The sequence below is a fragment of the Pyrus communis genome, chromosome 12 (assembly GCF_041283825.1).
Source record: "Pyrus communis isolate YQ-2024b chromosome 12, ASM4128382v1, whole genome shotgun sequence".
Classification (NCBI taxonomy): domain Eukaryota; kingdom Viridiplantae; phylum Streptophyta; class Magnoliopsida; order Rosales; family Rosaceae; genus Pyrus; species Pyrus communis.
The window spans coordinates 20,650,235-20,707,727 of record NC_142576.1 but is presented as its reverse complement, the minus strand read 5'-3'; the positions used below and the strand labels follow the sequence as shown (position 1 = coordinate 20,707,727).

Sequence of the window (57,493 nt, the reverse complement as noted above, 5' to 3'; positions counted from 1 at the left end):
CCACTCAGTTTCATTTTTAGTTTTTGTTGTTGGGCTTGAACTTTTTTTTTGTTCTCTTAATCACAATATTTACCCACCAAGTCTGGCTTTCAAGTCTTTGCTTCCTCTTTTTTCATGTCTGCTGATGGCGCTTGCTATTGAATGTCTTGATATGGGAAGGGAGAGAATGAACTCATGGCCTTGAATGCAGACAATACTCCGAAGCAACTCGGATTACAAGCTCCTTACATATTTCTTCACTTTAATATTCCCCTTTCCAATTCTCCTCGATCCCTCCTTTTATTTTTGCAACCACTAATCTTCTCGAAGAATTTTCGCAATTATCTCGGAAAGTGTGTAGAACTCTGGCTTGGGTGTTCACACCACCTTGTTCCATATGCGTGCCCTCTTTGGCGCTGTTACTCGTGGGTTGCTTCTTGCAGGCTTCCTTAGTTTGGTCCTTGGATTGGTGGCTGCAACTTGTTGGGTGCTCTTTGGAGGATGATCGAGTCTTCTGTTCTTCCACTTCTGGGGCGTTGCTCGGCTTGATTTCATGCGGTTGTTGGGGTCTTGGTTTGCAGCGTCGGATACAACCTTCTACGGTGTGTTTTTTTTAATTATTTTTTTCTTTCTGATTTGGGCTCAAAAATGTACTTTTGGGGTTCATTTTTTGTTGTGTGCTTATCTTGTATTTAGGCCCTTTTTTTTGGTGAACATATTTAGGCCTCTTTATATAATTATGTTTTATGTTTGTTGGTAATGAAGTTACTTTATCCCAAAAAATAAAAATAAAAATTTGTCGAACAGAAAAAAATCTAGATGTTTAACTCTCAAATGCTCCAAAACAGCCACCCTTCAGTGGCAGCCTAATTTGGGCAAGCATCTTATGTTTTGGCTTAGGCTTTTAGATTAAGCACTTTGCAGGCTTTGTGCTTAAGAGAGAGCCATCCTCCAGGGGCAGCCTAATTTAGAATTTACTTTGAATCAGGCAACGCAGATTCGTTTTGGATTTGGCTTTTAGGTTAAGCACTTTGCATGCTTTGTGCTTAAGAGAAAAGAACACAACAGAGATCACCATTGTGTTTCAATTTCAACGATAACTAGAGATGCAAAAATTATTGAAAAAGCTCTTCAATTAATATTAAGTAGTTCCAAAAAACCAAGACACCTACAACATAATTTAAGGGAACCTCAGATCCATTACAAAGAACTAAAACTCCCAAAATACTCACCGACTTCGGCAACTTTCAGAATCACAGCTTTTTCTTGTACCAGAAGACACCTTTCTTGGCACCCTCATCGGGTTCGACGTAGATACACTCCTTCGCCTCCCTAAACATTGCCTTGTAAACCGGAGTCCCGTCGAACTGATAGTACTCGCCCAATATCGGCTTGATTGCCTTGGTCGCCTCCATTGCGTGATAGTGCGGCATGGTTGAGAACAAATGGTGCGCAACGTGAGTGTCTGTGATGTTGTGGAAAACCTTGTTCAGGATTCCGTAGTCTCTGTCAACGGTGGCCAAAGCTCCCCTAAACCAGTCCCATTCAGAGGAATCATAGTGCGGCAATGCGGGGTGGGTGTGCTGCAAGTACGTGATCAGTACCAAAAATCCATTCACCACCATTAGAGGACCTCCGTAGAAGCATATAACCCAAGCAAGCCCCTTTGCAGCGGCAAGACGGTAAAGCCCATAGAAGACAGCAAGAACGCCAGCATCGGATACAAATATCTGCAATCGTTCGCGATCAGAGTAGATTGGTCCATACGGATGAAAGTGGCAAGCAAATCCTTTGTAGGGCCTTCCAGAAACATTGAACGCAAGATACAAAGGCCAGCCTAGAGTGAGTTGGATGAGGAGTGTGAGGAATCTGCCTGGTGGGTTGTTGAGATATTTGGCATACCATCCAATTTCGAACTTCTGCTTGGGGACAAAGACTTCATCTCGCTCAAGGGAACCTGTGTTGGAATGGTGGCGGCGATGGCTATACTTCCATGAGAAGTACGGGACAAGGAGGCAAGAGTGGAGGATAAGACCAACAGTGTCATCCAGCCATTGATAATCACTGAAAGCATGGTGACCGCACTCATGTGCTATGACCCAAACACCGGTGAGAACACAGCCCTGAACATACCAGAAAATCGGCCATGCCAAGAAGGAGAGAGGTTGAGAGAGATTCTGAATGTAGGTGGAAGCAATGTAGTAAAGGATGGAGGCAATGGTGAGGTCATAAAAGACATAGGAGAAGGAGCGGATAACAGAGCGCTGAAAACAATGAGGTGGGATGGCTTTCTTGACCTCACCGAGGCTGAACGGAGGCTTAGAGTACGGAACTCTCTTGTGGGTGTCAGCATCGGCATTTTTGCGCACAGGGGGCGCAACCATTCTTCCACCGGCACCCATTGTTCCGAAATCTGCCAAGAACAAAGATTGAAACGACTGAATATAATGTAAAAGTACAAATTTCAGATCTCAAATATTCCTCCCTTTAAGCACTTGAAGGTTAATAATACAAAAAACAAGACGACAGAACAAAAGTTACGTGAAAAAATATGACCAACCAATCAACATTTATAAGATATTGCAGTTTGAAGCCTAACACGACAACCACTCAAAATTACAACACAAAAGTAGACGGACCAAAACAAACGTTGACAGGCTGGTGGAATATTAAAAAAAAATCCAATGTTACAACTTGAAGAACAGTAAGAAACCCACGACAAAATCGCTTCTCGGTAGCAAAGACGGAGACGGCAAGACCAACAAGTTGATGCAAGTTCCGGAGGGCTTAAACTCCTTGATTAAGTCGTAATTGGCAATTTGACTGCCACATTAAACCAATTCAAACGAACCAAACACATAATCCAAAACGATAACTTCATCTATTTTTTAGTATATAGATACTGAAAAACGCATATTTCGTTTTCTTGTTATAGGTTTAATCACTATTTGAGCACTTCTTCTGTCTCCTTAAGCATCATTGCAACAGGAATCACTTGTGGAAATGCAACATTCAAAACTCAAAACAACAACAAAGCACTGTTAATAAAAGGGAAAATTAGACTATATACAAAAGCACTTTTTGAATTGTTCGGTTGTGATTAGGACCCACATCTTTAATTAATCAAATTCATAAGCGACAAAGCTGGTGCGCCTGAAAGCAATCCACCATACTAGAAAATATCAAAGCTTACAATTGACAAGGAATTCAAATGAAAAACCTTTGAACAAAATCAAGTACACGTAACCTGCGGAAAATGTATTTGATTCGCTTCCCAATATCGTGGCCGACCCTTAAACACGATTAATTAAATAATAATCTTAATCTATATATAAAACGTGAGAAAGTTTGAAACTTTAAATTAATAAAAAAAAGACCATTACCACAGAGAACCCATCTTCTAAGCATAAGTCGCTTTTACAAGTAGGCTTTGATTTTGACTAATTATACCTCATTCGCCTTGTCAATTACCAAAAATACCCAGATTGTTTTGTTGCCAACCAATTTTAAATTGCTAAAATCACATCGTTTTCAGAGTATTCCCCAAAAAACTGTTGCAATACATCGTGTTTTTCGTTGGTTTTTTTCCTAATTTTCAACCCAAAAGCCGCCCACCTTTTCCAAATTTACAGCAAATAAAACTAAAGCTTGTCAGAAAATGTGCATACATGCCGGGACTCGGTCGCAACCCATTTAACGAATTGTCAAACGCGGCGTTGCAGGCGGAACGAAGACGGAAGGGCCAGAAAAAGCATGCAGAAAAATAAACGAGCCGCATGGCATTAAAAAACCGAGTAGGATTTTCTCCCTCTTTCTTTCTCTCTCCTTCACTCTCCTTTTATTTGAAAGACCACGATTAAATCACATCAATATCGTATATTAATTTTTTTATAACAAGAGAAAAATAATATAAAAGAACATGAAAGAAAGAGATGGAAGATAATAGAAAGAGAAACAGGAGAGAATCATAATTCTAAAAAAACTGCGTCCGGCTCAACAAATAATATTTATTTATAAGAAAATTAATAAACAATTTAAAAAAATTTCAGATATTGTAATTTATTATAAAGTCTTTCCGTTGTGCCAAAAGCTCTCCTGATATTTGTAATTTATTAAATGAAAAAAAATGTAATAATGAAATAGCGAGAGTTCATGTGGGCGCCATGGAAGGACCAAATCAAAGAACGCGACAAAAGATCCAGACTGTCAGGCTCGGATGACCCGGATCGGACTCCGAAAATCTCAATTCCTTTATAAAAAAAAATAACCGAAAGAATCAAAGGGATTTTAATATTTTTGAATCAATGCTCAAAAGATCTTAGCCGTCCATACCGGAAAGAAAAATCGATTGAACAGAGGAGGATCTGAATCTCAGGAGAAACGAACGGTCAGAATACTTTCGCCATTAACGGCTAGATCTAACCTAGATTACGCCATTGAAGAAGAAAACGGAGCTCGAGCATACATATCTCCAATCACATTCGATCACAAAACGCAAAATGCAAGTAAAAATCTCAGAAATTCATACCAGAAGCAAAATGTATCAGAAAAAAAAAAAAAAAAAAAAAAAAAACAAGCGATGGAAAGTACCTGAAACGAGAGGCCCTTCTACCTTCTCACACCCTCTCTCTCTCTCTCTCTCTCTCTCTCTCTAGCTTTCTCTCTTTCGGGGCCTCCTGTTCGATCAGGAATCTCCGGCCCGTTTGAAGTGATTACAAGCCCTGCGGACACGACTATATAAGCTCAGAGGCTTCAGTTTTAGGTTCGGACTGTTTCATCTGTGAACACGTGGCCGCCGATTATTGGATCCTTTTTGTTACTCTTGCTCGCTTTGCGTGACTCTATCAATGCTCTGCCTCAGGCTAGTAACTGATTTTTACAGTTGTCGACACTAAAAATTAACTGATTTTTATCTGCGATCGTGGCCGTTGATTTCGATGAGGGAGGGAATTTTTTCTAGTTCTTTCAACGGTGACGATGGGATGTTCTACCTATGCTAAGTGAAAAATATCTAGGGAATCTGTTCACTTAGAAAACAAAATAAAATTAAGTTCTGACGGTTTCACGTGCGAGTGGGACCATCGTGGTGATTGTGAACTTTTTTAATCACGAAAATAAACCCCTTTGAAGTTCATTAATACAAAGCGGTAGTCGTTTTTGACCGAAAATTTTAAATTTTGAATGTCTTGTAACAGTGGCCTCGTCTAGTGGGCAATGCCAGTGATGCAGGTGACTTAAAATATCTAGACTCCGGGGTGTTTGTTTTGGCTCACTACGGTCATCTCTAACTAAAGGATTTAGAAAGTCAGACGATTGAAAATAGTTCAAAAATTATCTTCAACTAAGGATTAGACCATATGGTTCTTGGAATCTGAGAGGATCCCATGAAATCTGAAAGGGCTGAAGAACTGGCTGCATGCAACCAACTAGCCAGTTCGGGACTGGCAAGAAAAATTATTATTCCTGTCGGTTATAACCGACAGTAATTCTAAAGCTAAAATTCAAATGCAACGGCTAGTTGATATCAGCTAGCCATTGCATTTGATTTTTTTTTATTTTTTTTTACAATTTTATTATTATTTTTTATTTACAAATTTTTTTTTATAACTTCTATTTCACAAAATTTGTTTCATTTTATTTTAAATTCTATTTTTTATTCCTACAACTTCTATTTCACAAAATTTATTTCATATTTTTTTTAAATTATTTTTTTTTTTTCCTATAACTTCCTAAGCCATTAAACAACATTAAATTAAAAGGAAAATGAATGAAAATGACTTGAAAACTTTGAGTTTTAACGATAAGGACAAAATAAAAGGTAAAGTGAATAGTACCAGGTTTGATTTTTTCGTGTAAAAATGTAGTTTTTCTTTAAAGTGAACAGTACCGCGGTTTTTTCATTAAAACTCCCTAAATTAAATTAAGTAACATGAAACAACATTAAATAACATTAACCAACATACAAATTCTACAACATAAAAAAAAAACATTGAACAACATGAAACTTAAACAATATTTTTAAAAACATTTAACAACATAAAACTTAAACGCCTACTCCATGCTTTTTTTAGCCCAAAGATGTGCAACAAGATCTTGTTGTAGGTACTTGTTTGTGGCACAAGAACGTATCATTCTATAGTCTCATATACTCATTTATAGAGATACTACCAGTTCTTAGATTGAAAGGCAAATTAGGCCCATCATATATTTTTGCACGAGCCCTTCTTGACCTATTTGGATCTTGTTGGTCGTCATCGGACTCTCCATCAATATATCCATCTCGCTCATCCTCCACTATCATATTGTGTAATATGATGCAAGACATCATGATGGAGTCCAAATTTTCTTGACTCCACCCTCTTGCCGGTTCACTAATGATCTTCCACTGTGCTTGTAGAATACTAAAAGCTCTCTCAACATCTTTTCAGTATGCCTCTTGGTGTAAGGTAAACAACTTTTCTGCGTCATTCCTAGGGTTTGGAATTACTTGGACAAGTGTCGCCCACTTTGGGTAGATGTTATCTGCCAAGTAATACCTCATATTGTATTGACGGTTGTTGATGTAGTAGTCAAGTTGAGGTGCTTTACCTTCCATCAAGTTATTGAAGAATGGTGAACGCCCAAGAACTGTAATGTCATTTTGGGATTCAGGGACTCTAAAGAAAGCATGTCAAATCCATGTGTCAGATAAGGCAACCGCCTCTAACACAACGGTTGGCTTTCTCGACCTTTTGCTAAAGCCTCTTTGCGATCCGGCGTGATAGTTCTTCCAATCCCAATGCATGCAGTCTAATGAACCTATCATGCCCAGAAACCCACGGTCTTCAACTTTGCAAAGGATCCGATTCAGATCTTCTTGATTTGGCTCGCGGAGGTGCTCGTCTTTATAAACCTAAACAATTATGTCACAGAATTGTTCAAAAGTATCAAGGCATGTAGACCTAGACATACTATGGGTTTCATCCATCGAATCAGCTGGGGAGCCATAGGCCATCATTCGGAGTGCAACAGTAACCTTTTGATAAGGTGAGAAACCAGGGCGGCCTGCTTTATCCCGTTTCTGTTGAAAGTATGGATTGACCTGCTGGACATCACGAAGTAAACGCTCGAAGACATGAGGCCTCATCAGGAAGCGACGTCTAAAATCCTCTTCTATGTACATCGAGTTGGGGTTGAAGTAGTTGTTCATCAACTTGCATGCGACATCGCTCTGTTTCGTGGTTTGTAAAAGTGACCAGCAATAGAGCCATCCCATTGAGGTTGTTCCTCAATTGGCTGACACACCATGGCTGTTGCTCTGTTTTGTTTGTTGCGCCTTACTTGAACTTCTTCATCAGACTCTTCATCTTCTCGTCTCATTTGCGCCCATTTTGCTTCCAATTTGGAATTAGATGAGGACCCCCATTTGGAATCCGAAGAGGATCCAAAGTTAGAATTCATTGCAAACTTGAATTGAAAGAGATTGAATTGAAATAGATTGAATTCAAAGTTGTGTGAATTATCGCCCAATATTTACCCTATTTATATCAAAAGAAAAATTCAAATCCAACGGCTAGCTGACGTCACTTAGCCGTTGGATTTGAATTTAAGTTGTAGTTTTTAAATAATAAATTATGTTTGGTCCTATGGCTCTTTAGCCCTCAGTTGGAGACGGTTTTTTGTGTCAAGGCTAAAACGAGCCCTATGGCCCTCGGTTGGAGACGGAGGCAAATATGGCTCTGTATTGTTCATTAAAATATTAATTTCTTGAAAGACCAGAGGGCTAAAACGAACCATCTGGCCAACCCTCGGTTGGAGATGGCCTAAGCTTCATTGGACTGAATCAGCTTAGTTGGGATTTCTAATCCGTGTTTGGTTGGAACAAGGATTAAGTTTAATGGGACTAAGTCGAACTCGGGCCAGACTAAGTCCTTCACTACCAGTTCTTGGCTAGGCCGCCCGAAACATATGGGATTGCTAATCCCATCTCTAAAGCTGCATACAAAGACTGCACGCTGCAAGTCGTCTACAATCATGCTTCTCTGCAACTTTGTTTGGCCACCTATGCCCAGATTTGAAACCCACCACACCCACCGCCTAATTCTTAACATCCAACCACCAAAATTTGAAAAGAAAAAAAATCAATTCAATAACAACAAAAAAATAAATAGAAAAATTCTTCATTTTCCCAGAAAATCAGAGGAGGCCAAACAAAGTTGCACGATTTCAATTTTTCGTGGGATTTTAAGTTGGGAAACCAGAATTTTTGGTGCCATAAATAATTTAGAGAAATCACAACAGCAAAGAAAAGGAAAGGGTAAAAAAGGAGAGAACAAAAAGGGGGTGATGAATGACGCTGTTTTGATGGAGGAGAGAGTGGAAAGGAAAAGATGAAGATAGAGAGAGAGAGAGAGAGAGAGAGAGAGAGAGAGAGAGAGAGAGAGAGAGAGAGAGAGAGAGAGAGAGAGAGAGAGAGAGAGAGAGAGAGAGAGAGGGTGTGTGTGTGTGTGTGTGGAAAGTAAACATAAGAAAAAAAAATGTGGAAAGGAAAAAATAAGAAAAAAATGACTAAAAATTATTTGATTCTCCAAACTAATTTAGTTGATAGCTTAGTCTAATACTGTACTAAACGTTTCAATATTCTTATCCTATTTAGTTCATGTCAAGCCAATCCAATTTAGTCCTTAAAGCTAGTTTAGTTCGAAATAGTCAAGTATAACAAACGCACACTATGTGACTCCACTTATTGACTGACACATGTTTATAAATTTAATTTTTCTTAACTTTGTTATTATATACTTAATTTGTGTTAGTCGATTGGGGTCACATAGATACTACACCGATTTTAAGTGCAGACAATTTAATCTTGCATTTAACACCTACACATGAAAACAAGCAGGCCCTTTACGCAAAGTGATCCCCATTTTTTTCAAAAAATAAGGATTAGGTGTGGGGTTCACTCCACATCAAACTTCAATGATCCGAACAGTCTATTTTGTAAGTCTCAATTCATAGATCATCATTGCAAAAATTCAATTCAATCCGAAACCATTTGCCTATTTAATTATCAAGATAAAATTTCATTATTTCTTATATAACGAAGTATTCGTTAATTTCTTTGAACTCAATTAGATGTCTTAAACATTTCTGATTTGGCTAATATTTTGCGAGGATGATCTATGAGGTGCAACTTGAAAAATAGACGGTTCGGATTGTTAAAGTTTGATGTAGTGTGGATCCCACAACTAATCCCCACTTTTATAAATATATATATATGGGGATACCTTCCCTTAAAGATTTCTTGAAAACAAGAATACAATAACCATAGCATCCCCGGTTCAACCGCAACTTGATGTTCCAATCCATAAATTTGTACTTATTTAATATAAGTTATTTTACTCTAATTTATACAGAGCAATGCTAGGTAAACCAACTTTTTAAATTAAATTTGTAAAATATATGATGTGTCGTTCATAAAAAATAAACACGTTAATCAACACTTAATAATAATTTAGTCAATAAAAAAGTTGGTCTACCTAGCATTTTATTTTGTTTTGTTTTGGGTCAAGGGATCACGAACAACCACTCTTGGATAGGATTTTGGAACACCAGAAATTTGAGAAAAAGCTCTCGAATGTTGATTAATATATCATAAGATTACAAACCTAAGGTCAAGATGATCTATTTATATTGTAACTTAACCCAGGAAACCCGAAGAATCCAAATAGAAAAGGAACTAAACAAACAACAAAACATTAAAAAAGATATTAAAATATTAAAATCTGATTAAACACATTAAAGGATATAATTCACCCAAATATCTCGTCAATTTTTCCAAATCTATAAATTGCGGGTCCTAAATTGACAATTCAACAAAAGTAACGCTAATCCGAATAGCCTGAAAAAGGTCAAATGGTAGCAACAAATAATCTTTTAACTCGTGAATTACCAATTCTCTAATTACTTTTCTTAATTAAAAGTCGCTTCCTTATTTTAACCTTCCTGCATCTAAAATAACACCAAGTTTATCCCCTATCAGCAATAAGTATGTGTCATATAGTATGAAGGTAACCCATGTCCATTAACAATTACACTTAGGTACCCGTTGGGTATTTACACAACATTCAAGTCGTACATCCCTCTCTCTTTCCTAAATGGCTCCAATCAGGGCAATAGTTGTGGATACAAGCTTGCCTGCAAACTCAAACCATGCAATGTCTGGCACACATGGCTCGGCGATTCCACCTGCGCTAACTTCGCCCCTTCCTCAATTCCCCTTCAACCTGGGAAGTTTCATAGTCTCCAAATTCAGGTCTTACCTCCATCTCTAACTCCGTGCTTGAGCTTTTCTTTTCGGTAAGGCCTGTGTTCCCCCCTTCCTCTTCACCCCTTACTCAATTCCCCTTGAACCTGGGAAGCTTTCATGGACTCCAAATCCATGCCTCAACTCCATCACCAACTCCGTGCTCAAGCTTTCTTTTCAACGGACTGCATTTCCCTCTTTCCTACTTCAATTCCTCCTTTCTCAAATGAAGGGAGGTAGAAAAGTGACTTTATATTCTTTCCTCCATTAGGGTTCTTTTAAGAGAAAGTTTGGAGGCACAAATCTCCCACTCTCTATCTATTACCGGCCACTTGGCTGAAGATTAGCTAGCAATCTTTCATCATCCAAGTCATTCCATCTTCTCTTCACACCTCATCCTTGGTGTGGATACTTAGACCATCTCCAATCGAAGGGTTTAGAGGGCCAGAGGGCCAAAAATAGTCCGAAAACCGTCTCTAACCAAGGGTCAGGCAAAAGGGCTCGTGGGCCCCACTCGACAAAAAATGGCCAAAAGGCCAACCGTGTGATCCAAATGAGCCAACCAGCTGGCCCTGGGCGGAGCTAAAATTTGAACTCCAATAGCTAGCTGACGTTAGTTACCGTTGTGTTTGAATTTTTTTTTTTTTTTTTTTGGGGCCAAAATTTTATTTAAAATAATTTAAAAAATTCTCATTTTTTCCTATAAATACCTAAGCCATTCCTGCACCATTTGTCACAAATTTTTCACCATTTCAATTCTCATATTTTCTTACCTCTTCCAATAATTTTTCCTTCAATTTTTTCAATAATTTTCAAATGGCCTCATCTGCAATGAAAGGTAGGGCTTGGACCCGAAACGAAGATGAAGCTCTTTGTAGGGCTTATAGATGGGTTTCGAAAGATAGTGTGAGGGGGAGTTCTCAGACAAGTGAAGGTGTTTGGACTCGTGTGTCCAAAAAATACTTAGAGTTCTACGAAGGCATCACTCCACCGAATACCAAAAACCACAAGAGTTATTCTTCAAGATGGAAGAAACATCTTCATCCAAGTTTGAATAAGTGGCATCAAGCGCTGTTAGCAGCAACAAGTAGACGTGAAAGCGGCACTAATTATTACGACGAAGTAAGTGTTTTCACAATTTATTTTAAATATTTAATTATGTTACATTTAATTTCATACATTAATTTCCTTTAATTTTTGTAATTATATTTTCTAAGTACGCCAAGCGGAGGAATTGTATATGGAAGGCAGCTCGAAACCCTTTCAGTTTCACGGTTGTTGAGAAATTTGTAAGGGGTGGGTGTTATTTGAAGATCCATCTCAACATAAAGTAGGTCCTACGCCGGTGTTTAGAACTGCATCCTCAATTGTAGATATGGATAAAGATGGATCTCCTACCATTTAACAAATTAGAGTAGAAAATCCGTCTTCGAGTGAAGGTTCCATACCTAGGGCTATGGGACAAAACAGGGCCTGAAGGTTGAAGGAAAAGGGCAAGGCAAATGATAATTATGCCGCTCAACAGGAAGTGGCGGTCTCATTGCGATTAATGGCGGAGCAAAATGCCTTTGTTGCGGAAGAAATGAACCGTTGGCATGAAGAACGAGCCAAACAAATACAAGAAGAGATGGAGGATAAGAACATGGAAAGGAACACTTCAAATTACACTCCAATGAGTAATGCCTATTTTGATAGAAAAAAAAAAATATGACTCAGCAGCAGTTGTTTACCTCCGACTATACTCCTGCAATGACAGATGCTGAAGATAATGATGATTTTAGATATTAAATTTAAGTTGTTGTAATTTTTAAATTTAAATTGTTGTAGTTTTTAAATTTAAGTTGTTGTAGTTTTTAAAATTTAGTTGTAGTTTTTAAATATAAGTTGTAGTTTTTAAATTTAAATTGTTGGAGCTTTTAAATTTAAATAATAAATTATGTTTGGCCTTATGGCCATTTGGCCCTTAGTTGGAGACGGTTTTTTGTGACAAGGCTAAAACGAGTTCTATGACCTTTTGGCCCTCAGTTGGAGATGGTAAGGCCATCTCCAACCAAAGGGTCCAGATGGCTGAAAATAACCCGAAAACCGTCTCCAACTAAAGGCTAGGCCAGAGTGCTCGTGGGCTCTACGGAATCTGAAAGGGCCAAAAGGCCAGAAGGCTGGCCCAATCCAGCCAGCCCCGGGTTGGGCTAGAAATTCTAGCTTTAGCTAGCCGTTATTTATGAATTTTTTTTTTTTACACAATTTTTTTCTATAACTTTTATTTTACAAAATTGTTTTTATATTTTTTCTAAATTATATTTTTTCCTATAACTTCTATTTTACAAAATTTGAATTTAATTTAAGTTGTTGTTTTAAAATAATAAATTATGTTGTAGTTTTTTACAGTATTTAGCCGTTGGATTTGAATTTGAATTTAAGTTGTAGTTTTTAAATAATAAATTATATTTGGCCCTTTGACCCTCAGTTGGAGATGGAGGCAAACATGGCCCTATACTGTTCATTAAAATATTAATATCTTGGAGGGCCAAAGGGCTAAAACGAGCCCTCTAGCCAGCCTTCGGTTAGAGATGGCCTGAGAAATATGATCTTGCATTGTTCATTAAAATATTAATTTCTTAGAGGGCCAAAGGGCTAAGTACGAGCCCTCTAGCCAGCCTTCGGTTGGAGATGACCTAAGAAATATGGTCATGCACTGTTCATTAAAATATTAATTTCTTAGAGGGCCAGAGGGCTAAAACGAACCCTCTGGCCCTCCTTCAGTTGGAGATGGACTTAGAGGCTTACAACCTTGCAACCTTTGCAGATTCTTTCCTCAAATCCTCAAGGAGCAAAGGCAAAGCAAAAGAGTAAAAATTTAAGGAGAGAATATCAACCACAAGGAAGCATCCAAGGAGTTTGGAGAGAACTTGAAGACCCTCCACTTGGGTGATAACCAGCTTGCGAACGCAATGATGAGCTTCAAGGGTATCTCTCCTCGTTTTAATTTTAAAGAGTCATGATTCACCAGTCATTGCTCTGATAGTCATGTATAACTTTTTTTGGTACTAGCTTACTTGAAGAGTTATTATGTATGGTTGTATGCTCAAATGCTCTTAATCTACAAAAAATTTCCTTCAACTTCATGAAGGCAAACAAACGCGCCTAGATAGTTTATTAAATTTAGAGAGATATAAAGAAATAGGAAACCAAAGTATGCTCCACAAAATGATTTTCGGGTGGCTAAATGTAGACCGAGTGAAAGCTAGCAGTTCAGCTAACTAACTAGAATATATACAGGCTTCTTGATAAAGACATGCTTTAAAATATTTCGAGCTAAAAGTAGCATATATAACTCTTTGACTAAAGATGGTCTTAAGGTATATAGAGCTTACGCGAAAACATATGTTCTATGTCTTACTTGCGTGTCAAATTTAATACTTTTGCCTTATTGTTTCGTATGATTGATGCATTGGAGGCTACCAAACAACAGGAACATGTCCCAATGTCCGTAATTTGTTTAAAATAATCACGTTTAATACGATTCGAGTCTTCCAAACTTTAAAAATATATACAAGTTTAACAATATAAATTTTGGACACTGGTAGCAACCTCTGCAGTTGGACATTTTTACATCTTCAAATCACACATCATATCTTATACAAAAACAAGACCTTTAATCTTTTTAGTTAGAAATTAATAACATGTGAAAGCTAGTGCAAAAATGTCAACATCTCTCATAAGTTTTGCATTAAAGAAAAAGAAATAAACATGTCGGCGACGCTTTTGGAGCGTCTGTTAAATCTCACATCTGCTAGAGGGAAAGAAGAAAAACAATTTAAATAGAATTATTCTATTTTAATTAATACTAAGATTTTTTATGATAAAATTATATTTGATGGATTGTGTATGTGATAATTACCAAATTAAAAAAAATATCAATATTATTGAAAGTTGACCAATGCTCCGTTTCTCTGACAATTCTACAGCATCCAAATAACAGTATAAAACCCAGTCGTTTCAACAAAAAGAAGAAGATAAATAAATAAAATCCGGACGTAATTAACGCAGCAGTCGCTCCATACCGACGTTCATACGGCAAAGGCAACGCGGTATTAATCTACTCCCGTCACCTCTTCGCCACGTAACTGACCAAACTTCCAAAACTGCTGCATCACACACACTGTTAGCGCCTATCCGACACGTGTGCACACGTGTCCACACAGAAACCGTGATACTTCTCTCCAGCTCCACCTCAGCTCTCTAGTACTTACTACACGCGTCGTAACCCAGAACTTCCTCAAAAGCCATATGAAGCAGCTGCTACATATAAGAATTTCTAAGAAAAAGGAAAGAAGAGAGTGAAAAATGCAGAGTGGGAAGAACACGATGGAGTCAATGAAAGAAGCAGCTGCTAACGTAGCAGCCTCTGCCACGTCTGGCATGGAAAAGACCAAGGCCACCGTGCAAGAAAAGGTTATATATATTATAACCTCTGCCATGTAGTAAATTTTTCCTTGTTTTAACGAGTTTTTTAACTTTTAAGTGAATCACCTTCTTCGCTACCATGGGATTTGAACATAATATCGAGAAAAAATCTGCATCAGTGGCGAAGATTGGAAGTCACTCAACGCGTTACTTTTTATTGTTTTTTATTTTTTTTGTAAGATGATGTGGTTTTGCGTAGGTGGAGAAGATGAAGTCCAGTGACCCAGTTGAAAAGGACATGGCGGCCCGAAAGAAAGAGGAGAGAATCGTCGAGGCCGAGGTCAACAAGCGTGAAGCGATGGAGCAAAACGCGGCGGCTAGGCGGGATGTGGCAGTGGCTACCGGCTATACTGCAACCGGTGCTGGCACTGGGACCCGCACGTATTCCACTACTGGGGCCGCAGGGCAGCCGACTGGAACTCACCAGATATCCGCAGTTCCCGGTCACGGCACCGGGCAGCCCGCGGGCCAAGTGACGGAGGGTGTGGTGGCGGAGGCGCACCCTATTGGGACCAACACGGGTACGGGTAGGACAACAGGCCATAATACTAACGTAGGTGGGAATGCAACCACTTATGGGACTGGTGGGACCTACAGTTGAGACGGACCCTTTATTTTCAAGTTATTGGCCATGGTGTGGGCTTTGAGTTAGGCCGTGTGTGGACCCTTTCTTTGGGGGTCATTATGTAATAGGCCGTGTTTTTATGGTTATTTTTTAATGGCTTTAATGGGTTGAGTTGAAATTGCTTTTTCTTGATATTTGTAAGTTTGAATTGAATAAAATTTGGTACCATTATGTAATATTTGGACTCCAATGACTTTTTAGATTTAGATTGTGTGGGTAGTAGATTGGATCTCTGCCCGACTATGTGGCTAATTATGGTTCATTATTACTTTATAGTTGGTTAATAAATAAAAATTCCAATATAAACGGAGAGATATTATATGTCATTTACTACTAGTGGTATTTTTTATAATGGTAAATAAGAGGTTTTAGGTTCGAGTTCAGTTGTATTTCTTTTACTTGTAAATAAGAGGTTTTAGGTTCGATTTTCGTTAAAAGAGAATTTGAATTACATTATTACTAGTTTATTGTGAGATTAAGTCTAGTCCTCTCATTAGTGTATAATTAGTTTCTTGACAATAATATTATTTGTTTGAAAAAATTAAAGAGAGATAGTTCTATAATCTTAGATTGGAAGGATTAGACAAGTTCAAATGTTTTGCGCTAATTTTGTCCGTAGATTTTTGTGGTCTCTATATTAATAGACATTTAATTCTTTTAACTATGTTATAAACTTAATTCGTGTGTCAATTAATAATGAAATTCACAAAAAAAAATTATTTTAACTGTTGTTATAAATTTAATACGTGTTAATTAATGATAAAGATCACAAAACACACATAATGAGTGAAAAAGACTTAAACCATAAATTAGACGAGACAAACTATGAATATGATCATCAGACTAATTGCTTTGCACAACATACACACATAATGAATGAAAAAGACTTAAACCAGAAATTAGACGAGACAAACTATGAATACGATCATCTAACTAATTGCTTTTCACAACGTAAGGTCATGAAACCAAAAGAAGTTTACTTTCTTTCTGCTTTGAGCGATTACAAATTATAAAACTCATGATGGAGCTCCCATCAACCGCAAACTTAAATGGAAATCGTGTCCTGCATGAACTCCCTCCGACAAGAAGCTTAAATATTCAGATCTAACTAACTTATGGCCCTTAGAAAAATCAGATTAATTGGGAAAACTTTTGAGGTATCCTGTTGTAATGCGTATGCTTTATATTGTGATGGGTTCCTAAAGTCGGATATGACATCAACCGGTCGGGCTCTGGATCATGTCTCTGTCCCTTCATTTATATTCTCTTGTCTACTTGCAACACCAAAAATTTGTTTGGCCGAATATCTTTTCAAGTTGGCAATCAGATATTTTGAAACAAAATTTCATGATTAACATTTAAAAAAAAATGTCTAAACCCTCAAGTTTGACATTATAATTCGATTAGGTTAGAAAACTGACATGTTATAGCGCTATCGTGGTATTTGTGTCAGTAATACAAAGACATGTGACTATTTTTTACATGTCCTTATCTTAATAGTACAAAAAGCTATTATAAATGTGTATTCGGATGAGCTTTTTTATCAAAGAAATGATAAGAAGGCTTTCTGAAAATAGGAATCTATATGAAATTTTCACCACCTCATGCTTTTAGCATAATATTTTATAATGTTGATATGAAAATTATGTTAAAAATATGAAATTGCGAAAAAATTATAAAAAGTATCATTTTAAAATAGTCTCTTAGCATTTTCTCATTTTATAATAAGATTGGTGGAAAGTTGAGATGATTGAAATTTCAACTTGGACTCGCTGGTGAGATTGTATGGGTTTTTGTGAACTTTTATTTTATTTTATTTTATTTTATTTTAACAAATGATATTCTATACTAAAATAGAGGGGGTGAGTTTAGCCTCACAATAGCTAGCAATAATGTGGTTCAAATATGCTTTTGGCAAAAATTGAACCTAAGACCTTTCACTTACTGAAAAGGAATATCACTAAACCATAGTATTAAGTTGTGTATTTTTAGTAGTTGAAATAGTGGGTTCTATAATAAGCAGTACAAGTTGTAAGATCCTCTATCGCCCAGGGGAAAGGATCCTCTATGCCTTATATGTGCATGCTCACCTCCCATTGCAAGACGCATTTTGGGAACTTACTGGCTTCGAATCCTATAAGAACTTCGAAATTAAGTGAGTTTGGGTGAGAGCAGTCCTAGGATGGGTGACCCCCTGGGAAATTCTCGTGCCGAAACCCAAGAACAAATTCGTGAGGGTGTGGCCCAAAATGGACAATATCTTTGTGGACTGGAATGTGACACAAGCTATGGGAGAGTGATGTGCGAGAATAGCCATTCCTCTGCTTAATAGGCACTTGTCTCACCTATTTAATTTTTTTTATTGGTAGTGCTTTAAGAGCACAAAAGACTTTAGTTGAATATCAAAGTGTGAAACAAACAAGACTACAAAATAATAAGAATATTATTAAACAAACTAAGAATGCCGAAACGGCTACAAAACCCTAAGATATTACATTGTGACTAACTTGTTCTCAACTGAATAACAAGCATGCTATTTATAATAAACTAACCATAATCCTAAAAGGTAAGAAATCAAAACCTTAATGCTAACGGGCTAAGACCAAAAAACCAAACATTCAAATAAACCAAAATACTAATATTTTCCAACTTTCACATAGACTGTGTCCTTGGTTGTTAGAGAGAGTTTGAATTTTATATCTTTAATTGTACAATTTGTTAATAAATTAAATGGTTCCACTACTAGACTGAATTGGATCCGCTCCAGACCTTAGTGTCCGGAGCCTAGAGATCAAATCATCTGGGCTACAGATTAGTGTGTAAAAGAAATCAAAGTTGTTGGTTTTGTGTGGTGGGCCAAGAAAATGAATTCATGGGGACCGTTGGATTGAATTTGTGTGGCCCAGATGAATTGATCCCTAGGTTTCGGACACTAAGGTTCGGAGCGGATCCAATTCCCTACTAGACTACTAGTTGCAACATACTTTTTTGTGATAACACTCTCACACATGTTGTGCTTGATATGTGGTAAGGAATTCAGATCCTCTTTATGAGAATTCTAGGAATCCGTGAATCATGTCCATTTATCGTACATCGTGCGGTCAAAAATCATTTTAAATATTTTTATTTAAAATTAAACACAAACATTACTTGACCAAAAATGACAGCATGATGTACGATGAACGGACACGATTCATGAATTCTAACAATTCACACTAAAAAATCCGGAGAAGATCCGACAAGTTGGAGAGAAATATTGGTTTTATAATACCAAACTGTTGGCTCGTCTCTGAGATCTTTACAGGATGAAATTTGCGAGACTTACAATGAAAGAGTATTTATTCTTATAAAGAGTTTTTATTCTCTTCTTTACTTTACATTGAACCAATGGTAATGATTCATTTAGTATACAAAAGTTAAGAGTTGTACAGCTTCTGCCTTCCAGATTCCTGATTTTGTTGCCAATCTCCACTCACACCTGACACCTGAGACTATTGAGCAAGGTTATAATTTTTTTATTTTTATTTTTGGAACCGAATAGATTGAATAAATCAAAAGAAAATGAAACTACGTAACCTTCTGATTCCGTGATGCAAGCCGCGTTCATTCCACGTTTCCCCCTCTATCTCTTTTGTAATGGCTAATTCAGCAGTTTACTGGCTTGCTTTGCAAGCAAAGCTTGTCTTTCACTTTCCAAGTCAATGAATTACACGGTTAAAATCATATCACCACCTTCAAATCTCATCAAAATTATCAACATTTTTGGAGCAACTAAATAAAAATGTTCCTTTAACCCAGTTTTTAACACAAGGAAAATGTCAAGCACATAAGACATATTCAGAAAGTAACGTTTATGCCTACAAAAACCTCAGATATCATTATCTGTAAATTCATCTGGGTGGTATTGCACATCGACAAATCAAAACAGCTCTCCCACTAGAACACGATTCTGACTGCAAGAAAAAATATTCAAAAAGAGCACTCACACTCCAGACTTCCGCAATTCAGCAGCCCCGTGTGCAAAGTGACATCTTTCTCCAAAGGTGCAAATCCCTTTGGTAAAATTATCACATAGTTTCGTCTTATAGTTACTTCTGGGAGGGGCTGGGGCTCCTCGGCCTCCTCCTCCTCCTCCTCCTCCTCCTGGAGCCTTTCCAGGGCCAGAGGTTGAAACAGTCGCAATTAGCTTGCTTACCATGGCACTAGCTTGCTGAATCTGTTCAAAGGTCCCCTCAAGTTCAATGTTCCTGAGATTGGGATTTGACTCATGGTCCCGGATTGAAAGCTTGGCTCCTGTCTGGAGACAAATCTGCTTCGAATGCACACCACCCTTCCCAATTATGGCTCCTGCATGTGAGGCATCCACACTGATTTTTGCTGTAGATGAGGCACCAAAGCTAGATGCAGGGCCTGCCAGGTGTGGCTCCATCCAATTACCCATACGGCCTGGACCAGGTCCCATGGCACGAGGATCATCGTGGGACTGAGCAAGAGGCTTGCCGAGTTCCCACTCACCATGAGCAAAATGACATTTGTCACCAAATTTGCAGCCTTCAGGAGAATTATATTTACTGCATATGCGTGATTTAACTCCAGATGAATTGGATCCATTGGAATGGGATGGTGGGCCAGGAATGTTCCTAGGTGGTGGAGGAGCAGGCACCAGATTCATCATTTTAGCTACAGCATTGTAACCTCCAGGAACGTAGTGCAGGAAATGGCAACTCTCACCAAAAGGACATCCAGCAGTGCTGCAACCAGAATCATAGAGTTCTCTACTCAGATGACTACGAACAATTAATAACTTTTATCTACAAACACATATGGAAGCTCAGGCCGACAGTGTTCACTCAATTTGAAGCAAAGTAATACGGTTGAACAGTCTACAGTTCCTTCTAGCATTGTCAAGGACTGACAGAGTATCACTGTACAGGTAAAGATGAATTTCAAAAAAAGTTTTAGAATACACAAAATAGTTAACCAGACAAATCACATCCCTCCATTTGCACAAAAATCACAAATCCATAAACCTGATACCAATGACATCGAATTGAGAATACAATTCAATCTAAATTCAAACAAGAAAATTTCAGGAACACACACACACACACACACATATATAGATTATAAGATGAATTATAGATCTTAGTACAATAAGACATGGTAAGGCAACTGATCACGAACCCATTATATGTGTTACAAAGACTCCTGTAGTCGAAACATTACTGATTTGCAGGAACCAATAAGCTATTTAGGTGCTCAAATTTTCATAGTTGGCTCATTTTGATTTCAAAATTTGGTTCCTAGATTCCTTGAGTATTATTTAAACGGCTAAGATTATAAAGCGTTTCAGAATATATACAATTTGCAAGAATCGTCTAATTCAAACTCAGTAACTATAACTGAAAAAAAGACAGTCAATAACAAAAGACCCGAGATTCTGTAAGATTGTAGAGAGCCCCAATCAATCTTCCCTCCATTCCCATTGTAAAGGCACAAAGACGAAGACAAAAGAAGGAAAAAGAAAGAAAAGCCTCTGCACTACAAAATAATATTTGGAGCTAATATCAAAAGTTTTTTTTTATTCATTGGACAATTGCCTCATATCATTGTGACTGAAATATGTTATTTATGAGCTAAGTTTTCTATGCGATAAGAAGAAAAGACATCTTCATATAGATCCAATGTTGTGATCAAGAGCTTAAACAAAAGGTATGGGAAATTAACTCACAATTTAGCAAAAATGGGTCAGTGAAAGTTGTGATATCTGAGTTGCACGGTACAACAGCTTAAAATTTTTACAAAAATCCAGAAAATGTACCATTCAATTATATCTTACCAATGTTTGAGATAAAACAAGAACATTAATTGAGCTACAAGGTACAGTGCAGATAATTTACATGCAATGCTCAATCTCATTATATTTCATTAGGGCGAAATGTGGTCTAGTGAATGATTATCCATGTAGTTCATAAATAAATCAGTTTTCTGTTACACGGAATTTGTCAACTTCATTCGACCAAAGCAAAGTGTGTACCTGTATAACAACTATGAACTCCCAGTTCATTAGTGCAATTATAAGATTTCATTTTGTAACAACTGTAAGTTGAAATTTTATAAAATCGTACTACCGCCTTAAAATTGATAAGATAAATTTCATGATATTTACTTCGATGAGAAAGATTTGAACCTGAAAAATTTGGTGCATGGCTTCGATTTGCTTCCTACACCAGTTGAAAAGGACTCCAATTCTGTTACAAAACATTAATTACTTTCTCTCAGTTACATTTTCTCCTGATCCTTAATCCAATTGTTGTAGAGCATCTCAAAATCATTTAAAAGTTTGAACCAAAGCGATAGAAAGATTAAAATTAGTCACCTGTATAATCCTAGTCCAAATAATCCAAGTACAACATGATTTTATTTAAATACATTAACCATCAAATTCAAGACAACTATTCTGTGTTTTATCAAGCATGTTTAACTTCCATAAACGACCTAGCACATCGAAAGCAACTTCATTTGAAGGACACAAACTTAGGGTCATTATGAAAGAACACAAACTACCAAAAACATAAAAATTCAGAAATTACCAAGATTTAAGAAACACATCATAGATATTTGAAATACATTCCAAATCCAATAAACCCAAATTGCAAAAAAGAATCAGGAATCTATATGCAGCAAAGGGAATTTCAAGCTTCAGAAACTTTCTCAGCAACCAAACAGAAAATGGAAAAAAAAATAGTAGGAAAACTACAACAAAAAAGAAGAAGATAAAACTAACGAAAAAAAAACGGTGAATTCCCAAATTCACAAGAAACAGAGTGTGAGAAAGCAAAGAGCGAACCTTGCTTGTTCTTCTTGAAGCCGCCATTAGAGTGAAAGCCACCACCTTCATGTCGACCTCTTTTACGAGTATCCATTATTCCAGAACGCAGATCGAGATCCGAAACGAATCCAACCCACCACAAAACGACGACCGAGAGAGCACAGAAACAATGAAAGAATCCCTAGATTCCTGCTACAGAAAACCCGAGAGAGAGGATTAGAGAAGAAGGGACACAGAAAGGAAAACCCTAGCCCAAACCCTAACCTTAGAAGAAAGGTTCTGGAAGTGGAAGAGGAAGAACCGCAGCTGCTGGAGGGATAAAAAAAAAAAAAGCGGCTTCGAATATGAGAGTGGGAAAGTCCAGAGCTTTGGGATATTATTTATTATATTATTAACTATTTATTTTTATTTTATTAAAATATCAAGAAATTACCTTAATAAATATTTGTACATGATAATATTTTTTAATAAATATTTAGTAATTTTTTAAAAAAAAACGAAATTAGGGTTCCGCTTGTTGCCGCCAAAATGCTGGGTTTGCAGTAAGCTCGAAATAATTACTTACCCATTTTCTAATTTTATTACTTACAAAAATCTAAAACAAATTCACTGAATTTTGGTTAATGAAATTCAAGTCCTTTCCTGGTTTGTTTTTGACAGATGATAAAACAGATTGGTAATATATAACAAGTTAATAACGTAAAAACATTAAATATATATATATATATGGAACGGATCTATGACGCCATTTGTTTTACAAAATTTTTTACACACATTTTTATGGGGCACACTTTGTAATGTATTTTCACAATCCGAACTCTGTATCTTTTAAGTCTTCCTTTAAATATCATGTCTATCAAAAATCACACAATCTGAAATTATATGACCATTGGATTAAGGTTTCACGGTTATTTTTAGAGCCGTATTCGTCTATTTTCTCACTTCAAATAAATGTCTTAATGGTTTTGAATTTGTCTAATTCTTTTCATGTATGACTTACGAATAATGTTCTAAAATATAGAGGATTTGGGTCGTCAAAATATGTTACTGAGAAATTGTAAAAAAAGAAATAATGTCACGAATTCGCTAAAAACTTCAAATTGGGACAGTAGAAATAAATAAATGTTGTGGCTTATTTTATCTAATAGGGAGAGAGAGAGTGCACGGCAGAGAGAGTAGGGAGAGAGATGTGTTTGTAGGGTTATGTAAAGGATGTGTTATTCCCCCTATGCAGTGTCTTTATTTATAGTAATAAGGGAGAGATTCTTCTTCTTCAAGGAATACAAGTCCTAATAGGGAAGAATACAAAGTTTATAACACTCCCCCTTGAGTATGTAAACAATCAAGTAGATTCGGCATCATGTGGTGTTGATGAAGTCGACCGTCAGCATTGATTCTGGGAACATGCTAGTTTCAAAGTAAAGTAGGAACTTGCGCATGGAACTAAGTCTCATAAAAAACCCAATGGCTATGGTAAAACCCAAGTGGGGACAAAACCCATAGTCTAAGGAAAAAAGTGTGAGAAATGCAAAGTCAATTGAAACATCTATAGGACGTCATCAGAGATGTGATCAACCCAAGGTGGGTGCCTCATCAAAACCTTGTTAGGTAGTTAAAACCCAAAAGGATAATGCTTCTAATTGTAGAGAAAAAGAGTACATAAAGATCAAGCAAGTCTAATTCAGGATACTCCCCCTGAATCTGACATAATTCCAAAGAGAACTAACAATGTTACAACTCATAAAGTTTACACACACCTATTCCTTGAACAAGCTTCTGAAACGTCGCCTTTGGTAGTGATTTGGTGAAGAGGTCGGTTAGATTGTCCTGTGAACGGATTTGCGTGACTTCAAACTTCTAATGCTCTCGTTGTTGATGTGAGAAGAACTTCGGCACAATGTGGTTGGTGTTATCTCATTTGATGTAATCTTCTTGAGATGTTCGATGCATGCATAGATCATCGTCAGGATGTCAACAATGGGGTAAAGATTGCAGGAGCTTCGAATATGGCCCACAACTGCTCTAAGCCAAAAATATTCCTGAGTTACTTCGTGTAAGGTGAGAATTTCAGCATGATTAGATGAAGTGACAACTAAAATATGTTTAGTTGACCTTCAAAAAATTGCAATACAAAGTTTTTAACAATAAATAAATATTCCGCACTTTTTTTATTGTCATGTATACTTTTGTTTGAATTAAATTCAAATGTCACCAATTAATGCATGAAAAAAGTAGTGTCAACTTTCCCTATGTGAAATAGCAAGAGTTAAAATGGTAACAAAAGTTACTTTAGCTTAGGAGACTGATTGGGGTTTAAAAAGTACAAAGAAAGGCCCAATGCATCCATAACCCACACAGCCTCTTCAAAGCTTCCATTACACATCAAAGGCCCGACGCATCCATGCAACAGTTGTTGTTCACAAACAAGTCATCAATATATACACCAAAAAAAAAAAAAAAAAAAAAAATTCTTTTTCTATTTTCTTGGAACTATAAGGATTTCCCCATAGCCTCACTGGATCTGAAAGGGGTGGATAGTCGTGGTTTGCCACCAATTGTCCTCCTTTTCACCAAAAAAAAGAAAAAGAAAAAAAGAACCTTAAGTATTTTATTTTAGAGGATATTTGTGCTAAGCCACGAAATTGATTGGTCATAAAATTTTATTACTGAACTCATAATTTATATGAGTCGAACTTTAAACTTCTAACTTACAGGTATAGAGAACCATTGTTACACTGCTAGTGATATACCATCAAGATGTTTTTCAAAAGTAAAACTACGACAAATTAAAATTGTCAATTAAAAGTGTAAGAGGCTTGTAATTCAAGTGGTTAGAGAATTATCTTCGAGTCTCTTGTAAATCGAGCGATGCTTTCCAGCATTGCTTGTATTAGCAATTTTAAAAACTACCAATTGATGGTATATTTACTTGTATTGTATATTTATCGTTAAATAGTGTTAGCTGATTCCGCGTGATATTTATAACTTAAATTGCCATACAGAAGCCCAAAGCAAAAGGCCCAATAAGAAGGAGGGCAAAAACGTCATTTCACAAGGCGCCAAAAAAACGCAGCTCAACGATCTCTCCTCCAACCTCATTCGGCATTTACGAAGTTCCGCGACACTCAACGGTCAGCAACACCAACCATCCAACAAACCAAACACCTCGATTTCATCGAAACCCCCCGCACAAAAGCGGACAGACGCGCACATTTCATATAAACGCTCCAACGAAACCTCGCTCTTCTGTCCCCAACACACCTCAGCGCAAGTCGGAGGTGAGTCTTCGGATCTTTCTATGAAATGGATTCAGTGTTCATGCATCTCCACTGACTCCTGATCAGTTCAAACTTAGGATTTGATCACGTTGTTAGCATTTTAGGAAGGTTTAATCTGGGTTGACTGAATGTTTTGTATATGTTTTTGTTTCCAAATTTGTTGTTTTATTTGAGTTTGAGATGAATTTGTTGAGAAATTGGTTCAGATTGTGCTAGCGAAGTGAAAAGAACTAATCTTTATGTGATGTTGTTATTTTAATCTTACTTATCAATACCACTTAATTCAAGTATTTACCCAATAATTTCTGATAAAATGGTTTGCCAGTGTGGAAAATGATGTGCCATGTTAGCTGTTCATCCCTGTTAAGATTTGATCATATAATTTGATTGTATTTTATTGTATCAGAGGACACCGTTTACTGTTTCTTGTTTTGTTTTTATTTTTTACGAAGAAAAGATGTTTAATTACTGCCTGTGTTAGCAGTTAAGACTCGGCATCGGAGATATACTAATAGTTGCTGATAACATGTGTCAAGTGTGAACTTACTAATGTGTATGCTTCTTGATCTTGCAGAGTTTTGTGTCGGTTTCTGGTGATTTGTATCTGAAATGGCCACGACTGTAGCACCCGGATCACACATGGCAGCGGTGAAGCCTTGCATGTCGTCCTCTCAAGGAACTTATATGTCATGCACTGCAAAGTTTGGTACAAACAGCGAGGTGGGAGTTTGGAGAAGGCTTAAGAGTTCTTCTCACATCTCAGCAACACGGTCATTCTCCCAGAGCTTGAAATCAGGGCCTGTGAAATCCGTAGAGGTTGTCACAAGAGCAATGTCAGGAGTAGCTGAGAACACTCCACTGTCAGGATTGCCTATTGATTTGAGAGGTCAAACATCTTTCTTCCAGAAATTGTGCTTGAGTACTCAAATTTGTAACTTGTTTATGAGCTGCTGTGTTTTTCTTTGTTGTGACAAACTTGCATGCTAATGATGCACAATTAAAATCGAGCAAAAAAAGTTATTAGGGTAGGATATTTCTGATGAAGCTTCTCGAGAAGGTCGTTGTCATTTTCGTCAACGATAATTTAAATTATGATCCCAAAAACAGAGTGACATAAATTTTGCAAAAAAAAAGTTAACTATCGAAGTATTAGCTTTCTAAGATAAATTACGTTCGATGATAAATGTTCACACAAGAAGAACATAGAATATACTGCATCTAACACTGTGACAGCTATTTGCAGGAAAGAGAGCATTCATAGCTGGTGTGGCTGATGACCATGGATATGGATGGGCAATATCAAAAGCTCTTGCTGCTGCGGGAGCTGAAATTCTAGTTGGTACATGGGTGCCGGTATGTAAATTGATACAACTGAATTCTCTAGGGATATTGGAGCCTTAACTTTTGACAAAACTATATATTTTTTTTTTAACGAAGTTTTCTTCGGTATAGGCACTTAACATTTTTGAATCCAGTTTAAGGCGTGGAAAGTTTGATGAGTCACGCACGTAAGAGCAGATTTTTCATTTCCTGCATTTCATGCAAATCTGTTGATGTTATCTATATTCTATCCTTGTCTAATTCAGGCTTTCCTTCTGTTTCTTTTTCCCCTCACAGACTGCCAGATGGCTCTTTGATGGAAATTACCAAGGTTTACCCATTGGATGCAGTTTTTGACAGTCCCGAGGATGTTCCTGAAGATGTATGAATCTCCTGATTTTAGTTTCTGGAATATAAAATTTGAGCTAAATTATATTTGTAGTGATGCTTGTATCGTGTTTTCTGCAGATAAAAACCAATAAACGCTACTTGGGGTCCTCAAATTGGACTGTTAAGGTACCATTTTTGTTCACCAGATTACAGTGCAATTGAAGTTATTAAATTAATATTACCAGCTCGCAGATCATGACTAATCTTTCGGTCTTTAAGTGACACACAGAGCCAAAAGGAAGGGGGGGACCAGTCAGGGCCTTGACTCCTCCCTTTCCCTCCTAAAACATAAAAGCTTGGATATAAGTTTGGCCTATCTAGTGTAATTTCCCATAGCTTAAACCCGACAAAAAAATACTGAAAGTTATTATCATATAACCCTGGCATAAGGAGACAGAAACCTCCATACCCCTAGTAATGTGCCATGAGATTGGTCGCTCAGTATATGCGATCTTCAAGATGAAAAATAGATTGTGTTAGAGGTATGACGTTTCCAGATGTTTTTGGTTGCTGAACTTCATGGTGAATTACATGCTTGAAATGTCTCAAGCTCATTTGCAAACATATGATTGAATTTGGTCGGGCTCAAATTCTTCTATATTATAGGTGTTGTTTCCAGATGTTGGGTTAAGAAATTGGCCCGGCCAGCTGGGTTGTCTGATTCTGTATAAATGCTTTGCAGGAGGTGGTTGAATCTGTAAAGCAGGATTTTGGCAGCATTGACATCCTTGTCCACTCACTTGCCAATGGACCAGAGGTGAATCTCTTTTCAACTTTTGGTTTTGCAACGTGGTTTAAGATCTTCGTGTTACTTAGGAAGTAAATGTATCATGTACAGGTTACCAAACCTCTTTTGGAGACGTCAAGATATGGATATCTTGCAGCCATCTCTGCATCAAGTTACTCATATATTTCTTTACTCAAGCATTTTGCTCCAATAATGAACCCAGGCACGGCTCTAACTTTAGTTATTTATTTTTACTCCCCGCTTTCTCCCCTCTTCTTTTTTTAAGAATCCTGTGATGTTCCAGCGAGTGTTTCTAGACAAAGAATAGAATCTAAGGGTAAATGTTATCATGACAGGTGGTGCTTCACTCTCTCTAACATACATTGCTTCAGAAAGGATCATTCCAGGGTACTTGTCTTCTTGGATTACAACTACTCGTCAATACTTATTCTCAGAACAGATTTTTATTTTATGTATTCTACTTGCAGATATGGTGGAGGCATGAGTTCAGCGAAGGCTGCTCTAGAGAGTGACACACGTGTGAGTCTTTGGATTGTTTTGTTCTAAAAATATTTTCTGATTTAACATATCGAGATTTCTCCCAATTTTTTGTAATGAAACTTATATGTATCGTATTTCCATGCTTGATTCAGGTGCTGGCCTTTGAAGCTGGAAGAAAGCACAATATTAGAGTCAACACAATATCTGCAGGTACGACAGTTATTTTCTGTTGACAGAATCTGTCTTCCACTCTTAATGGTAACATAACTTGACCACCTTGAGGCAAAAAACGTTACGCTCTGAAACTGAAATATCTATGTTATGTGTATGCTTTTGACGATAAAGCTAATTAGTTACTTAGGAATTGAGAGCAGTTGTTAGGCCTTCGTTGTTAAAGTCAACCCTCAACATTTGACGTATGGTGTTGATAAGCGATAATGGTATCTAAATGGAAGATGTTTCACGAAATAGCTAGTTGGGGCTCCAAACTTATGTAGACATCATACTTTTGTTAAACCCTATATGCTGCACAGTTCTATGTTCTCCCAATTTTCTTATTTGTGTTTTCTTTTTCTCCCTTATGCAGGACCATTAAGAAGTCGTGCGGCAAAGGCAATTGGATTCATTGATATGATGATTGATTACTCATCGGAAAATGCACCCTTGCAGAAGGAATTATCTGCAGGTGAGTGATTATGTACACAACCAAATACGAGCACGAATTTCATATTTTCCATTCTTCGTTAGACAAGATTTTACCTCGCCAGCTTAAATAAAGTTTAAACCTTCGTGTAAACAGAGGAGGTGGGGAACGCTGCTGCCTTCCTAGCATCGCCATTGGCATCAGCCATCACCGGGACTGTCCTATACGTCGACAATGGCCTGAATGCGATGGGAGTTGGAGTCGACAGCCCAGTTTTTGAAAACCTTGATATTCCAAAGGCCGCAAAGTAGCTCCTGTGCTAGTGCAATAGAGGTCAAAAATAACAAGGGTGTTTTCCTTCGAGAACTGAGGGTAGTAGGGTCTTTTTAGTTGGAATCCATTTTTGGTGTTGACATTGTTCTGCTGTATGCTGAATCAAAAATAACATTGTTGGTGTAATTGTTATTCAGAACCAAAATGAAGGGTGCAATGAAATTTCCACCATTCCTGATGGGATTTTATTATTTTTCATATTTTAAAGTTATTTTCATCTGTAATAATTTAGCCAAAATAGTATATGGGATTGGCATAACTCCTCATTTTAGTCATTCCGATAAAAATATGTCAATACCCTTGTAAAATTGTCACGTGAACGACCACATGACGATTTTTGTTAAATCAATCCTTCCACTCATTAATATTGAAAGGTTTTTCATGGAAAGACAAAAATGATTTGTGTTGGACAAACTCAATGACTACTTTTATCCATTTTTATTGTTAAGGACCAAAATGAAGAGTTATAACAATCATAAAGATCAATTTGATTGAAAAGCCTTTTAATAATCTAATAAAAATGAAGTTGTTACCAACACTAAAATAATTATCGTAATTATTCTTTACTACCTGGTGAAATAAATGAGGGAGGGAGGAGTAGAATTTTTTTTTTAGTGCTAATAACAATTTGTGAAATTGAGTAAGCATATACGATTTAGTTAAGTTGGCCAAAGTATTGTGAATTTTCATTTACATAATAGCGTAAACTAAAGGAAGTGAAAGAGAAAAGGACCAAAGAGATGAGGGTGAAGTTCCTAGTCCTAATGCATCTGCCTATACAAGCTGGTTTAAACTTATAGACCAACATTCCTATTTGTCAGCAAAACAAGTATACTTCATGATCTTCATCCCTTGATACAGCTTCACATCATTTTACGCTTCCCTTTTCGGATGGCATTGGTGCTTTCTTGAGCGTCATCGCGTACAGGCGAGTCTTCCACAATCGATTGATTAGTATCAGGCTCAGCCATGCCTTCCCCAACTGGCTGCTCCTGCATAACCAAGCCTCTGTTTCTGGAGAGCTTCCTAATTGGCGTTGTTTGAGATTCTTTGCATTGCAAATCGCCTTGATGATCGCTTGATTTGTTTACTTCATAGGTCCTGCGTGGCATCAGCTGCTCGCCGTCCCCAACAATCTCTTTCATGAACTGAGAATTTCGCAAATGCATCATTTTATTAGAGGAAAATCTTCCATTAAATCAGCTATAATAAAACATATAATCGATGAAGGCGTCAACTTTAACTACCTTCCAGTCCTGGAAATCAAATCGGAAGACAAAGTGTCTGTAAGTAATCTCCCCAGAAGCAATTTGTTCAGCAGAAGGAGCATTTCTTGGCACTGAAGTAACAAACACAAAACCAAATAAATGACCAAATAAGAAATAGAAGAGAATAAGCCACCAGACACATGAAGGTGAGCATGTGTAGAGGAACTTACAAACTAGATGATGGCCTTCCTCATTCAATTTTAGTTCCGCCCGCCCATCTTTAACTAGAAACGAGAGGGCAAATATATTTTCCACCGTCTGCGCAAAAGAATTCCCATTCAACACTAGATTTTCAAACCTAACTCCTCTCTTCTTCCTCAAGATATTGAACATAGCTGACACGTTTTTAACAGTCTCCGGTTGCTCTTCTTCAACAGCATCATGAAGCTGCACAAAGTTACAGTGAATTTTCGGTAACTGCTCAAAGTTTCAGGAGACTTCCAAGTAAGCACTTGATGATTAGAAGCAGTACACGATTAAATAGGGAAGAGAAAAGGGTGCAAATTATATGTTCTTGAAGAGATTACCAATGAGATAAACGACTCTTACCTCTTCAGGGGTATCATTTTCTGTAGGCTTCACGCGTTTTGCACGAACATAACTCTTCCGTTGCTTTACTTCAAGACTCATAGGTCCAATCCTGAAGGAAGAGCAAACTGTATAATTCCTCAGAGAATTTGAAACAGAAGGAACCGCATATAAAGAACAGAAAAAATCGATAGCTATTATTACATAGTGCAGCATTGGGGAGGTTTCTGGTAAACATGTGAGACTGCCCTTCCAATATCCTTCCAAGAGACTGAGCTGCTTCCACTTTGACTTCGTTTCTCAAACTGTTTGAGAATACAGTTGACGAAACCTGTAGTTGTGATTCCTTCCTTGTTATGTGCCTTGACGGAGCTCATCAAGTGGGTTGTAATGTCCAAAAGCGCTTCTGCGTCAGCAACTTGTTCTCTCGGATTTTGAACTGAAATTCGTAGCAAATCATTGATTAAGCCTAAATTAGATACAAATATTGTAATTTGATCGAGAAAATCTATGACAGAAAAGGGAATTTACCAAGCTCATGCAAGCTCTCCACTTCATTGATGATCAAATTGAACTTCTCCGAATCCACTTTCGTAATGTCCTCTCTTTTATCTTCATATCCGTATCAGTTACACAAGAAGGGGAAGCTAATTAGAACAAAAGAACTCAAATTTAAACGATAAGATTTCCCATAATTTCATTCCCTTGAACCCCAAAAACAATTACTCTTCCTTTATGCAAGCGGACACGATTATTCATCCTTCGTAAAATGCTTAATTCTAGTTCTAACTCATATATGGAAACAATATAATGGGAGAAAAAAAAAATATGATGATCTTTCATTAGGGAAATTCTTGAGCGTGACCGCCACATGATGTTATTAACCCGCGTGTTATAAAGCGGTGGACGGCAAAGTTCATATTTTACGGACATAAGGTATAGTTTCAACAAACTGATACAACTCCTATAACTAAAGTAGATTGATAACACCACTTGGTGATGTGACACTCAGTCTCCACAAAAAAATCTCTTTTCTCAGCAACCAAACACAGAATAACAACAAATAATTCTATACGAGGGCAAAAAAATCACACAATACGATTAACTTTCTCAGCAACCAAACAGAGAATAACAAATTTTCAAAACTCAAAACTATACATAGTTGCAAACAAACCCTGAAATCATATATCAAACACATAATTAAGAAACAAAAGGTACAAGATTGATAAGTAGATACCGTGGATAATGCTCTTCACATTAAAATAGCGTGATCGGAGAGCTCTCCGGTCCGGCACCGCTTGCGGTCGTTCAATTTCATCTCTTCCACCGCTGCCGCTACTGACGAATTCACGCTTCACCATCTCTGCAAGGCAACTTTCTCTCCGAGCTTTCCCGGCAAAACTTACAAACCAAGAAAATTAATAGAAAAATATTTTGTCAGTAACTTTCCCGGTTAAATATAATTAGGGTTGTCGTTTACAGAAGCTTCGGGCTCGAAATTATTTTTCGAGAATTTAAATTAAAAAGTGAAAAATAAAACCCTAATATTCATAGGAATTTGAAGAGTTGGTTTCCCTCTTCATCTCTGTTTTACGCGGCCGTTGGATTCTACACCTCCCTTTTGATTGCTCCTCGCGAAGTGGACTTATGGTACGAGGGCGCTGGTTAGTCAACACGATGGACGGTTGAGATGTCTCCGACTCTTTGGGTTGCTGTGTAAGCTTTGCTGTATCTTCCTTGGCACGCTACATAAGGGCAACGTAAAAGTTTTTTTTTAATTTTTATTTTTTGAACAACTATATGAGCTATGTTAAGTGAAAGGGTGAACTTAGCCTTATAGTGGACTAACAATAATATGGTTCAAATTTATCTTTGGTGAAAATCGAATATCAGATCTCTCACTTACAAGCAAAAATGACTACCACTAGACCGTAGTCCTACATAGCAAGAACAACGTAAAAGTTTGGAAAGCGAATAAGACAAAAATAAAACAATGAAAGAGCATTTACTTATGCATAGAAGGTATGGGTTCGATTTTTCTCTTCCGCAATCAAAGTATAGCCTTTTTTCAAAGGCAATGCTACTAAATCGTAATGTCGTGTTTTTATTTAGATAGTTAAAATATATAATTGACTACTTTTAGGAATAATTAATACATTTTATCTCACCCTAAAAGGACATTCATTATAGAAAAACAAATGGACAAACATGTTTGCATCTAATGTGCTATCCTCGAATATAAGTTTTAAGACATCAGTCTTTGCATTAGAGAAGAAAACTAAAATGCATAATTCCACCACATTTTGGGGCTCCAAATATAAGAAATAAGAATATAGGTTTAGAATTTAAGTTTTTTCCTTTCTCAAAGTTTTTTAAAATCTTTTTTTTAAAATCCTAGTTGACTACACTATAATTTTAAAATCTTTAAAATCCTTACAAATTTTATGGTTTGTTTCGCAAGTGCTTTTAAATGATTGAAAACATTGTTAGAAACAAATGTTTTGGGTTTCAAAAGCACTTGAAGTACTTTATGCTAAAATGCATAATGCCACCACATTTTGGGGCTCAATAAAAACCTTATCAGGATCAAACTGGTCTAACAAAAAAAGAGTGTCCCGCACCAACATAAACATAAATTAAATTTTATTTCCTACAAGGACATCTAAAATGATATCTGGAGGGTCTTCAAAATCAAGCCACGTCAAGATCGGAGGTGAGGCTAAACCTTGCAAGACGGTGAGCCACTTTATTAGCCTCCCGTTTGCAAAAGTTAACCTTGTGCTGGGAAACATTGCACAATAAACGTCGGGTATCGTCAATGATATGGCCAAATTGAGTGAAATTGGCGCTAGCATCCTTTCGAATACTCCCCACCACCATTAAGGCATCTCCTTCTAGTTGCAGCTGGGCATCCCCCCACTTCTGCGCAAACTCTGCTGCTGCACGAGCAGCCAAGCTCTCGGCCAACAACGGTGAGCATACATCCTCAAATCGTTGCACTTTAGCAGCCACGAACTCCCCCCTCATGTCCCTTACCGCCACTCCGCGGCCACCCATTTGACGATGCTCATCCCATGCCCCGTCAAAATTAATTTTCAGCCACCCTTGATCCGGTTTACACCACCTCTGAGGCTCTTTCACCTTGCAGCCATGTTCGCTACTCTTTCTTACAATTTTTTAAAAGACAGTTTAATTAAATAAATTACAACAATCAAAACAAATCACCCTCACGTTCAAAAGTAGTCGGACTTTATTTTTTGTTAAAAAAAAAAAAAAAAAAAATCCTTTTTAAATCACAATTACGTGTGGTAAGCGGCTAGTATCTATCTTATAAGTTATAACATAACTGGTTTAATTTGCAGTGTGCCAGTGTCCTTATTTTGCAGGTTACATGGTCTTATTATTTTCTGGGTCTTGCAAAAGTTACGTGTTCCAGACCCTGCAAAATTATGTTCCAACTTGACGTTCCAATGTTGCCTATCGCCTGACTTTCTGCTACGCATCTCCTTTTCATCGCTGGTAAAAAATATCCTTCCCTCTCAAAACTTGGCGGATTGGTGATTCCGCACTCGATTGATTTATATGGAGCCCTCTGTTTATCGCTTATTAATTGTGTGTCTTTCTCTGTATATTTATTCCATATCGCTCTCATCATTCTAATCTTTTAACACTTCTAAATCTCTTTTTCTTCCTCGCTCTATTATTAAAACGAAATAGTTATCAAACTTGTCCTGATTGTCAGGCTGGCTGCCACCGATGGACTAAGCCCCTGCCGGGCAAATTCAAAGTTAATGTGGACAGTGCTTGGGATGGATATTTTTCTGTTGGTGGGGCGGGCTTCGTTATCAGACATTGAAATGGTAACTTTATTGGCGCTGCTTCGTTTGTTTTCCAGGAGGTTTTCTCTCTGGTGCAGATTGAAGCTCTAGCAGTTAGAGCAGGGCTTGAGATGATGATAGGAAGGGGCTTACTGTAGAAAAAGGTATGTAGGTTAAAAAATATATTTGTTATTGATACGTGAATGTGGAAAAATGGAAGAGAATGCAAATGGAAGAGAATGCTTATTTTTTCATTATGTTTCTCTACAAGATTACAAGGATATATATACATGATACAAATGTGTAGGTAGGACAAGGTAGCCGTCCTAGTGTGTAGGTAGGACAAGGTAGGACGGCTGTAGAGGACAAGGTAGCCGTCCTAGTGTGTAGGTAGGACAAGGTAGGACGGCTGTAGGACGGCTTGACGGCTGTAGGACGGCTAGTGTGTAGGTAGGACAAGGTAGGACGGCTGTAGGACGGCTTATTCTTCCAATAATAATATTATATACAATTACACAAGGACTCCAACCATATTCCTTATTTGTCTAACACTCCCCCTCAAGTTGGATAGTGGATGTCAAGAACTCCCAACTTGCGTAACATACCCGAAAACTTTTCTTTCCCAAGAGGTTTGGTAAACAAGTCTGCCAACTGTTGTGCCGTACCCACATGCTTGGTCTCTATTGTGCCATCTACAATCTTATCTCGTATAAAGTGACAATCCATCTCAATGTGACGAGTTCGTTCATGAAAAACAGGATTGGCAGCTATATGTAACGCTGCTTGATTATCACAAAATAAAATGGAAGGACCATCCAAAGGAATGTTCAAATCCTTCAACAAAAAACGAAGCCAAACTATCTCGCAACAAGCACCTGCCATGGCCCTATATTCCGCCTCTGCTGAAGAGAGCGAAACGGTTTTCTGTCGTTTCGTCCGCCAAGAAATCAAAGAACCGCCCAAGAATACACAATACCCAGTAGTCGAACGGCGAGTGATAGGGCAACCTGCCCAATCAGAATCACAAAACGCAGTTAACTTGGTCTGGTTGTCAGAACGAAATAATAAACCTTGACCTGGAGTAGCCTTCAAATAACGAACAATACGAAGCGCAGCATCCATATGAGATATCCTTGGCTCGTGCATAAAACGGCTTAGAACATGCACAGAATAGGTGATATCCGGCCGAGTGATAGTGAGATATATTAACCGACCTACTAATCGTCGATACTTTTCAGGATCCTTGAGAAGTTCTCCTTTATCAGATAATTTTGTGTCATCCATAGGAAAAGCAATGGGTCGTGCTCCCAAAAAACCATAGTCCTTGAGAATCTCTAATGCATACTTGCGTTGAGAAATATAAATCCCTTGTTTGGAACGAGAAACCTCAATACCCAAAAAATATTTTAAATCACCAAGGTCTTTTATCCGAAAATGATCACGGAGAAAAGACTTCAGAGAATTAATGGCACTAGCATCATTGCCTGTAATCACAATATCATCCACATAAATGAGCAAAGCTATGAAAGAAATACCAGACTTTTTAGTGAACAATGAATAGTCAGCTTTGGATTGTTGAAAACCGGCAGAAATGATGGCATTAGTGAATTTGGCAAACCATTGGCGAGAAGCCTGCTTAAGACCATAAAGTGACTTGTGAAGGCGACACACAAGATTCTCCCCCTGTCGCCGAAGACCAGGAGGATGAGACATATAGATTTCTTCATGTAAGTCACCATGTAAGAAAGCATTATTAACATCAAGCTGATGAAGAGACCAAGACTGACTAGCAGCAAGAGCAAGAAGACAACGCACCGTAATCATCTTAGCAGTAGGAGAAAAAGTGTCATGATAATCAATACCTTCAGCCTGAGTGAAGCCTTTAGCAACCAAACGAGCTTTGTAGCGGTCAATAGAGCCATCGGAATTGTGCTTGAGTTTGTACACCCACTTACAACCAATGGGAATTTTGCCAGGGGGCAAGGAAGTTAAAGTCCAAGTATCATTAGCATGTAAAGCTTGAAGCTCCTCAATCATAGCACGTTGCCAATTGGGGTCAGTGGCAGCCTCGGCAAAGGAGGAAGGCTCCACAGTCCGACTGACAGAGTTAATGTAAGAAAAATGCCTGGGAGAGTAACGGTGATAAGAGAGAAAATTACAAAGTGGATATCGCGTACCTTGTGTAGAACCGGGTTGCGAAGTCGAAGATGGGTGGGATGGCAGAATCACCTGCGAGCAAACGTAGTCTTTTAAATAGGATGGAGGTTTATGGGCACGGGAAGAGGTGCGAGGAAGGGGAGGATTGGTAGGTAGTGGGGGGGTAGGGATGTCCGTGGGTAAAAGGGTGAAAGGTAAGGAAGTAGCCCGGGGGGGGGGGGGGAAGGAGGGGATACCGAGAGGGCAGGGGCATGGGGAAGAATGGGTAATGGGGCAGCAAGGGAATCTGTGGGAGGCGTGGAAGGGGAGGAAGGTGGAGGAGGGTGAGGCGTCGAGGCAGGAAGGGGTGGGTTATATGTAAAGTCTAGAGGGGGTGGGATGGGTAGGGTAGGCGAAGAGGATGGGATAGGAGGGTGAGAAACGGCATAAGGGAAAGTAGTTTCGTGAAAGATGACGTCTCGACTAGTGAAAATGCGGTGATTGTCGAGATCGTAAAGGGTATAGGCATTTTGTCCATGAGGATAACCGAGAAAAATGCAACGATGAGCCCGAGGGGAAAATTTGGTGGTGGGAGTGACAGAGGTGGCATATGCCAGACAACCAAAGACGCGGAAGTGGTCATAAGATGGGGTTTTCGAAAAGAGAACCTCAAATGGGGATTAATGATGGAGAAGACGGGTAGGGAGACGATTGATGAGATAAGTAGCGGTAAGAATACATTCCCCCCAAAACTTGATAGGAAGATGGGATTGAAAACGAAGGGCGCGAGCGGTTTCAAGAAGATGACGATGTTTTCTTTCAACAACGCCATTTTGTTGGGGGGTATAAACACAAGAAGTTTGTAAAAGCACCCCATGATCAGAGAAAAAACTACGAAGAGATAAAAATTCACCACCATTGTCAGTACGAATGCATTGGATGGTAGTGCGGAATTGGGTAGTGACATAAGCAAAAAAATCCTTAATTAATTGTTGAGTGTCGGATTTATGTTTCATGAGGAAGACCCACGTAAAGCGAGAAAAATCATCCACAATGGTTAAGAAATAATGAGCACCAGAAAGAGAAGAGGATTGATGATTCGGGCCCCAAATATCACAATGAATTAAAGCAAAAGGGAAAGTGGATGAAATTGAACTCAAAAGAAAAGGTTGACGAGTTTGTTTTGCCAACGGACAAACATCACAAATATGACTAGAATCAAAAGTGCAATTAAGAGAGCTAGATGCTAAAGCTTGCAAACGAGTGAAGGAGGGGTGACCAAGACGCCTATGCCAGAGGGAGGAGGGGATGGTAATGATGTTGCAGAGAGGTTGACGGGTGGGGAGAGAAGAGGTAAGGGCCACAAGGTAATACAGATCGCCACGTCGCTTATCCACACCAATCATCGCCTTCGAAACCAAGTCCTGCAAAACACACCAAGAAGGAAAGAAGGTTATGGAACACGATAATCCATCTGTAAGTTTACCAACCGATAAAAGGTCCACTCGGAAATTAGGGACACATAAAACATCCTTCAAAGTAACTGATGAATTTAAAGGAAGAATGCCGGTAAAAGTAATGGGAGCGGAAGCACCACTAGGCAAAGAAACAGGCGGCAAATGTGAAGGAGAACGATTAACCAAACATGAAGCGGAAGAAGTAATATGATCCGTAGCACCACTGTCAAGAATCCATTGACCATGACGAGAGGTGACAGGTAACAAACCTTGGGCAAAATCAGTAGTGAGCACGGCATTGGCCTGAGGAGGGGTGGTGGTGTCACGTAGAGCAGCTAGAACACGGGAGTGCTGCTCGGCAGAGAGGTCAGGCATGGCAAGCTGCAAGTCATGCAAAGTGGGCTAGGCCCCGTGCACTTGGTGGGTCGCTGGAGTAGAAGAGGAGGCGGGGGCCTGGGTGCCTTGCACGTGATGGGCCTGGGTGAAATTATGGGGCCGGGAAGCAGAAAACCGTGGCTGCCGGGGAGGACTGGAAGGTGCATGGCTGCGGGAAGAACTGGAAGCAGTGGCACGGCGCGGTGGTCGCCACGGTTGGCCATGGAGGGGATGGCCAACGGGATAGCCATGAAGTTTATGGCAGGTGTCTCGGGTATGATAATCAAAATTGCAGTAGGTGCAGTGGAGGGGAGGACGAGCAGAGGAGGGACGGGACGGGCCACGAACAGCCATGGGAACGGCAGAGAAAGCTGCCGAAAACAAATTAGGGCTAGGGTTATAAACCTGCTCTGTATACCATGTAGAAAAAAGTATGTAGGCTAAAAAATATATTTGTTATTGATACGTGAATGTGGAAAAATGGAAGAGAATGCAAACGGAAGAGAATGCTTATGGAAGAGAATGCAAATGGAAGAGAATGCTTATTTTTTCATTATGTTTCTCTACAAGATTACAAGGATATATATACATGATACAAATGTGTAGGTAGGACAAGGTAGCCGTCCTAGTGTGTAGGTAGGACAAGGTAGGACGGCTGTAGAGGACAAGGTAGCTGTCCTAGTGTGTAGGTAGGACAAGGTAGGACGGCTGTAGGACGGCTTGACGGCTGTAGGACGGCTAGTGTGTAGGTAGGACAAGGTAGGACGGCTGTAGGACGGCTTGACGGCTGTAGGACGGCTTATTCTTCCAATAATAATATTATATACAATTACACAAGGACTCCAACCATATTCCTTATTTGTCTAACACTTACAAAATATAGTTTTTGAGAGTGATTCGCTTTAGATCATCTCCGCTTTGACTGCTTCCTCTATGGATTTGTCTACGCTTGGACCTATTATAGGGGATGCCAAATTTCTTTCGTGCATGATCGCTGAAGTTTCTTTCGCCCATGTTCGCCGACAAGCTAACTCCATTGCTCATAGAATTGCTAGGTTTGCTCTCCATTCCGGAGGCAATTGTATTTGGTTCGATAAACCTCCTTTTGTTTCTCCATTCCATGTACTTCTTAGCTTAATTTGGCTTTATCAATGAAATATGTTGCTTTTTATCTATTAAAAAAAAAAACATGATTTTAATTTTTCGGCCAGTTTCAAATTCAAATTTAACTGAGAAAATTTGCGTTTTGTTAAAAATAACTTGAGAATTTTTCCTTGTGGTTTTGAAACAATGCAATTAGTATTGCTAAATCATCTATACAGCCGTTTCAGTTCGGTACCCTAGCAGCCAGCAAGCATTCAGCAACCAATTCCGCGACTAAACGTTACTCGGCTCAATTATTTCCAATATTTTTAAAATTCCAAAATTTAAATTTCAGGGCCTCCCAAATGTTTTTGTAAAATTTAAACTCCTTCCACGTGTCCCCAAACCAATCGCTTGCTCCGGCTACAAGCCTATATATACCCCTAGCATTTGTAAATATTACACCACTCCGACAACAAAATCCAGACACTCCCCAGTTTCGTAAATCATTCAAACTCGGGGGCTAATCCTAATGCATCCCCCCAGATGACAACCCCCACTTGAAACTCCAAATCCACCCAAAAACTCAATTCACTGTCAAATCCAACGCAAAAGGGCCTATAAATTTTTGCCCCCCTTTCCCCCAAAATTCAGAATTAGGGTTTTTCTGCAACGACAGAAAAATGAAGGCGTCGGTCAAATTCCGGGAGGATCAGAAGCCGTTGCTGAGGGCCAAGGTGCCCCTCAGCATCCTGGGTCTGCCCTTCCAGTCCGGAATCGTCGCCGGTGAGTCCAAGGAGCTCACTCTCAACCTCGCCACCTTCTTCGTATCCGGGCCGTCCATCAAGATCGCGTATCGTCCCAACGACGCGTGGAACCCCTTCTCCCTCGTCATCAAGACCGGGACGGGATCCTTCGGATCGCCGATTTCGAGCTCCATGCTGATGAGCGCCGAGTTCAATCTCCTTGCCCGCGGGAGAAACCCTAGCTTCATGCTCCACTTCAAGCCCCAGTTCGGTGATTTTTCGATCAAGAAGACGCAGTCCTCGGTCTTCGAGAAGATCGTGGGTTCTGAGAAGGACGCCGTTGCGGCGGAGACGCCATTAGTCGAGGCGGAGTTTTCGGGGAAGAAAATTACGGTTTTGCCATCGGAGAGTCCGGCGGCTGGACTTCTTGCCGGTTTGTTCACCGGGATGGAGGTGGCGGCAAGGACGTCGATGCCGGTGAGGAACCGGGCCGTGGTGAACTTGAGGTGGGGGGTTAAGGTTCCGGCGGAGATAAAGAGTGCTGAGGTGAATCCGACGGCGGGAATTGCGTTTCAGAAAATCCCGTTCCTGGTGATGAACAAGATCGGGATCGAACACGTGGACGGTGGCGATTCGAAGGCCAAAACCACAAAGGCGGCGGCGGATAATGCGTTGACATTTCCGGGAAGTGCTGAGGTTGCGGAGGCTTGTTTTAGGGTGAAGCATCAGCTGGAGGCTCTGCGGACGGAGAACGGGTTGCTGAGAAAGGCCGTGGAGGATCTGCGCCACGAAATCGCCGGCGCCGCGAAGTCGATTTCGATTTCGAATGCGTTTCCTGAGAGTGAGATAAATGGGGGAAGTAGGAATTCGAGCGGGAAAGTGGATTGGCGTTCAAACGGGAAGAATAAGTCGCCGGAGGGTGATGTGGCGGAGGAACTGAAGAAGGCCCTCAGTCACTGATCGGTGGGTGCCACCTTGTCGACGCTGAATTTGTCGAAAATTCAAAAATTGTGCTAGTCTTCGTAATTTTGATTTTGGGAATTTCGATTTTGTTAGATATTTTGATTATGTACATTACTGAATAATAAGATATTTTGATTAATAGTTTGGTGATGAAGTTCCATGACCCAAGTTTGGTTTGGTTTGGGTTGCTTTACTTCTAAACCGAGAGGGGCATTGAACAATATTAATTTGTTTGGTCCAGTTAAGGTTTGGTCCATCAGTTTGGAGAAGGAAACAAATTCAATAAATAAATTAACAAGTTAACATTAAGAAAAGAAAAAATGTATTTTAACGAAATACTTTTGGTATTATTTACTTTTAACATAAATAAAATATTTACTTTAAAAAGTCATTTTTTATATTATTTACTTACAACATTTTTTTATGTTTTGATTAAAATTCAAAATTTTTAAATTCTTTTTATTAGTTTTTCTAAGAAAAAATCCCTCGGTTTTGGATTAGTTTGGTCCATCAATTTGGTTTGCGTAGACTGTCCAGTAAAAAAATGGGACTTTTGGTTTGTTCGATTTGATTCTTTTACGCCATTTGGCGATGAAGTGTACATTGGGTCAATTGAAGTTTCTAGGCATATGGTGCCCAAAGCCCAACCACCAAGAACCAGTTACACACACACAACATATCCATTTATTTGATTTTTTTTTTTTTTGAAGAATTTTATTTAATATATTTTTTATTTTGCTGTGATTTCAGAGACCTCGTTTACGGATTTACCTCATGTACACTCTCAAAAACCACTACATATCTGAAAATGTATGTAAAAAGTAAAACAAAGCGTACTAAAATCACCATCCTTTTTTTATTTAGGTGCAAGAGGCTTCATAATTATGGCCAGTACGAATAAACCCTTAACCAACCAAATAAGTTATTTGTAATTTTGCACATATTTTACCTTTTAAGAATATCGTATATTTATTGTCTAAACTTAATAATTTTAACGGTTCAATTTTTTAATCTTTATTTGAAAATTATTCGTTAAAGAAGAAAATTAAAAAAATCATTCAAATTTGAGATCGTTCTATCGTTTATATGTAAATATATAGATGGTTTATCATGAAGATGTTATGAAGTAAGGTTCTAAAAGGTATTAGGCGCTAGTCGGACAGCGAACACGAGCCTAACCTAGGCGTCTAGGCGTGGCCTTGAATGTTTTTATTTTTTATTTATTTTTTTTATGTTATTTACAAAAAATAATTTTCAAATAAAATTTTAAAACTTAGATAGATTATAGAATTTTACGTTATTCGCAAAATATATAACATGTGCCTTGAAAGGTAAGTATTATTTTAAACAAACGATATATTTACATAAGGAATAGGGGAGTGGAGCCACACAATGGGTTAGTCATAATAATGAGATTCAAATTCGTTTTTGGCGATAATCGAACCGAAAATCTCTAGCTTACAATAAAAGAAAAAAACAATTAGACTACTAATTGACAAACGTAAGTATCATTTTAAAATTAATATTATATTTGTCAAGATGAAAAAGGTAAATTTACATAAATGCTACAAAACTAGGAAACAAAATAGTAATTTTGGCCGACAAAAGCAAAGCCAGTACGGTGCGAAGTGTATAATGACTTGTTTGGATGTATTTTTAAAATAACTGAAAGCGTTTTTAGAGAAAATATTTTTGGATTCCGAAAACACTTGAAATGCTTTCTACAAGAAATACTAGTTATGTGCTTCTTCAAATAAGCACCTCAAATGTTTTTTTATGATTTACTAGCATTTTTAGTAAGGATTGCTTCTATAAATATTTTCACTAAAAATAAAAGTACATCAAAACAAGCTCTAACATGCTCAAGATAAGTGCCTATATCACGGAAAAAGATCCTATCCGGATCTCTCCCTCCAAATCCCAATGATCAAGCGATCCGGACATTTAAAATTTGATCAAAAGGCTAAAAACAGAGAAGTTAGTAAAAACTTTTAAAATTAGTAAGGATTGCTTCTATAAATATTTTCACTAAAAGTAAAAGCACGTCCAAACAATCTCTAACATGCTCAAGATAAGTGCCTATATCACGGAAAGAGATCCTATCCGGATCTCTCCCTCCAAAGCCCAAGGATCAAGTGATCCGGACATTTGAAATTTGATCAAACGGCTAAAAACAAAAAAGTTAGTAAAAACTTTTAAAAGTTATAATAATTTTTAACCGTTAGATTAAATTTCAAAGGTCTGAATCACTTCATCCAAACAAGCTCTAACATGCTCAAGATAAGTGCCTATATCACGAAAAGAGATCCTATCCGGATCTTTCCCTCCAAAGCTCAAGGATCAAGTGATCCAGACCCTTGAAATTTGATCAAACAGCTAAAAACAAAGAAGTTAGTAAAAGCTTTTAAAAATTATAATAATTTTTAACCGTTTGATTAAATTTCAAAGCTCTGAATCACTTCATCCTGGGTTTTGGAGTGAGAGACATAGGAGGATCTCTTTCTCTATGCCACAATACAAACAAATGAAACAAGGGAATTAAAATCACACACATTCTCAATGGAATTTGCAGAGGCCAAAACCAGAAGAACCGAAACTTTTTAGAGACAATGGACTGACTAACTAAATGATTTTCCTTATGGATAACAAGCCCCCTAATTTTCCCGAGCAACAAACACCGACATGGGGGACGTGGGAGGAGCTCCTCCTCGCCGGCGCCGTCCACCGCTTCGGCACCCAGAGCTGGAACTCCGTCACCACCGAACTCCGGAAGCGCAGTTCCAATCTCCACCTCCTCACCCCGCACGCCTGCAAGCGCAAGTTCCACGACCTCCGCCGCCGCTTTAACCACTCCGATAACATGTCCGCCGCCAGCGACGACGGTAAATCCCCCATCCCCTGGCTCGACCAGTTGCGGCAGCGGCGGCTCGACGAACTTCGACGCGAACTGCAACGCTACGACCGCTCCATCGTGTAAAAATCTCAACCCGACGCCACGGCGTTTTGATTTTTTTAATTATCGGATCAAAACTAATTAATTAAATTTTTTTTTTTTTGTGATTAAAATTAATCGTCTAGGTGTTTGCAATCGAAGGTGGAGAGGTTGAAAGAAGTGCGCGAACATAGTCTGAGGGACACCGAAAAACCGGTAGAAAAATCGGATCTAGAGAAAACCGGAGACGAAGAGATTAAACCGGATGATGAATCGCCGGACAAAAAAGATATCTCCGGCGATTTCTTGGTGCACGACGGCCAGTCGTTTGACGAGTCGAACACGACGGATCGGAAACCCGAGGAACCCGGCACCGGATATGCCGGTACGGGTAATGGTTCGCAGCCGAATAAACCGGTTGAACCAGCCGGTGAGGAGATCGAGTCGGCCGAGAAGTCGAGTAATCCGGCGGTGGAGGATTCGTGCAACGGAAGTTCCGATTCGGTGGCGAAAGAACCGGCGGGTATGGAGTCGGAGAAGGGGAACTCGGGCGAGTTGAGGGAATCGATGGCCGAGTCAAAGGGAGGGGAAGAATGGACGAAGGAGAGTCGTCAAAGTAGCAGTGAAGTGAAGAGCTCGGTGAGATTGTCGAGAAAAGCAGGGAATGATCCGGAACCGGTCGGACCGGGAGAGCCAAGTGAACCGGAGCAGGGGGATCAATCTCCCGCCACGATGAGGGTACCAGTTGAATCTCAGCCGTTGGTTGATTTCCTCGAGATCCTGCGCTCTCATAAGTTTGCCTCCTTATTCGGGCGCCGGCTCCATTCCCAGGTTTGCTTATTTTTCTTTTAAAAATAAAAAGTAAAATATATTTTATCACCTTAATTTTAGATTACATGACAAATTCGTACTTTATCATCAGTATATTGTTATACATCAGTTTACGTTTCATTGCAAGGTCAGATTTTTAATTATTTTTTTATTAATTTAACTATTTAATGATGACACGGTAGCGCGGAGCTCACTCTTTCTTCTAAATTTTAAAAAATATAAAAAAGGCAATAGATTTTGCAACCTTAACTTTGAATTACATAACAAATTTATAACTCATGTTTTGAACATGACAATGTCATATATTAACTTACAAATTTGTTGTAATGACTTCTTGTGACGGACAAAGAAACGAGATCTGACACTATAACAAATTCGTAAGTTGATATATATCATTAAATATTAAAAAAAAAGATATGAATTTATTATGTTTCTTAAAATTAAGGTGATAAGATGTAATTTGTTAGTTTTTATTTTTTTCTGCATCATATCATCATTTAACGATAAATTGATAGAAAATTTATAAGAGTTCCGACTTTGCAATGAACTGTAGTTTGATGCAGCATTGCAATGTTGAAAAAAAAAATATATGATTTAAGTGGTAAAATGCCATTCATTCCAATAAATTCTAGTTTTGAATATTAAATCATCGAACGGCAACGTATTTGGGTCAACGTCACTATCCAAGGAGATGGCGACATGTCAACGCGGGTTTAATGCTTGTCACGTTATAGTGTTCTTTTTCCATATTTTGTATTCTGTTCTAAAAATTCACATCTAACATTGCTTAGGCTTGTTTAGGCGTTAGACGGCTGGTTACCGTCTCGATTAATGCTTAGGCGTTTGAAAATTAAGAAATGACACCTAGTTCTATTGAGACGCCTGCCTAAACCGCCTAGACATCTGCCTAGCCTGCTTATACCCGCCTAGGTCGCGACTCACTTATACAGAGAATAGATAACTTTCATTGTGTATTTCATTTTTTAAAATAAATTGTAAAAAACTTGTTGCATACTTAAATGAACACACTTTATATCCTTGTTCCCTATGTTTTCATATGATCTAATACTTAATAATACATGTCATTCTATTTTATAGTTTATGATGAAATTATATATATATATATATATATATTAAGTATAAGCAGACATTTATTTACACATAATGTAATAGATTTACTTAAATTCGCCTAGTTTACCTAGGTGCCTGCCTAGTCGCCTAGGCGCTAGGCTCCAGCCTGCCGCCCGACTAGTGCCTAGCGTATTTTAGAACTTTGATTTTGTGCGGTTATATTCTAGGTGATGGTGCATATTAGAAAGATTGAGAAGGATCCACTAGTAACCACAAGTGGGCCAGTGATAAGGACGTAGACTGCGACTCTCCAATAAACAAAAAATATGGGAAGTTTGGGTTTAATGCTCTAAATTGGTCAAATTTGTGAGTCTGCTTGACTTGGCCGCGGGGATGGTAAATTTTTTCATAACCTCCCCAAGTCTAGAGGGGATAACTATGACCACCAATTGTCTCTCCTTTTTTGAAAGAAGAAAAAAGTTAAAAAAGAGGGATCCACCCACCTGCTGCCTTTTTGGGTGTACATGTGAAAAATGGGGTGGATGGGTCTTTACGTCCAACCCAAATTTGTCTAGTTGTTGTTCAAATTCCAATTATGTGTACCTGATTTCTGGTTGGAATCTCTTTTTTAAAGTCATTGCGTCAAGGGTTCACACTCTCTCATGTTCCAGTAGTTTAGTTTACAGTAGAATACTACTTCCAATAAAAAAATTGAAAATTATGTCTACTCTCGATTTGATCTTCAACTATAGACAGAATAAAAAAAATAAAGGCAAAAATTGTAGTGTAATATAGGTGTACCACATCACGTCACGTCATGGTATTCACTCTTTTCGTTTTCCCAATATGAGAATGATTTGAACTTCAAACATCTTCTAATCAAGTGGAGATAAATATAATGATAGCTGGGATGGATGTGTGCCTGAATTCACATTCCACTTCGTGCAGTTTTAGTTTAAAATAAACCAATCTCTTGTAATAAAGGAGCAATTGAAAAAGGGTGAAGCGGACCTGTCTAAACCGATGATATAAGTTACAAGATATTTTAAACTAGTCTAATTGACGGGGAAGAGATTCAAACTTGGGTGCTAGGTCCGTGGCCTACATTTTTTAGTCCGAGAATCAAATTCTTGTATTGCGACGACCTTATATTTCTCTGCGTAACAGCATCATCATATCTGTAATTATTTGGTTACTTGAGCATATGAAATAACAATATTGCTTATGCTTCTCAAATGTTGCAGGATGACCCAATTTATACAAAAATGATCCGGCAACATGTAGATTTCGAAATGGTGCAATCCAGACTTGAAGGAGGTTGGTACTCGCATTGCAGCAGAATGTTATTCTTTCGAGATCTGTTGATTATTTGCAACAATGCCATAGTCTTCTTTGGGAAAATGTCTCCAGAATACAAGGCTGCGTGTGAGCTTCGGTCCCTTGTGTCAAAGGAAATGGCTCGTCTGGCTCCTAAACAAGATGCACCACCCGAAGAAGAAATTCTGACACAACCAGCTCCACCTCTGAATCCCGATCCTGAAACTTCAGACTCGTTGCTAGCAAAATCAAAACTCTCACTTCCATTGAATGCTTGTTGCAAGCGCAGTTCCATTGCTGCAAGAGCATCCACATCTTCTTTGGGACCAGACACAAGAAAAAAGCAGGCCACTTGTGATGTCAAACCAGCTGTAAATTGGAAACAAAAAGAAGAGTCCTCGGATGAAATTGAGAAATTCCGTGTCACTAAGAAGAGAAGAAAAGAAGGACTTGGGAGCAGTACAAGAAACAACACGAGCAAAAATGTCAGGACCCGTAGTTATACTAACAACAACAGAAGTTCAGATGCCAATGAGAATTCAGAGTCCAAAGCTGAGACGGAAAAGAAGAGAGTGGTATCTAGCAATGAGAACTCAGAAACCAAAGCAGAGACGGAAAAGAAGAGAAACAATAACGCAAGTGGGAAAAAGCAAAGTGCCGCAAATTTCTTGATGAAGAGCTCCTCGTCCAAAACCGGATCATTGCTAGAGACATCAAAGAACCCTGAGAATAACAGCAAAGGGAGAAGAGCAGAGCAGAGGAAAAATCGAAATGGCAAAGGAAACACGCAGAAAGATCAAGGTTCGCGCAGAAGTTCTGGTGGGAGACAAGCGACAAAAGAGCAAGAAAGCCCATCGAAAAGGAGTGCGGGACGGCCCTCAAAGAGGGCGGCAGCAGCGGCACCAACAACAGCTGGTCCAGCTAAACGAGCTAGAGGCCGAGGAAGCTGAAATGCACCTGTCATCAACCCTGGTCAAATTTTTAGATCCTTTTTGAAGCATCATCCTGGCAAACAAATCAGTTAAACAGCAAACGATATAGATCGAAATTGATATTTCTCAATGACATGTTGATAATCGAATGCGTAAATTATGAGAATTGTTATTGGCATTTCAAGAAAGAATTTGCAAGCCAAGAAGTGGAGGATGGTCTTTTGGAGAGGTAGCTTAAGCAGATGACTCTCTGCTGAAAGGTCTAAATGTGACGTTTTAGGTTTGAGAACCGTTATCTTTTTTATGACAAGCAGTTTCAAATTTCAATGATGTAAGTGTGATGTAAAATTACTTCAAACATGTTCATGTGAGTTATCTATTCTTTCTTATGTGTAATAAATCATTTATTCTTTTTTACATGATGACATGTCACCATTTTATCGTATAATTGTTACGATTGGAACATTTCATTTTCTTTTATCATAACCATCGGTTTATCCATCGCATATCAACGATTTTTTTTTTTTTTAGTACAATTGATATTATCTACATTAAGGGGATGCGAGAGTGAGTTAAGTCTGGCAATGAGCTAGGAATAATGTGGTTCAAATTCTCTTTTGACGAGAACCAAATCTAAGATTTCTTACTTATAAGTTAAATGGAACAAGTGAAGTGAAATATCACTAGATTGGAGTAATATTAGCCCATATTTTCCTTTATTTCTTAACAAAAAAAAAAAAAAAAGGAAAAAAAATATTAAAAAAAGCCAGAGTCTAATGGAGGACCTCCTTCCTTTGAATTTCCTTTCCTCGAGGGGTACCCCTTTATTCCAGGTATTCTTCTCAAAATGTCACACGCAATGATGCAAATTCAACACAAAAATCCTTGTTGTGGATATCATTTCCTTCAAAACAAAGTCATCCTCTTTCTCTCTCTCTCTCTCTCTCTCTCCCTCTCTCTCTCTCTCTAACATCATTTGCCAGTTACAATCACACTCTTTGCATGACAGAGGAGGAGGAGGAGGAAATCCACATGATCTTCAAAAACCAACCCAAATAATCCCAAAACCAGATAGCCAACTTTCTGCTCAAATGGGGCTTCAAAGCCGTCGCCTTTGATATCAGATACGCCGGTAGATTCGCAGCAATGCCTTCAGGCTTCACGGTGTAGTTGCTGACTCAAAGGGTCCCTTCCAATTCATCTGCAGAATCGGATTTCGTTTGCGTTGTTCTTCTGCGGGTGTGTTTTATTTTTTGTTTTATTTTTTTTTTCTCTGTGTTAATATTTCTCTCCTGTTTTTCTTTGTCTTTGAGTTTGGTGGATGATCGGTTTGTTTACAAATTACAAGTGCAATTGTGGTGTGACAGATTCTCATAATTATTCAGTTTATGACTGCATTTGGTGCTTTAGATTTCGAAATTATTGATCAAGTTTTGATTTTTAACTGGAGCTGCTTGAATTTTAGAGATGTTTATGATCTTGTTAAGGTTGAGATTAAGATGCTAATGAGGTAGATTATAGATTTTAATCATTTTCTGGTGATGGGTTTATCCTTGTAAGTCCCTGAGTCCCGAAAGAACAAGATCTCTTGCGCTACCTTATAGGATATGTAGCATGCTGATGTATGTTGATTTATTTCAAAGACATTTACACAATAAGGAATGAGACACTAGTAATCCGCAACGTTTGGTTGAGTTATGTTATTTGGGATTGTTTTCGTGGTAGAAGAATTTACACTAGGAGGATTGTTTCTGTTGTAGAGTGCATTCTGAGATCGATTTGATTCATAGAAACTTCGTGTGATTAGTGTAAGAACATGTCTGTCCAACGGATCAGTTTTGGGAATATGTAGACGAAGACCAATCATTGTGTTGATCGTTTTATTCTTTTGGTATGAAGTAAAAGATTCAAAAACATTGTGCGCACTGGACATTCTGTTGTTATACAGGACCTTTGATAGTTAGCTAAAACATTTTATTATAATCTAGTTGCACGTCGGAGACAAGTTTAGCTGCTTAATGCAGAACTTCAACTTGTACCTTTGGAATCCAGTCTGCTGGTGGTGTATGATTCGCTTTGGACATTTGTATTTCACTGTCATTACACTTTAGAATTCTTTGTTTACGTAATATATACATGAAACCGTACTTGGTTCACCGGCATTACTTCCACGGTATTAGAGCAATCTTTTCTTTTATAATCGGTTTAGTCGACTTATTGTCTTTGTTATCTGAAATTTCCTTTGCTTTTGTGAGTAGAAGGGCCATGTTTGTATATGGATGAACTAATATCATTGTGGTCAACATGGCACAAGAACATCGTTCTTGCATCAAGATCCATTTGCCGAGTATATGGAACTATGTTAAGCTTTGTAAGGGTATAGTTCCTACATTTGAATGTCGATGTAATCACAAAATATGTTGCGTTTTGTATTTTCTTTTGATGTTCGTCGATGAATGAAAAACCTCAGCCTGGATTTCGACAGTAATTATAGCCCATCCTTTCCTAAACGGTGAACTGAAATCCTTCATTCTTTGAGATTCGTTTGTGTAGGGTGCTCTCATCTCCGGCTCTACCGGCACCCAGGACAGGATGGATGCACCAATTTCATGAGGGCAAGCCCCGGGCATCTAACTGGTGTAGTAAAGTCCACTAATCGAATTCATACAGCTCGAATTACTGCAATTCAGTCCAACATTCGCTTCGTGTTCAGGTATTTATCAATTTAATCATCACCATTTTAAGGTAAAACCAGATGGAATGTTTACTCTCAATGATCTGAGTTTAACCGCACTAATGATATTTTTCCAGGAATACGAATTTGTTTGCTTTCTTCGCAGGATTTATGTAAGAGGTTTAAACGCGCCGTGAGATCAACACTGTAAGCTATAAATCTCCAGCTTCATACAGGAATCAGGACAAGTTCATAACATGAAATAAGACGATGAAATCAACAAAATTGTACATTTCTAGATGTCATCTGCTATAAGCAACTTTACATTTGAGCAACAATCTATCAGGTTCAGACTAGTAACTGCTGAAACAAAGTCTTCTCAAACCGTATCTGGAACACTAAATCGAGATCTTTTTACATGTGGATGTGCCTAAAGTTACGCATGAAAAATCCTAAAATTCGATCAAACAGAAAGCCTATGCAGTCGACATCATCACCGCATGTGTTCCTGCTGCCTTCAAAGCCGACCAGCCAAAGATCATCCCATTGTGGACTCAAAGTCAGTACCGTGATGCTTTCAACAACGCTACTTGTTCCCGTTGCTACCCATCCATTGACCGACTGTGCAGAAATGTGTGCTCTCCATCTGCTTTGAAGAAAAAATACAAAGAAATAAGCAGAATTCAAACAGCTTAATCACAAATCATGGTCATAACGTTTGTTCATCTTCCCTGATTGCAAGTATGTATAAACAAATGTATTGGGGGGAGGGGGTTGGGAACCGGCAGACAGAATTTGGATCTAGAGTGTGATGATCGTATAATTATTAGCGAGTAATCCATCCATCTTGAGGGATCCATTACATTTCCGAGTCTTCATTAATATAACAAGGTCTCAGTCATTTCGTACACACTATTATGTGATGGGTTATTTTCCTTTAAATCAACTAAATGATAAATATGGACTAACAAAGGCACAGGTATTGCAAATACTGCTAAGGAGAAAGAATTCCAGCGTGCTGATCCATAACGAAAACTCTATGGATGGTACAACAATTGGCTATTTAACTTATTTTGAGCTCAAAACAGGAGAAAAAGAAATGTAAAACCGAGTTATCAGGGATAATTATGTACACATATATCTATTACCACTTTCACCATCCGATGCATATGCCAGCCTTTGAATGGCGTCAACCAGGGCCTGTTCGTGATCCTGCATGCGATACATATAAACGGAAAATTGGAATGTTAACTTAGACTATATGAGGAACGGGATAGAAAGGGTGAAGGATGCATGTTAATCTCACTTTCAGCATTTTCCTTGCTTTTTCGAGCTCAAAAGGATCTGGCTCACTTGCATTGAAAACTCTCTCCACCTAGTAAAATTTTGAAAAAAAGAAAAAAGAAAAAGAGAAATGAATATAACGAACATAAATTCAGATAGGGTAGGCTCAAGTTCATCATACATACCTCCTTTACCAGGGTATCAGTATTTAATAATTCCAAATCATCTGGCACCTTCCCTATACCATTTTGTGATGGAAGTTCTTTCTTTGATTGAGACTTTGTGGGTCCTCGCCTTCTTGTGGTCTGGCTAGTAGATTTCTTAGCCCTGCGTCCTGATGGGCCAGGATCTTCCCAACAGATATCCTCCGGAGAGATCTGTAATCAGTAACGAGTCAATGGAGTCCTTGTCCCCTTTTTAAAATACAACATAAAATTCTTGATTTCTTGAGATAGAACTTGGTTGGTTACCAAAAACAAGATGGATGAATATGATTAAAACCAGCAACGTGAAAAATGTATATACGTCAAGAATAAATGGTCGATAAAAGCCAGTGATTTTAATTATATTGGAGGGCTTTAATAATATAGGTTGTTTATGTAATCAAGGACTAAGATGCTGGTATCTGCTTATTATTAATAAGGTTAGCAGAAGAAATAAAAGCTCTAAATCTGTATCCCTTATGCTTTTTCCTTGTGGATCCTACTTTTCGGTTAATGATTTGGTTCAACAAATAGCTACAGGAATATTAGCACGTTAATGTCATAGTGGAATACAGGCACACATCGCATAGAACCTATAGACTTACCTCTTTGAGATCAACCCATTCCCATGTCTCATTTGGTGTATGTATGTCATAGACCAAAGCATGTCGACCCTGTAAACACGGGTTATTTGAATGTCAGCTAAAAGTGGCAAAACATGTCAAAACGTATGTATCTTTAACATTAAACTTATTCCAGCGTCATGTACCGATGACAACCACTTTGGTTCAATTATTCAAAATACCTTGTAAGAATGTTGGGTGTTATTTATTAGAAGAGGCAAAACAATCTTAAGAACTGACACTGACGAGGAGATTCAGTCTAGAAGTCATCAACTTTTAATCAAAAAGAATGCCTATGCTATTCATTTTTAATTAAAGTCAACTGAACCTACAATATACGAACAAGCCTCCCTAGTGGTATTACATGGTACAGTGTTCACTTATGCAATCTAAGAGAATTTCTAGCTTCCATCCTATCAAATCTGGTAAGAGCACAACCCTATCAAACATAAATTAAATAATAAAACAACAAACCGGAAGTTACCACTAATAATACAAATTAACTCGGCAAAATTTCATCTATGCTTCTTTCACTCTGACATGTGCACGTTACCAGAAAACTTACATATTCAAAACAACTAATGTTGTTACAGGACTGAATCAGAAACACCTCACAGAGACTTCAAAACCTACCTCAGCCGGGTTGTAGTAAGTGATAACGGCTTCATAGAAGCTGTTGTCTTCAGGCCACCTTGTCCACACTTTCCTTCCAACTAATGAATCAGATGCTTCTGCAACAGCCGCTTCGACAAAGGGACCAGAAGAACTGCGGGTGAATTGTCTACTTCCAGCAGGTCCTGTTGAAGGGTATTTCATGGACTTCATTGAGGATAAACCAGGGAATGGCTGACCATGCTACGAACAACAAACAAAGCAAAGGTCAACTAACAGTTTTTCTTCACACGACCATACTGAGTGCTTTTTAAGTTTATAATTGCCTTTCCTCATGGCTCAAATGAGCTCCTTAAATTACTTTTAAACACAAAGGCTGCCAAAGAAGTGCTAAATTAAAGCAAGCAATGGGAGACGGAATGCTAGAGAAGTTACCGATTGTGATGTTTTCTGTTTCTTTCGGGACGCTGAAATAGTAGGACTAGGTAAAAGTTCATATGCATTCTGAGATGAAGTAAGCCTGGCAGCTTGATGACCACCTTTGTCTCTCCACACTCTGATACGTTCACCACCATGTGGCAATTAAAAAGTATAATACTAAATCCCCAGCCAATTTATGAGTCACTCTGTTACATATTTTTCAACTTTCAAGAGACTTACCTTATCTTATCAATGATGTCCTCAGAATTAACCCTGGTCAGAAGCTCTCTGTGTTCATCATCTGATACTCTCAGTTCTTTCCTAAGTTCAGTAATCAAACCTTCCTTCTCCTGATATTCACACCCATGATAAATATTAATGGCTGATTGACAGACAATATCAAGGATTCAAGATAACAAGCACACAGACATGCAACCATAAATACCCAAGTAATTGCATTTGACTGCGCTTTAAATGCCCGTAGGACCGCACAGTAAGCTTCTTGCTCAAGGTGGTGAATTTGGGCCTCCATGTCTGTATACATCCTAGAAAATGAGATAGAACCTACAGCAGATCTTTTATTTCCTGAGACTTGACCCCCTCGAGGAATTCTGTTTTGATGACATGGAGGAAGGTCATCATCATCAGTGCCTGCAGTTATTCCATATAAAGGTATACATGATAGTACAAGAATTGTGTCACCCGTAACTTTACCTCAGACGAAAGGATAACTATTACTGTTTAGATACAACTAACAGCGCAGAGCATTTAGATGAAAGTTTGCACCATATGCAGTTAGTGGTCTTCCAAAGCTATTGATTGCGAAGTATATTTACCCTGAATATAAGTAAAAAGAAAAATAGTGATAATTTAGAATCTGTATATTTATCAAATTAAGGATTACACATTCTGTTGAGAAAGTTAACAATTTGCAAAGAAAATCAGTGACTACTTGGGTTGAATCTGTTATGAAGTACAAACTCGAGAAGAACAAAATTGTCTAAAGTTCACAAGAATTCACCCTTAGTTGGCAACAAGCGCTCTCATCCAGTGCTATTAATACAAAATTACAGCAGAACTGCTGGGAACTTGTTTGGTACATAGTTCTCGTACATTTACTTATATGATAAAGGCAACAAACAACTGTTTTAAGTAAATAAATGCAGCATGGGAATTTAAATAACACTCGCATCGTTGATATCCATGCATCTTCCGTAAATATTCACGCATACAAATTACGGTTTTTATTTTATCAATCTGTGAATCGTAAAATTCATTGAAAACAAATTCATGCCTTATCCAATCTTTGGTTTCTTCCACTCTATCCAGTATCCGTAATGATCATTATAATAGGGCAAAAATGAAAAGAGCCGAAACTGCGAAATTAGAGAGTCACTTTAAGTTGGCAAGCCCAAGTAATTTGTAACCCCTTTACAAACAGAGCAGAAAATGTTTCACAGTAATTTTTTCTTTTCTCTTTATTCACTATTAGCACAACAAGTAAGAAATCCAAACCCTTAGCATTTCAGGCATAGAGAGCAAAATAAACCTGTCAAATACGATAATTCCATGCATTGCCAAAACCCAAATTCCCAAAAACAAAACCCACAGACGAACACCAAAATCACACAATTGTAACCTCAATCTCCCTTATTCGAACAAAACCCAAGAACCCCCAAAACCCTAATTTGCAGAAAACCCACTCCGCAGGGATCGAACGAAACCCAATTATACAAATTAACCAAATTAAACACTAACCCACCACCCAAAATCCCTTAGGAACACGACCCAGATCCGAAAAAACGGTAAAGGTTCAAACTTTTCTCACCACTGCTTTAGGAGACATCATAGTCCATGTGCAAAAATGGGCAAGAATATAAGAACCCTAGAAAAAAAAAAAAAAAAAAAAAAAAAAAAAAAAAGCAAAGTGCAGGGGCTAACGTTTGTGAAGAATGTCCGAAAGTCACGAGCTTTGCCCTTCGTGGACCCTTCTGGGACTTCGAAACAAAACCCAAGTCGTAGATCTTGAAATTTGAAATCAAGAGCGGGATGAGAGAGAGAGGGGGGTCGAGGAGGGAAGCGAATAGGGAGAGTTACATAAGCAGAAGAAAGAAAGAGAGCTTACAGTTTTTAATTCAAACTAGTGCTTTGTTGAGGAGAGTTTGTTGTTGCTAATGTTGTCGTTGCGGTTTTGAGTTGGTCGTATATATAGCAAAATGTTTGTGGGCTTTGTTTTGTATTTTACCGACAATCCTTACTTTTCGTGGCGGAATTCAATTTCGTATTTTCCATTACAGCCTTCAGGCCCAAAAGTTTTGTGGATCTCGTCGGGTGGGATGAACTCAATTCCTACTATTTTTTTTTAAGTATTCGATTCTCAAGTTTTGATGATTTGGATGCATGGGTTTTGAAACTGATTTTAAAAAAATACTGAAATTTTGAAAATATTCTTCTAGAAGTGCAAGAGTTTTGAAATTGATGTTGCAAAAATGCTAAAATTTTGAAGATGATTTTGCAGAATTGCTGAAATTTTGAAACTAATTTTGCAAAAAATGTAGGAATTCTGAGGTTGATCTTGCACACGCACAAAAAATTTTGAAATTGATCTAGTAGAAGTACATAAATTATGAAATTGATCTTGCAGAAGCGTTGAAATTTATTAAACTAATCTCGCAGGGTGCATGAATTATGACACTAATTTTCATAAATTAGTTTTTATAGATATAAAATAAATTTTGAAATTTTTATAAATAGTGCAGTTTTGGACAAATCTATTTGTTAGGAGGATCCTTGCCGGATCCTCTTTGCGAGGCATGGTTGAAAATTTTAAATTTTGGTTTGCT

General features: G+C 38.2%; 8 protein-coding genes and 1 long non-coding RNA gene across 27 annotated transcripts; 5 read left to right on the top strand and 4 right to left on the bottom strand.

Annotated features, from left to right (window-relative positions):
- Nucleotides 1–1,094: 1,094 nt before the first annotated feature.
- Nucleotides 1,095–4,843, bottom strand: LOC137744728 (delta(12)-fatty-acid desaturase FAD2). Of its 3 annotated transcripts, none has more exons than XM_088681293.1 (2): nucleotides 4,570–4,843; nucleotides 1,095–2,392 (listed from the first exon to the last, which is right to left on the bottom strand). In XM_088681293.1, exon 2 carries the CDS (start codon nucleotides 2,379–2,381, stop codon nucleotides 1,233–1,235), a length of 1,149 nt encoding a protein of 382 aa, XP_088537419.1. In that variant the 5' UTR covers nucleotides 2,382–2,392; nucleotides 4,570–4,843; the 3' UTR covers nucleotides 1,095–1,232. The 3 variants fall into 3 exon arrangements, with proteins under 3 accessions (XP_088537419.1, XP_068340620.1, XP_088537420.1); XM_068484519.2 differs by having other exon boundaries at nucleotides 4,312–4,689; XM_088681294.1 differs by having other exon boundaries at nucleotides 1,095–2,417; nucleotides 4,570–4,689.
- Nucleotides 4,844–14,538: 9,695 nt separating this feature from the next.
- LOC137745737 (18 kDa seed maturation protein) lies at nucleotides 14,539–15,529 on the top strand. Its single transcript, XM_068485738.2, has 2 exons — nucleotides 14,539–14,716; nucleotides 14,928–15,529. Exons 1-2 carry the CDS (start codon nucleotides 14,609–14,611, stop codon nucleotides 15,327–15,329), a joined length of 510 nt encoding a protein of 169 aa, XP_068341839.2. The 5' UTR covers nucleotides 14,539–14,608; the 3' UTR covers nucleotides 15,330–15,529.
- Nucleotides 15,530–19,125: 3,596 nt separating this feature from the next.
- On the bottom strand, nucleotides 19,126–22,546 carry LOC137745325 (zinc finger CCCH domain-containing protein 36-like). Its single transcript, XM_068485269.2, has 4 exons — nucleotides 22,450–22,546; nucleotides 22,204–22,374; nucleotides 21,544–21,604; nucleotides 19,126–20,104 (listed from the first exon to the last, which is right to left on the bottom strand). Exons 2-4 carry the CDS (start codon nucleotides 22,277–22,279, stop codon nucleotides 19,336–19,338), a joined length of 906 nt encoding a protein of 301 aa, XP_068341370.2. The 5' UTR covers nucleotides 22,280–22,374; nucleotides 22,450–22,546; the 3' UTR covers nucleotides 19,126–19,335.
- Nucleotides 22,547–25,276: 2,730 nt separating this feature from the next.
- LOC137745826 (enoyl-[acyl-carrier-protein] reductase [NADH] 1, chloroplastic) lies at nucleotides 25,277–29,568 on the top strand. The gene is made up of 13 exons (XM_068485842.2): nucleotides 25,277–25,463; nucleotides 26,038–26,349; nucleotides 26,707–26,816; nucleotides 26,916–26,971; nucleotides 27,081–27,165; nucleotides 27,252–27,299; nucleotides 27,856–27,930; nucleotides 28,012–28,123; nucleotides 28,257–28,308; nucleotides 28,389–28,440; nucleotides 28,554–28,611; nucleotides 28,988–29,086; nucleotides 29,201–29,568. Exons 2-13 carry the CDS (start codon nucleotides 26,073–26,075, stop codon nucleotides 29,353–29,355), a joined length of 1,179 nt encoding a protein of 392 aa, XP_068341943.2. The 5' UTR covers nucleotides 25,277–25,463; nucleotides 26,038–26,072; the 3' UTR covers nucleotides 29,356–29,568.
- A 436-nt stretch (nucleotides 29,569–30,004) lies between these two features.
- Nucleotides 30,005–32,805, bottom strand: LOC137744229 (non-structural maintenance of chromosomes element 4 homolog A). Its single transcript, XM_068484091.2, has 7 exons — nucleotides 32,411–32,805; nucleotides 31,705–31,785; nucleotides 31,378–31,612; nucleotides 31,195–31,285; nucleotides 30,816–31,032; nucleotides 30,625–30,716; nucleotides 30,005–30,525 (listed from the first exon to the last, which is right to left on the bottom strand). The coding sequence occupies exons 1-7, from the start codon at nucleotides 32,532–32,534 to the stop codon at nucleotides 30,241–30,243; spliced, it is 1,125 nt and encodes a 374-aa protein (XP_068340192.2). The 5' UTR covers nucleotides 32,535–32,805; the 3' UTR covers nucleotides 30,005–30,240.
- A 7,705-nt stretch (nucleotides 32,806–40,510) lies between these two features.
- Nucleotides 40,511–41,890, top strand: LOC137745070 (uncharacterized). Its single transcript, XM_068484942.2, has one exon. The coding sequence runs from the start codon at nucleotides 40,726–40,728 to the stop codon at nucleotides 41,746–41,748; it is 1,023 nt and encodes a 340-aa protein (XP_068341043.2). The 5' UTR covers nucleotides 40,511–40,725; the 3' UTR covers nucleotides 41,749–41,890.
- Nucleotides 41,891–44,262: 2,372 nt separating this feature from the next.
- LOC137745558 (uncharacterized) lies at nucleotides 44,263–49,251 on the top strand. The gene is made up of 3 exons (XM_068485520.2): nucleotides 44,263–44,724; nucleotides 44,830–45,514; nucleotides 47,830–49,251. The coding sequence occupies exons 1-3, from the start codon at nucleotides 44,378–44,380 to the stop codon at nucleotides 48,850–48,852; spliced, it is 2,055 nt and encodes a 684-aa protein (XP_068341621.2). The 5' UTR covers nucleotides 44,263–44,377; the 3' UTR covers nucleotides 48,853–49,251.
- Nucleotides 49,252–49,686: 435 nt separating this feature from the next.
- Nucleotides 49,687–52,418, top strand: LOC137745504 (uncharacterized). The gene is made up of 3 exons (XR_015954092.1): nucleotides 49,687–50,073; nucleotides 51,388–51,547; nucleotides 51,646–52,418. It is a non-coding gene; the product is annotated as an uncharacterized LOC137745504 (long non-coding RNA).
- On the bottom strand, nucleotides 51,780–56,844 carry LOC137745503 (protein EMSY-LIKE 1). Of its 17 annotated transcripts, none has more exons than XM_088681164.1 (12): nucleotides 56,776–56,832; nucleotides 56,592–56,674; nucleotides 55,365–55,487; nucleotides 55,096–55,261; nucleotides 54,891–55,000; nucleotides 54,666–54,786; nucleotides 54,252–54,473; nucleotides 53,601–53,669; nucleotides 52,978–53,169; nucleotides 52,815–52,883; nucleotides 52,657–52,720; nucleotides 51,780–52,154 (listed from the first exon to the last, which is right to left on the bottom strand). In XM_088681164.1, the coding sequence occupies exons 4-12, from the start codon at nucleotides 55,192–55,194 to the stop codon at nucleotides 52,111–52,113; spliced, it is 990 nt and encodes a 329-aa protein (XP_088537290.1). In that variant the 5' UTR covers nucleotides 55,195–55,261; nucleotides 55,365–55,487; nucleotides 56,592–56,674; nucleotides 56,776–56,832; the 3' UTR covers nucleotides 51,780–52,110. The 17 variants fall into 17 exon arrangements, with proteins under 17 accessions (XP_088537290.1, XP_068341565.2, XP_088537286.1 ...); XM_068485464.2 differs by having other exon boundaries at nucleotides 51,780–52,157; nucleotides 56,776–56,829; XM_088681155.1 differs by having other exon boundaries at nucleotides 51,870–52,154; nucleotides 52,642–52,720; nucleotides 56,776–56,821.
- Nucleotides 56,845–57,493: the final 649 nt, after the last annotated feature.

Excerpts from the sequence above, each read along its gene's own strand:
- LOC137744728 (XM_088681293.1), bottom strand. The coding sequence starts at position 2,381 with ATGGGTGCCGGTGGAAGAATGGTTGCGCCCCCTGTGCGCAAAAATGCC.
- LOC137745737 (XM_068485738.2), top strand. The coding sequence starts at position 14,609 with ATGCAGAGTGGGAAGAACACGATGGAGTCAATGAAAGAAGCAGCTGCT. Across the intron at positions 14,717-14,927 it reads AGGCCACCGTGCAAGAAAAG|GTGGAGAAGATGAAGTCCAG; the intron begins GTTATATATATT and ends GGTTTTGCGTAG.
- LOC137745325 (XM_068485269.2), bottom strand. The coding sequence starts at position 22,279 with ATGGATACTCGTAAAAGAGGTCGACATGAAGGTGGTGGCTTTCACTCT. Across the intron at positions 21,605-22,203 it reads CTTCAAGAAGAACAAGCAAG|AATTGGAGTCCTTTTCAACT; the intron begins GTTCGCTCTTTG and ends GTTTTGTAACAG. Across the intron at positions 20,105-21,543 it reads CCATGCACCAAATTTTTCAG|CACTGCTGGATGTCCTTTTG; the intron begins GTTCAAATCTTT and ends TTCTGGTTGCAG.
- LOC137745826 (XM_068485842.2), top strand. The coding sequence starts at position 26,073 with ATGGCCACGACTGTAGCACCCGGATCACACATGGCAGCGGTGAAGCCT. Across the intron at positions 27,300-27,855 it reads CCTCAAATTGGACTGTTAAG|GAGGTGGTTGAATCTGTAAA; the intron begins GTACCATTTTTG and ends AATGCTTTGCAG. Across the intron at positions 28,612-28,987 it reads AGTCAACACAATATCTGCAG|GACCATTAAGAAGTCGTGCG; the intron begins GTACGACAGTTA and ends TCCCTTATGCAG.
- LOC137744229 (XM_068484091.2), bottom strand. The coding sequence starts at position 32,534 with ATGGTGAAGCGTGAATTCGTCAGTAGCGGCAGCGGTGGAAGAGATGAA. Across the intron at positions 31,613-31,704 it reads GGAGAGCTTGCATGAGCTTG|TTCAAAATCCGAGAGAACAA; the intron begins GTAAATTCCCTT and ends TACGAATTTCAG. Across the intron at positions 31,286-31,377 it reads CCTCCCCAATGCTGCACTAT|GATTGGACCTATGAGTCTTG; the intron begins GTAATAATAGCT and ends CTCTTCCTTCAG.
- LOC137745070 (XM_068484942.2), top strand. The coding sequence starts at position 40,726 with ATGAAGGCGTCGGTCAAATTCCGGGAGGATCAGAAGCCGTTGCTGAGG.
- LOC137745558 (XM_068485520.2), top strand. The coding sequence starts at position 44,378 with ATGATTTTCCTTATGGATAACAAGCCCCCTAATTTTCCCGAGCAACAA. Across the intron at positions 44,725-44,829 it reads CGCTACGACCGCTCCATCGT|GTGTTTGCAATCGAAGGTGG; the intron begins GTAAAAATCTCA and ends TTAATCGTCTAG. Across the intron at positions 45,515-47,829 it reads GGCGCCGGCTCCATTCCCAG|GATGACCCAATTTATACAAA; the intron begins GTTTGCTTATTT and ends CAAATGTTGCAG.
- LOC137745503 (XM_088681160.1), bottom strand. The coding sequence starts at position 55,194 with ATGTATACAGACATGGAGGCCCAAATTCACCACCTTGAGCAAGAAGCT. Across the intron at positions 54,787-54,890 it reads GACATCATTGATAAGATAAG|AGTGTGGAGAGACAAAGGTG; the intron begins GTAAGTCTCTTG and ends TGAACGTATCAG. Across the intron at positions 54,474-54,665 it reads AACAGAAAACATCACAATCG|CATGGTCAGCCATTCCCTGG; the intron begins GTAACTTCTCTA and ends TGTTGTTCGTAG.